Source organism: Dunckerocampus dactyliophorus, chromosome 14, assembly GCF_027744805.1.
Source record: "Dunckerocampus dactyliophorus isolate RoL2022-P2 chromosome 14, RoL_Ddac_1.1, whole genome shotgun sequence".
In the NCBI taxonomy this organism is placed as follows: Eukaryota; Metazoa; Chordata; class Actinopteri; order Syngnathiformes; family Syngnathidae; genus Dunckerocampus; species Dunckerocampus dactyliophorus.
This window is the reverse complement of record NC_072832.1, coordinates 27,681,908-27,753,996: the sequence shown is the minus strand read 5'-3', so window position 1 is coordinate 27,753,996 and position 72,089 is coordinate 27,681,908. Positions and strand designations below refer to the sequence as shown.

The following is a 72,089-nucleotide window of genomic DNA, read 5'->3' as shown; positions in this document are numbered from 1 at the left end:
TAACTATGACAGTAGTCATTTATAAATAAGAAATCCTACTTCATGTATCACGGTCGGGTCTGGAACCAATTAATTGCGATAAACGAGGGATCAAGGAAGACGCCTGACCCCCCACTCACATAAACAGAGCTTTAAAGTCCTTACAAATTTGGGAAACTTAGAAAATGATTCCAGACCGCGAATGTACTGAGCTGTTCATGCCCACTTTTCATGCCCGTATCGGCTGATACTTTGGATGGATGGATGGATGGCAAACAGAACACATCAAAGAGCAGACAGGGAAAATCATGTTTCTTTTGAGTCTGGCCCTCATACATCTTTCTACAATGGAAGTTCTCGATCTACGTAACCTTCATTTAAGACTCGAGATTGGAGCTTTTCGTTCAAGTATTTTGCAGGCGACATCATCTGTTCCAGGAATCAACTGCTGCAACGCCCTCTGTGTTGGATTAATTCAATCCCTTCTCCACAGACTTCAACTGATACAAAATGCTGCTGCTCACCTGCTCTCCAAGGCATCCAAATCCATGTCACCACCGTTCTCTTCTCTCTACACTGGCTGCCAGTTCCATTCAGGGTGGATTTTAAGGTGTTTCTGTTTGCTTTCAAGGCCATCAATGGTCTTGCCCGATCCTACCTGTCTGACCTGCTGACTGTTTACCAGCCAGTCAGGGATATAAGAAATGGGGAGATTGCTCATTTGCCGTGTCTGCTCCTCAGATCTGGAACTCTCTTCCACCTGGTCTACGCTCTATAGCTGAACTATCACTTTTTAAATCACAGCATTGTGTAAAGCGCTTTGTAAACTGTTTGTTGGCAAGGCGCTATACAAATAAATATTGATGGATTGATTGCTGGACATAGGTCTGCGAGTTTTGTTGTTTACTGCCATTCAACTGTTGGCTGTTTCATGGCATCAACCATTACCTCCACAAGGAGGTTATGTTTTTGCCAGCGTTTATTTGTTTGTTTGTTTGTGTTCAAAATAATTTGAAAAGTTATTTTCAGGAATTGTCGGAAATGGGATATGGAAGAACTGATTACATTTTGGGGGTGATCCGGATCACCATCTCGATCAAATAATTTTTTAAGGAATCTTTAAAATTGCGAGATAGCATTTTCGCCATTGGTGCATATAACTCCACAAAAAAATGGTCAGAGCACTTGGAAAAAAAAATACAGGACAAGTTTCCAACAGACTGATCGAGATAATGGAATAATTTCTTTGATACTATGATCCAGAATATGATAAAATAGGGGACCTTTGGAATTTCCACCACAGGAAGACAACAAATGAAGCTATAAACACCATTACATATAGCCAAGACACTGTGGAATCTGGATCTGTTGTATCGTCAAAAGCTATGGAGATACTGTAGATCCAGAAGAAAACCACCATTATGGAAAATGTTTGTGAATAACTCTAGAACTGATATTGATATCATGGTATCATTTGCTTATGGTATGTTTTCACAGTCAAGGAATCTGAATACAGTATGTAGATCAAATAAATGTAGAACTAATATTTATGCTGTAAATGACAATATCGAGGGAACTATGGCGCTTAAAAGTGGAAGCTTCTGAAGGGATTCAATGTCATTCTGTTCTTTCTAACAAAAAATAAGTTGTTACTATCAGAGCTAAGTTAGCATGATGTTTTTATCAGCTCACGTTTCTGGGTCTTTACCCTGCGTCGATCCACAAACATGCAGGAAAAATTCCCTGACGGTCTAAACCTGCCTCATCACCCATGGATCTAGAAAGCAGCTGACTGGGAAGCACAATCATTGTGCGTGTCCGCCCAGTGCTTTCGCGCGGAGGCCAACTGTTGTGTTTTTTAGTGGTTGTGCTTTGTCATCACCAGCATGGCTTTTCTAATCTGTGCAACAAAAGACAACAATCGACTCTGGAAGGTCCCAGGCTCACAACAGGTTGCGAGCACAGCCTAGGGGGGAGCTTTTGGGAGCTATTTCGCCGCCGAGCAGCGCTGAGCGACGTTTAGTCTAGCATGAGACAGCCCAGGGTGAGCACCCGAGTTTTCACACAATAAAGGAGCTGAAGGCCGCCAACCAAGCGATACCACCAACGCTTAGCAGCATGTTCAAGACCAGCTACCTGCGCAAGGAGGTGCGCAAGGAAAAGTATGAGCGCTCCGATGTCTTCCACGAGGAACCCGAGGAGGACTCGGCGGGCATCTCCGCCATCCAAGGCTGGGAGAACCTCCAGGAGCTCAACAGCCGCTTCGCCCGCTACATCAACCGCGCTCGAGTGCTGGAACAGCGCAACGCCGTGTTCCGCAAGCAGCTGGAGACGCTGCAGAGAATGGAGGAGGCCAGCGGCCTGGAGGAGACCTTCAGGGAGCAGATTGAAGTCAACAGGCAACGCATCCGAGAGCTGACCTCCGACCACGGCAAGCTGGAAAGGGAGCTGAGGGACGCCTGCCGGATGATGGATGAGTTCACCAGCAAGTAAGCCAACCACCGGTCCTAATGTACCCTTTCACAATAAAGTGAGGTGAAATGTGCTTAGAATTGAGAGGAGGCGATAAAAGACTTGCAGCCGTGAGGGGAAGATGTTTGTTCCTAATTATCTAACAGCAGGCTATTCAGTTTCCATTTCTACAGGCGACAAAATTCCTAAATAACGAGAATGGCAACCATTATTTACATGACCACCATTTTCTTCAAGGACACCTACTTCCTTCTGCATATAGGCGTGTGAAAACAATGCACCATATTGTTATTAAACCACCACAACATTTCACCCCATAAGTCAGATTGACTTTAAATTTCTCACACCAGCTCAAATGCGCTCTACAAAACAAACCCTGTAACTTTAGGGTGTTGACCCGAATCGCCACAAAATTTTGGTACGCATCGCTAAGGGACTGACAAGCACATGTGTGTCATATTTGAGCAAGATTGGTTGAAAAACATGGCCGCCATCAGGCAAAATGATTTGCAGGGGCACAGGTTGGACTGAGAAACTAAATGTCTGTGAGTCATTGGCCACTTCCCTAATGCTTATAAAACTCTGAGGATATCTGTGTTACGTGTATGCTCGCATATCTTCCAAAGCTTTTTGAGCACAGCCCACAGGTGGTGCCACGAATGTCACGTCTAAATTGTGTCATTAAATGAGAAATTACAGAAAATGCCAAAAAGCGGCATGTTTACTGGGCAAGAAGGCATATTTGCTAACATGAGACGCTGCATGCTCACTAAAATGCCTTAGAGCAAGGCAGTCAGAGAAGAAAGGTTTGATTATTATACAGTTGTACCACGGTTTTCAGCATTCATTTGTTCCAAAAGGTCAGACGAAAACCCAAATGTACAAAAATCAGAGCAATTTTTCCATAGGATGCAAATCCAATTAATCCATTCTACACATCCAGAAATATTAACCAAAACATTTTATTGAGAATAATTATTAGTTTTACATGCAGAAAACAATGCCCAATAATTATAAATGAAGAATGGATGGAATTTCTTGTTGATGTGGACTTCCCGTACACCCTAATGACATCACATTCATGTACGAGAACCAAGACAGTGTATGAAAACCCAGGCAAAATTTTGGTGTAACTTTTTGACCAAAGCTGAAGCACCCAAAAACTACTGACCTCTCACGATGATGCAACATGATTATTGTTTAAAATGTGTTTGCCAGTAAAAAACTAAGTATTTGGATAGCAACCGTGAATTTTGACTATTTTTTCTTTCGATACCAAAGACGTATTTGTAAGTTTTTTAAACCCGAACGCTCGCTCCCATAGATGTATTTATAGAAGCAAAAAGGGGTGATGACCAACTCCACACCAATAGACGTCACTGTGACGACAGTTTACAACCATAAAAACAGCCACAACGTGGCAGGGGTGCATTTGATAAGAGCTCAGCATGGAACTTTTACATGTACTTACGCACTCAACGGCAAGGAGGACGCGGAAGAGCGTGGAGGAGTGTAGCGTGCACAAGGTTACGCAGGTTAGGGACACTTAAACGCACGCACACAGTTCAGGTCCAAATGTGAAAATTGTAAATTGTTCATGGTCTTATATTTGCAAATAAATTGTTATTTTTGATGTATTGTTTATGTTGTGTTGCAGTTGTTCACGTGTTTAAGATAAGATAAGATATGCCTTGATTAGACCCACAGGTTCAAGATAAGAGATGTCACAAAAGCAAAACATTTGTGTCAAGTGAAAGTTATGCTTGAAATGTATCTTTTCACAAAAAGCTGTTTTTCTCCTTGTTTTAGTTGGGAGCTGATATTTTCCTTAAAGGTACCTATGTTCTACTGCTGATTACTAAAGAACGCAAAAAGGTAGAAACAAGCATTTTTTTCAGATTTTTTCTTTTGGTAGGGTCCATGTTTATATAAACCTACACCACAATATTGTAGGTGCCTTGGAAAATCAGTCAAAATCATCAAAAATGGCCGATACTGAAGGGGTTGAATTTTGAAAAAGGGCTGGGATTGAAAGAGTTAATAAGACAATCACTGGGTGTAGTACAGATTTTGGGAAAAATATGGCACTTATAATTTAAGAATTACAACCAGACAAATCTACGGTCTCGCCCGTGCCCTTGCAAAGACGTTCTGCTTGATGGCGGCCATGTTTCGCAACCAATGTTGCTCAAATTTTGCACACCCATGCTTGTCAGTCCCCTGAAGGTGTTTGCCAAATGTCGTGGGGCTTTGACAAAACGCCATCAATTCACAGTATTGTTTTTTTTTTCGAGCGCATTGAGCGAGTCGATCATACTTATGGGGTTTAATAACAGCGCCACCATGTTGTGTATTTGTTAGAAAAATAATAGCACGAGCAGCACAGTAGGGGTGTGTTTTGTCATATTTTCACCCTTTTGTGCGCAGCAGTTTAGGAGTAGAATGGTTAGCTTACACAGACGAATAACCTAACAAACATCCACAGCAACTTTGACGCAGGGCTTTCTGAGCACAGCAAAGTGTTGTTGCTGCCATCTTTCATTGTCCATACCTCCACAATGAAAGGTTCCATTTCCTTCCACGAGACAAACGGCGGCATGAGAGCCGCGTACAATACCAGGCGAGTCGAGAAGAATACCAAGCGAATACCGAGTGCTTTAAAGGCTTCATCAAGTTTACTCTTTACCACGTCGCACCATGCTGTGTCCTAAGACACGCGGGTGTGAGAGAAAAGCGTTTCCTGTTTTGCTCCGAGCCACCCGTGCACAATTAGCGTGCTCAAGTTCCACCTGTCCGACCCAACGGTTGTTGTCAGTCGTCGGGAATTCATTTTCTATTACATTCTATTACACGAGGCAATTTGCAGCACAACTGTGCGGCTGGACTGAGTCTGGAAGAGACACTTCATGATTGGAAGATGTCACTTGCCAGGTGTGTGGACATGGACATGACGTACTGTCTGTGCAAGACACTTCCTGACAAATTCAAACCTTTTTTCCTCAATTTAAACGGCGTTGAATAAGTTTCTTTTTCATGTGTGATTAAATCTCATCTTTGTTTTCTAGATACAGAAATGAATGTGATTATCAGGAGCAGCTACGGAGCACGCTAGAACAACTAAACAAGGTAGTGTACTAACGTAAGGGTAAGGAGGTATTTGCAGCATTCATTGGACAAAATACACATCAACACTTAAAATAATTCTTTGAAGGATTTCAAAGAAAAGTGCACTTTTTTTTTATTTAGCCCATCACCCACCATCCTTATGTGAGACATGAACACACGTGTGTCTTTTTTCTGTGTGTTCTAAATATGTAAAAGCGGGCAGGTAATTCATGAGCAGAATGGGACACACATATTCCGCCTATGAAAACACCTCCAAAAACCTGCAACAAGTTTTCCTGGTGTTCTATCCATGCTGTGAGCATGTACTAACAGGTATATTCATGATAACATGGAATACTTAGAGTATTTTGCTCATTTTAAGCATTTGCCGAGAAGTGAAAGTTATGCTTAAAATGTATCTTTTCACAAAAAGCTGGTTTTCACCCTGTTTTAGTTGGGAACTGATATTTTCCTGAAACTTACCTATGTTCTACTGCTGATTATTAAAGAACGCAAAAAGGTAGAAACTAACTTTTTTCTCTGATGAAAGACGAGTGTCTAATGTTTCTTTTGGTAGGTTCCATGTTTATATAACCATACAACACAATATTCTGTGTGCCTTGAAAGATCAGTCAAAATGGTCTAAAATGGCCGCTACCGAAGGGGTTGTCTTTTGCAAAATGGCTGCGATTGAATCAATGAGTTAATAATCACTGTAGCTTGGTTCATATGCAGCTCACATTAGGAGGTTTTGGAGGTTTTTCATAACGCTTTATAGGCGGAATAGGGGCGTCCCATTACTTGCATTCTTAGCTGCCTCTTTTTACCTGTTTTTATATCTTAGGAAGGCACAGAAAAGAGAAAGACGTGTGTTCATGTCTCACATAAGGATTGTGGATGATAGGCAAAATAAACATGAAGTCTATGTAAAAGATGCATACCATTTGCATGGATCGCTTCAACAACTGCAAGCTTTTATTTTCTTTGGGCGTGGATAATGTGTACCAATATTGATACCGAGCGAAGCAGTGACATTTATGTTGAAGAAATATCCTGATGACAAGGTGGGGGGAAGAGAAAATTATTGGGAATAAATTTGTGACCTTTGGCCTTGGGCAAAGGTAATCTTACGACTTTTTTTCTCGTAAATGTACGCCGTTATTCTCGAAATCTCGAAAATTTTCATGGTGGCCCGAAGACTCCATCGTAAAGACGTGCCCTATTCAGCCTTTGAATTACCGGAGATACTTGGATGCTCTTCGGAGGTTTTGGACAGGCACTAAAGATCATTTTTTCACATTCATAGAAATATTGAATGATCCTTCTGGTAAATTGAAATATGAATACATTGACACATCTATCGACTTTCTGGATACGACAGTATTCAAGGGTCCACTGTTTGATGGCAAGTTGGACATAAAAGTGTACTTTAAAAGCAGAGCTACAAACGCATTATTACATAAAAGAAGCCATCCCAAACTTACATTTCCAGGAATAGTTACATCGCGTTTGATTAGATTTTACAGAATCTGTAGAGCAGAAGACTTTTTACGAGCCACAAAGATTTAGTTGACGACACCAAGGCAACGTGGGTACACCAGATCTTTTTTGAAAACTAAACTAAACGAGGCGGAGAACATCCTACCAATTACTACTGATTTTTCATCAACAAATCTCAAGTTCAATGGCAACTGAAAGCTAATCATGGAAGTATGTTGGGTGACACAGGCACGTGGAAAAGACATCATCCTATCGCAGCTTTTCGTAGACCAAGCATTTGAAAGACCTACAGCATTTGTGAAGGCTAGACTGAAGGCCAAGGATGAACAAACAACAACTGTGATTCCATAATATTTTGTTGTTCCCTTATTCATGAGGGGCAGGGCATGAATATGTCATCCTAATAGTGTGAAATGTGTATTTTTTATGTACTGCTGACGACGTGGCTTTCAGTGTGTAGGAGAAACAGAAGGTTCCATGTGGCGCATGTCCAAGTATATTCAATTAGACACAGGTGAGACAACAGGTGATTCTTGTAAGCTGATGAAGCATTCTAGAGAACATGGTGTAGACTCGTTGAGGGTGACACCTTCACAAAATAATAACTTGTGGTTGCATTTAGAAAGAAGGCAGATGAAGTAGATTTGGAGACTGGAGAACCAGGTGGCTTGAATTAGGGTGCAAGGCTTTCCCTGACCTTTTCCTACCTGTTAACCGTGGTGGAGCTGGAAAGACTGCTTGTTGGTTTGGGTTCTGAGATGTTTCTAAAAGGAAATGTGCAACTGACCTCATGGATCGATCAAAGTATGTTTCAGAATTAAGGCAAATCTGGGTGTGTTCAGCCTACTAACGGACTCTCCCATAAAACAAGATGGTCTTCGTTGGGCGTGGAGCGAAGACCAATTTGCAGTTCAGTTTCCTTGGGTCGTGTTAGTTCTTCCAGTTGAACGTCTGGAAAGAACTTTTTTAGTTCTTCAGGTTCAATGGTATCATGAACTTTGGCAATCACTTCAAGACCGCAGAACATAAGTGTGCATGTTTTTGTTCCTTTAGGAGCTCGAGGGTATATTTCTTTGTCTCTACTTGTGTGGTGATGTCCCCCACCCCATGCATGGCTATTCTGCACAACCACCTAGCATCATATAATCATAATGCATGTCATAGGTACTGTACTGGATGTGTATGTCACATAAGTACCAAGCAAGTCAAGTTAGCATCACATTGGTATCGGAGATTTGAAAAACGTGCATTCTTGGCCTCATAATCAGCATACCGATTGTCAGACTCTTTGATGATAACAAGTACAGACAAGCCATACTTATTTTTAACAAATCACAGTATGATTATAATTACGTATATTCTCAAAATAAAAAAAAACGTGTAGTTAAATTATATGTTCAAAAAAATCCAAATATCATTAGAAATAATTATCCAAAATAAAAATCATGTTTCTTTAAAAATCAGATTAAATGATACTTCTCAGGGCACTGAATCAATCACAACTGGACTGTTCAGGTTGTAGATCGTCCTACCTAGTCCTTGAGCATGAACTGAGCTCGAATGGGAGGCGAGATGTCTTCTAAGACAACCTCAACAGTCCAGCTGCAAATGGATTCAATGCACTGAGAATGATCACCTGGTTGAATGACGATCCAGTTATACCTTTTAAATTCAAATCTTTTCACCTTTTGCATTTGTTTTTTACTTTTGAAGTTGATGATTCAACTTGGAATAAATAATGGGAGTCGTTTGGCCGCGTGAATCTGGTTCTGGTGATGCAAGTTTACACTTTTCTTCCCTGACCTCCCCCACAGGAGGCTGACAGCGCCCTTCTGAAAAATTTGGAGTTTCAGATCCAGTCACAGTTCCTGCAGGATGACATCACCTCCACCAGAGATCGACACAAGAAGGTTGGTGGCTCTTATTGCAGTTGAAGAAATTGGAGACTGGCATGCATTGACAGGAGTCATCTCGTGTTGACGTCAAAAGCATATTTATTGCCACTTTACAACCTTCTCCTTGTGTCATTAACTCATTCAATCCCAATTCAACCCCTTTGGTACTGGCGACGATTTTCAAGGCACACAGAATTTTGTGTTCTATGGTTATGTAAGCATGGAACCTGCCAAAAGAAACATGAGATTATCACCCTTCATCAGAAAAAAAAGTTAGTTTCTACATTTTTGCGTTCTGTACTAATCAGCAGTAGAACATAGGTAAGTTTCAGGAAAATATCAGTTCCCGACTAGAAAAGTGAGAAACCCAGCTTTTTGTGAAAAGGTACATTCCAAGCATAACTTTCACTTTGACACCAATATTTTTTACCTTTGTGACAGCTCAGATATCTAAACAACTACACCAACATAAACAACACAAAAAAGGGTTGTTTTACATCAAAATAACTATTTATTTACACTATGAACTAGTTACATTTTTCACTTTCACTTTTTGCAGCTGTTGACCTCAAAACGGTGTGTGCATGCGTTAAAGCTTCCCCAAAATGCGGAACCTTCGGCACACGACACTCCTCCACGCTCTCATACATCCTAATTGCGGTCGAGTGTGCAAACACCTGCTTGAAAAGTCACTTCTTTTAGTCTGCAGTTGCGTCACCACCTCTTTTTGCCCCTCGCACAAAGAAAACGTGAAAGACATATACTGTAAATACATCTTTGGGATTGAATGGGTTAAATAACTAATAAAAAGTAAAAAAAATCTGTATGTAATTTTTTCAATGTAAAATGTAATAAATTGAAATATAATTAATAAATAAAATCATTCTCACATGACGCATGAAAACCAACTCTGCGTCCTCCTGCAGCAGCTGGATTAAGAAGGCCTAACTGGCAAGCTGCCACACTCAGCACTCAGGTTGCATTGGCATGCAGAAACAGCAGCAGTCACAACACAAAACCCGCGGCATAGCACCTTCTTCAGTGTTCTTCATATTAGAGCTGCGGTTTTTCACCTCATTCAACTGCCTTTGTGACACAGTGTGTGTTTAAAGTAGCTGCTGCAATCAATGCATCAGAACATTCAACCGTGAGAAACCAAGCACGGCACCGTGTGAGGAATGCCGTGAGCCACTTCCATCTGTCAGGGCCGCTTGGAGTGTTGATGTCATGCAGCTCACATTTGTTCACAGCGTTTTTCGTGCTCTCTGGCTTGGCCGGGTGGTGCTTTTGAAGGCAGCGGTGGTAATCTTGTGCGCTTTGGAGGCAGCAAATAAAGCACATTGTGTGGGAAGAGAATGGAAGGGCGTCATAAATGAATGTTATTGGCCTCGTGAAACATATACGCTCCTTTATTGCAGTACTCCCTCGCCTCTTTCAGCTTCCAATTTCACGGCTTTTATAGATATATTCATGAATAAATCATGCTGTTTTGTGGGTGAATACAGCCTATCATCAGTCAAACAATGTGCATATTTAAGCTATTTTTACTTGATCTACTTAATAAAGTCACCTCTGAACACCAGAACATATTTACAGCAAAACACAGTCTTATTTTCACTTATTATGTCTACTATCTTGGGTAATAGGGGTGTAAAGATAACTATAGGGGTGTTATTTCATGTGTAGAGGGCTCTAATAATGTTAAAAAGGTTATTTAGAAGGTTGTAAACAGGTTTTTTTATGCTCCAACTACCAAAATATTCCATTTATAAATAAGGAGCCCTACTACACAGTCGGGCGTGAAACCAATTAACTGGCATAAAGAAGCTTATATTAATAACTAGAACTATAACCTCATCAAAAAAACAACATGAATGTTTGCAAAAATGCAGTTGTTTTATCTTAAAGGGCATTTTCTTTGGTGTTCTCTTGAACAGAACCTTGCAGAGATCCAGACCTACGTCAACATTTTGCAGCAAATCAACCAAACGCTTCCGCTTGTTCCCACCGTGTCAGTGGGCATCTCTGAGGTGAGGTGGCTAACAAAATAGCAGTGTGTGTGTGTGTGTGTGTGTGTGTGTGTGTGTGTGTGTGCGCGCCCTCAGGGACTCCATGTCAAGCGTTGATGAGGTTACCGGCCTCTCAGTTGCTGCCGAGTGCATTAATACAGATTGTCTAAATTAAATGTGTGCACTAAACCCTGATCTTTGCCTTGTCAGGACACATTATCATGATGGTTTGTGGGTGTGTTATTTTCCACGTTAATGCTGCTGTGTTGTGTCCCTGTCAAGGAGCAAGAGAAGCTGCTGGCCCAGAGCAGGCTGCCGGGCCTGTTGAGTCAGCTGGAGGAGTACAAGAGCGCCCTCTGTCAGCTGCAGGCGCAAAAACAACGTCTGCAGGCCGAGGTGGGCGTGTCACCATAGCAACCGCTGCTTTTGCCTCTATTACTTGCCTACTAAATTCAAGTCCATTCATTTTAGATGTAAAGTACATTAGTTCCTTCTGTCTGGATGATGGGGAAAGAACGAGGCAGCCATTTATCAGTTTAATTGTCATTCCTATTTATTTTGTCTCATAATAATAATAATAATAATACTAGCATTGTACTTATTTCGCCCATAATAATGATTTTTTGAAGGGTTTTTTTTGTACATAAGACTCGTTTCTAAGGTCTTTTACTGTGTGGATGCACCCCTGTCGTATTTCCCTGTTCTTTATCTGCTTTGTGGCACAGCAAAGCCCTCTGGGTAAGCCCTCCGCCCAGTTGCCAAGGAAGCTGCCGGATCTTACAAAGAATGATAAATTCATTGCACAGCAAATTAACACTCAAATAATAAATAATGATAACAATAATAATATAATAATAATAATAATATAGCTTACAAGATAAGTACCAAATACGAGTTTAAAATAACCAACAACAACTATTTGAACTTTTACCTACAATGCATGACAGGTCATTGGCCAACGGCAGCCATGCCTGGCGGGCCACCAGGCATTTGACTTGGTATTCTCAAAATGTGATCTGCTGATCCTACTCAAGTAAACGTTACTAAAGTATAATTATTCAAATGTGCATAACAATAACAATATGCAACATTTACTACCTAATGCTAAGTGAACACATTAATATTACAAAGATTTTTTTTTAATAAATACATTAGCGACGGTTTTCTCGCATGGTTTACATGTATGACTAAAGTAACATTTACTGTGACAAAAAAATCATTTTTTCCTGTGTATTATTATTATTATTATTATTATTATTATTATTATTATTATTATTCATGACATAACAATCATTAATTATTATTTAATAAAAAATAGAATATTAATTGTGAAAAATGTAATAGTTAAATGTGTTTATTTTCTTGGATTATAAAAAGAAAATATTTATTGGATTTTTGTATACATACATTTTGAAAAACAATGAAAATTACATACTGTATGCTGTGTAATGTATCTAAGTGTGTCTAATGTGGCAAAGGCACAGAAATACCACTAGATGTCCCCAAAAGCCAAAAGATCATAGGTATGCTTTTTCTAAAAATGTATATACATATACTGTATATATATATATATAAATGAAATCATATTGCATAACTTGGATAACGTTTAATATAACAAATATTTTAAACAAGACCAGCTACTAAATTAAATGGATGCTATTGTTAAACGTTTTTTATTATTAAATATTTTCTATTTTATAAATGAATATTATATTTAGTACTTTTTAAAAATTCTTTTTTCTGGATTAAATGATGCGAAATACTAGCTATGAAATGTTCTCCACCCTGCAGCATCTATAATGTGCCAATGACACACATTCACCCCTAGATGTCAGGCAAAGCCCAATTTGTTGTGTGGTAGGAGTCCCACATACAGTATGACGTAACCACATTGTACATTGCACATAGTTGACACCCTAACCAGCTAATACCTTGACAATAATCCTGCCAAATCACTTTTATAAGATCTTCCCAAGTCATGCTGAAATATCCAACCCCACCCAACCCCACAATGAATGACAAACACAATGCTAATGTGCTGTCTTGATGACCCTGTTAAATATCCTCACGGGCATTTTTAACACTTGCGAATAATTCAATCAGAGCGTCTTGATTAAAAAGGCGCCTGTGTCTCTCTCAGGCTGCGATGTTGGAGCAAGCCATCAGGAGCACCCAGGAGAGTTTTGACGACGAGATCCAGCTGTACAACGAGCAAATCGAATCTCTGCGCAAGGAGATCGAGGAAGCCGAGAGGTCGCTGGAGAGGTTCACCAGCGAGTGTCGCCACTTGGCCATGTATCAGACGTCCCTGGAGAACGAGCTGGAGAGGTACAAGAGGATCATCGAGAACGAGGACAACAGGTAGACGCAAACCCGACCGAGGGTCATCACGTCATTACGAAGAAAAGTCCACTTGAATGTCGAGGAAGCCCCTCACACCTGGACGTGGATCACAATCTGTAGCCTTTTTTCATACCACCCTTGAGTATTATTGTGAGGTATTCGCAATCCTGGGACTGGGGTGTGACGTTAAACACGCACTTGAGTGTTGAAAGCAATTGTTGCCAGCTGGTGTGGCTATGCAATGACGCATTGGTAGACCTCACTCCCTGACACCTTAAGAGCTGCACTGGACGATGTTCAGACCGGTCCATTTGCAGGGAGAAAGTCCACCCAGGTTCTTTTGATTCTAACAGCTGTGAAATGAGTGTAAGAGTCTCCAGGCCAGTTTACAATTGAATTCAAACAGGGGTAGATCCCATCTCACAAAATTACTGCTGATCCAGCATTTTTTCACCTGTGTCTTTCATACAGAATTAAGCGAGGCAGGAAATTGCCGGTCTGGCATTACGCATAAAATACTTGTCAGACATTGACACATGATTTCAACACAACAGGGTGAAGTGAGGAGTGAGTCTGGGATGTTAAACTTGTGGATTACCCTTACTCACAGACCACGTCCCACCTCTGTTATAGCTTAGGTCAGCGGTGTCAAACTCGTGCCATGGAGGGCTGAGACACTGCAGATTTTCTCTTCAACCAGTTTCTCCAGCAGGTGATTTAATTGATGAGCTCCTTCCCTCAAATTGAAGGAGGTGTTGATCATTAAAATCACCTGTTTTAGTGACCGGCTGTAAAGAAAACCTGCTCTCCATGGCACGAGTTTGACACCCCTGGCTTAGGTAGTACCTCTGAAGGCGGAACATTTCCAGTGTAACTTTCCTGAACCAGGCTCTAACCATGGTCTGCAGAATGAGAGTTGAGAGTGCTAGCTATTGAGCTTACAACCCAGAGTGGTCAACTCGATGTCCAGAAGCAACTCTTAAGGTGTCAGGGAGTGAAGTTTACTAACGTACTCTTGCACAGTTGCACCAGCTGTTGGTGACATTCACACAGAACAGCATTGTGGAAAAAAGTCAGCTTTTATCAGCAAGATTAAAGTGTCTCAGCAGCAATGTTTGGTTGACGACTGCGACATAAATGTCGGTGTTTTCTTCATTCACAGGTTGAATTCAGCAATAATCGGCAGCCCCATCACCCTGTTTAGCACCAGTTACCATTACACTCACACCCCCTCTGCCTCTCGGGGAAGAGGTAAGTGCTGTATATCAGCAGCGACTGTGCATCTCTATTCCCAGATAACCACAAAGTCGCATTGTGTTCTTAGATATCACTCTTGCTATCCAAGACATCACTAACATCAAGCCTCGCCAGAAGATCATGGCCAAGAAAGTCCAGAAGAAGAAGGAACTAACCCCAAGGGATGTGATTGACAATGGTCAAGAGGATAGAGGAGCCGCTGGGGAGAATCCAGATGAAGACACAAAGGGGACGCCCTCGGTTGAAGGCCAGGAGGAGAGTGTGAGGAGGACCGAGGAGAGGTCTGTGTTCTCTGACCTGTCTCCACAGGACGTCCCGGATGGAGCACAGATCAGCAAGGCATTTGACACGCTGTGTAGCATCGTCAGAGATCGAATGAGGAAGTACAGGAAGCCTGAACCCATCGCGGACTTCTACACAAAGGGGCGATACGTCCTCGTGAGCGGCGAAGGAAGCTACCTGGACCCTTGCTTCTACACCTCCACGCCATCCGCCGGACACATCGTCGTCACTATCAAAGATCAACCTCTAGGACGGAGCGCACTGTCTCCTCAACCTCCTCAGCCCAAACCTCTTAGTCCAACTCTTCCTTTTAATGCTGGGGGTCATAAGGAGGACAACAAGGGAGGAAAAGGGAAGGACAATGGCGGCAAAGGCAAGCTTAAGAAGAATGAAGAGCCTGAACCTCAACCTAAATATCCCGGCCCTGTCCAGCCATCTCCTGGCCCCAAAGATCCAGCCGTAGAGCCAGCTCCTGCTGATCCAAAGAAGAGCAAGGATGACGATGGACCGAGCGGGACCACTCCGAAATCAACACCCCGGGCCCCGAGCACCAGCTCCAGCTCAAGCACCAGCACAAGTTCCAGTAGCTTCACCCCGGATGCAATGAGCTACGAGAAGGTGGTGGTGGAGTCTGTGGAGAAGTTCTCCAATGGCCGCAAGCTTAAAGGTTATGAGGAGACTTCCATGGTGGTGGAAACCACCATTGAGAAATCCAGCAAGAAGAAACATTAGATTCACCATCGAAACCAAACCTCAAGAATTAATCACACATTCCTGGCTTGGCTTCTGCGTCCATGATACCACCGTTCTCCCTGACAGCCACGCTCATGCTTTAGTCCTTTACTGTCTGAAAACTTGGGACACATGATAAAAACCCCCAAAATCCTCTGTGCCATGAGAAAACATGAGAAATGAGAAGACAACTCAAAATTTGTGCCACCCTTGTGTCTTCCAACTTTACAATTTTTTTCACCCCCTTGAGCTCATTTGTTCAATTGGATGGCAATGCCTGCCCCCAGCACCATCTTGCTGTGTATTCATTTGCTTTGATATCTTCAATAAAGACCACTCAAACATAAACGATACCTTGTTGTCTTCGACCCGTTTGGTACTGTTTGGTGTGACCCTTTTACCAGGGCTGGAACCACTCTTTAATTCTTTCAACTGTGAAATATCTGAGCCAAAAAGTAAGTTTAACAATTTATTCTATTTGGAGTGAATACAAGCAATTGCAATGCCAGTGCTGAAGAGAACGGTCAGCCACCCAGCCAGGAGTCTAGTGAGGTCCAAGCGGTCTCTAAAGTGAAACTGGGTTCCTCTTTCTCATAAGCCCTCTGTGGAGGTGGTCCCAATGGTCAGGAAACTTCCTGTTAACTGTTTGCTGGTGTATTGGTCTTTTCTGGTTTCAACCAGTCTAGGCTAGGTGGCTGGGCTTCTCAGCCAGGACACAGGAAGGTGACTCATAATGAAACTGTGTGTGTGTGTGTGTGTTTGTTGCAAGTGTGTGATAATTTTCTGTTATGAACAGGAGCAAATATGTTGCAGTACAAAGTGGAAAATATTCCATTCCTAACAGTATGTAGTTTGGACGTTCCGCATTTTATTGTGTTTATTTGTTAATTTCTTGCCTCCGTCACCAAAGCGCTTGCTTATGTGTGGTTCAGTAGGTTTTATTTTATTTATGGGGAGCATGCTTGTAGAACTTCTCCATTGTTTACAATGTCTTGAGATAACGTCTGTCGTGAAAGAAAACCAATGGAAGCCGACATGAGCCAGCACTTTGGCGTTGGAGGCAGGGAAAAACTTCTGCCGCTTGGTAGAAATGTTAGGGGTATTGGTTTGTCGGGTGACATTTCGGGATGAACTTAAAATGTGCTACAGTAATACCCCGCCACTTTGCGCTTCAAATTTTGCTGCTTCACTCCATCATGGTTTTTCAAAAATGTATAAAAAAATAAACCATGCTGTTTTGTGGTTGAAAACAGCTAATAGCCACAACATAGAGGTACGAAAACCAGAAGTAACAACAAGGACTCTCCCAATGCTAACGAGTGAGTCTATATTATGTCTTAGTTTCTCTTATTATGTCTCCTACACTCCTGATCAAAATCTTAAGACAAGTTGAAAAATTGCTAGAATGATCATTTTGCACATTTGGATCTTAATGAGGTTTTAAGTAAGCTACAATATGCAAAAACAAGAAGGGGGAGTGAGACAAAAAGCATTTTGAAAAAGTCATTTATTGAAAACAACAATTAAACTCAAATAGGCTGTTTATCAGATGATCAAAAGTTTAAGACCACAGGCTATAAAAGTCAAAATCTGCTCCAAATGTTGATGTGGTGTCATCATTCCCACTGTCATGCCCTCCTGATGGTAAAGCTAAGAAGCTTTCTCTTTTTCAACGTGGTGGGATTGTGGAGCTGCAAAAGCAAGGCCTCTCGCAGCGTGCCATGGCTGCTGAGGTTGGGAGCAGGAAATCAGTCATTCTACATTTTTTGAAAGATCCTGAACATTATGGAACAAAAAAGTCAAGTGGTAGACCCAAAAAAAATCACACCTGCGCTGAGCCGAAGGATCCGATTGGCTGTCCATCAAGACACAGGGCGGTCTTCCACCCACATGAAGGCCCTTACTGGTGCCAACTGCAGCGCAATTCCCATCAGACTCCATCTGTGGGAAAAGGCTTTCAAAAAAAAAAAACTAATTCAAAGACCTCGTCTCCTTCAACGCCACAAAAGTGCCCGTTTAGACTTTGGGTGGAAAGGTGGAAAAAAGTTGTATTCTCTGATGAGAAAAAATGTAACCTTGACGGTCCAGATGGCTTCCAACTTTACTGGCATGACAAGGAGATCCCACCTGAGATGTTTTCTACCCGGCACAGTGGAGGGGGGTCCTTCATGATGGCATGCTTTTTCCTTCAATGGAACACTGGGGCTTCAGGTGGTGCAGGGTCGTCAAACGGTGACTGCTTACGTGCAGATGTTGCAGCGGGCATCCCTCATGACCGAGGGCCCTCGTCTGTGTGGTAACAGCTGGGTTCTTCAACAGGACAACGCTGAAGTTCACAATGCTGGCTTGACCAAGGACTTCTTCAGGGAGAATAACATCACTCTTTTGGACCATCCTGCATGTTTCCCTCATTTCAATCCCATAGAGAACATTTGGGGATGGATGGCAAGGGAAGTTTCTAAAAATGGCCATCAGTTCCAGACAGTTGATGCCCTTGGTGAAGCCATCTTCACCACTTGGAGCAATGTTCCCACTCGCCTCCTGGAAACACTCACATCAAGCATGCCCAAAGCCATTTTTGAAGTGATGAACAATGATGAACTATTTCAGTTTAATTGTTGTTTTCAATAAATGACTTTTTCGAAGTGTTTTTTGTCTCACTCCCCCTTCTTGCTTTTGCATATTGTAGCTCTACTGAAAACCTCATTAAGATCCAAATGTGCAAAATGTTAATTCTAGCAATTTTTCAACTGGTCTAAAAATTTTGATCTGGAGTGTATATTGGGTAATAGGGGTGTAAAGGTGGGTGTAAAGGGTTATTTCATGTCTAGAGGGCTCTAATCATGTTAAAACCCGTATTTAGAAGGTTGTAAACAGGTTTTCTATGCTCTAACAACCAAAATATTCCATTTATAAATCCTACTTTGTGGAAACTCTCATCAGGGTCGGATCTGGAACCAATTAACCGCCATCAACAAGGGATTACTGTATTAAAGATGCCTTACTCCCCAGTCCCCCAAATTTAGTCGGCGATAATGCAAAAAGCTAAACAACATTCAGTTTTTCAACCGCCAGATTATGTCAATTTGTGTCCATGTTGCATGAATTAAATTGCATTATAGATCTACAATGACATGGAGCAACTGAATGAGATTTTTCAGAGCGCTCGTGATACCACTCTAAAAATAAACTGCTAATGCAATGACTGTAATGGCTCCTCGCTCTGCTTGTTCTCGCTGAGGGGCAATGTTTGTGTCCACTTATGTGCTTTTGAGAGTCAACAAAAGCCGCAATAGCAGCAGACGCGAAGCAACAAGGACCTCTGTTTTTTTTTTGTTAAATAGCTGAAATAGCTGAGGAACCTCATGGCAGTGAAGTGCAGTCAGGGGAGACATGCAGAGCTTTTCATTGAGAAGAATAGGGTACATGTACTTCATATACTGTATATATAAAAGGCAAGACCACAAAAGTTTTCAGGGAATAAAAAAATAAATATAAATTGGACAAAAAAAAAGTATTTCACAATAAATGTGAATGACTCCTGTTGGGAATGGAATATTTTCCACTCTGTTTTGGGTAGTGATGTGCGGATCGATACTGAAATATTTATGTATTCATGCTCTGAAATCAATTCTCAAATCAAATTATGGACCTTACTTCGGTCATTTGGGGTAATCTTTGTCTGAAACGTTTGTCTGTTGAAACAATGGCCAATCGTAAATGGAGCCAAGTGTGATTGTGAATCTATCAAATTATTAATCATTTATTTTCATGGTTTTATTATTTTGCTTATTTTCTTTTTGTATTGTCTAAAATCATCATCATTTTCACATATTTTATATGATTTTTGTCCTCTGTTTTTCTCCTGTTGTATATCAGCTTGGCTATTTTGTTAACCGCCCCGCTACCTCAATATACTTCAAGGTTTACAATAAATACATAAATTACTTACATTAATTAGGAAATTATGAATGTATTTGAATTAATAATTGATTTTGTTAATACAATAATGAAATGTCTTGTATTCTTTTTGCTATGATATGAAATACACTACTTTTTAAAACTGACCCGACACATTAAGTAATGCAACATATTTGCGCTTGTTTATCACACAGAGATAACACACAAAAAAGCACCCTGCTCTCACACACACACACACACACACACACACACACATACATACCCACACACACAGCGTTTCATTATGAGTCATCTTCCTGTCTTCTGGCTGAGCCCCCTCGCCAAGGATTGGTTGAAACCAGATTAGACCAATTCACCAACAAACCGTTAATGGGAAGTTTCCTGTTCCTTGGAAGAGGAGCTCAGCTTCCTTTTAGAGATGGCTTGGACCTCACTAGACCTTGGCTGGTGGGCTGATCGTTCTCTCTAGCACTGGCATTGCAATTGCTTGTATCTACGTCTTTTCATATTAAATTGTAAACCTTACTTGAGACCCTATCAGAGCTTGCAGAACAACAGAATGTGGGTGTCTTGTTATTCTCTTAATGAGCAACCAGTGTTACCATTAAACTGAACTGGTCGCCAGCAAATGCTCTAGCTTTGAAAATATTCCATTTATTAACATTGAATCGCGGCAATTCATTCATCGCGGTCGGGTCTGGAAGCAGTTAACTGCTATAAACGAGGGACTGCAGTTGTTACTCCATGACGTCCAATGGTCTCCTGCCACCTGGTTTTGCAGTGTTGATGTTGGAAGTTTGGAGTGTCTGTGAATGCACCTCGCGACAGTGTGGCGGACAATGAGGAAGTGTTGTTCCGAGCATGACAGCTGACGTGTTTGCGAGTTGGGGATACATACTGTACAAGGTGTTGGAGCCCCGCTGCCGATGTGTTAAGGTGGGAATAAAGTTTAACGCTACACACAGTTATCTCCGTAACTGATGCAAACACGCCATGGCGGTAAAGACTTGAATGTAACTGATTAAATAAATGATTTACCAGCTTGAATGACAGCATTTGACAGCATTATTAAAAATGGCGTTGCATTGCATCCTGGCCCAACGCCCAACAAACTTGACTCACACCCACCCTGAGAAGAGATCAGTCTGACTCTCTTTTCTGTATTTTCACTCTTTAGTGAAGTAATTGTCTGGAAGATGTCACAAAGCTCAGCATTGGACTTCAGTCCATCCCATGGGAGAAGGAGGAAGCCTCAAACGAGGAAGTGCCTACTCTATTATGCTGTTCTCGGTTCCCACCCTCGCAGGGGTGGTACCGCTCCCCTATGTGGATCAGTGGTGTGGCTATGTGTCTGCATCTAACTGGTTCCAGCTCATGTCAGTCTGGGGTATGAGTGTGTGCCTTCCTTGTGTGCAAGCTGAGCATGCCGATAAGGTTGCAAAATTCAAGCAACAGTACTTCCATGTTTAATTCTAGCCATCTGTAACACGAGTAATGCTTCCAAATCACTCAAGTGCTTTAATAAACAGCTAAATAGATTTATTATGATAGTGTACATCAAAGGTGATGAAGCACAGGCTGTAAATGAATCACACATTCCTCTCCGTGTTTGTACAAACAGAGCATGTCACAAAAATATAAACAGAAATAAAAGTATCAGCGCTCCGTTTGCAGGACACAGAATCTTTTACAGTCACAAACTGTACAGCAGTCGGCAGAGAGAGAGAGAGAGATGGAGAGAGAGAGAGGTGTGCAGGGCGATCAAAGCGAGAGCGTTTATGTACAGTTCTGTTCAAGTGTAAAAATGATGATGTTTCTCTGTGTAGGTTACTGAAGGTTATACTGGAGATGTTAACATTGAACATTCATTGAAGGTCGAAACTGAAATGTAGAAAAAGCAGAGTTGGGTGGGAGCTAGAAGTCAGGGAGAAAGAAAGACGGGGATCAGGACAGGATGAGAGCAAGTTGTGGACATGCAGGCGGGGCTTCAGTTGTTTTTACTCAGCAAGCTCTTCAAGCTTCTCTCCACGGCCTCATCCAGCTCCTCCTCCAGCTCCTCCTTCTTGGACATGGCCAGCTTGGACTGGTAATCGCGCACTTTCTGCTCGATATAAGGCGCACTTTGTGTTCCGTGCAGCATGAGAGTCCACTCCTTGAGGACGCCTCGCTGGAGCTCCTCGCCGCGAAAGCCCACCTCCAGCACCCAGGTCCCACGCGGGTCCTCGCCCCAGGTGTGGGTGGTCATGAAGGGCCACTTGTCAAAGCCCACTTTGGAGTCGTTGTCGCGGGGCCGTCGGCTCAGAAGGATGGACTTGGTGCCCATGGGCGAGGTCATGTTGACGTTGAGGTCGCCGCGGCGGCTGGCATTGACGGTGATCACCGCCTGGACGTGCTCCAGGTAGCGGACAAAGTTGTCCTTGCCCTGGCAGGCTTCGGTGGTGATGGCCAGCACCAGCTTGTTGCCAGACTGGATTTTACTGGAGAAAGCAACAGAATTTGACACATCAACACCATGAGGCAAAGGCATGGAGACATGACATCTCGCGTGATTAAAACGTGCCAAGAGTTCTCGTTCAGAATAAAAGTCTCCATCCATTTTCTATGCCGCTTGTCCTTACTAGGGTTGCAGGTGTTGCTGGAGCCTATCCCAGCTGACTTTGGGCGAGAGGCCGGGTATACCATTCACACTCACACTCATACTTATGGACAATTTAGAGTCGCCAATGAAGCTAACATGCATGCTTTTGGAATGTGGGAGGAGTACCCGGAGAAAACCCACACACACACGGGGACAACAGGCAAACTCAACACAGAAATGCCCAAACAAAGATTTGAACCCAGGTCTTCCCGATCTCCTGACTGTGTGGCCAACATGATAACCACTAATAGTATTCATTAATCACAAAATAAATGAAAATGAACTGGATTTTTTTTGGGCTTCAATATATTAGCATGTGCATGCGTCTGTTTGTCTCTTGCCTCCAAACTGTCAGGAAGAGGGTTCACTCTGTACATACCTTTCAGCACCTTAGCGCATTTGTTCCATAGAACAATAGCATGAATGGAGTGAGCCCTTTCTTCAGTGGGTGTAGGCCTTCTCATTCTCGTAGACCTGATCTCATGTATCGTCTCATGAAGTGTGTCTTGTGACATCCCTACTACCAGGTACTAGAACGAGTACCTGGTATACTGGGGCATGCAGGCAGAACAAGCCGATTGACTGGTCAGTTCAGACCCCAATACCCCAACACAACAACACTTTTTCCCAGGAAAAAGTCTGAAAAAGGCAGGACTAGACAACTTCTTTCAAAGAGAGTGTGATACAGTGTTTTCTTCCTAACCCTAATCCTAATCCTAACCCTAACCCTAACCCACTCACACACACCAGTGACCAAACAAATGTCGAGGAGCTAAGAAGTACAGTATATCATAGTTTCATTTGGAGAGATTCTTACTTCACGGATATTGAAAACATGATTTTAAAAACAAATATTTACTTGGTCTTAAAAATGAGAAGGGGGTTGCCTAATAAAATAATACGTTTTTCTTTTTTGTAATTGTTGTCATGTTGTAAATGTTAAAGTAACATTTTTATTATTTTAAAAATACGCAAATTAAAAAATATACTGTATACGATACTTTAAAGACATATTTTTATTTATTTCTCTGGCCACTTGAGGGCAGCAGAAAACAACATTTATTATTATTATTATTATATTACCCTTTGTTTGTCAAGCATCGGCGCATGGGCCATTACCAGGATATAGATTATTTGGTAGCTGGCCACACAAAAAGAATAAACTGTTAATTTTCCGTTATTAGCAATATTCAAACACATGTAGATGTATAATAATTGGGGGTGTCACGACACACTCTTTTCATGAGACGAGGCAATGCCTGTCTGCCATGTCATTTCATTGCACACCTGGGCCTCATTACCATCTCCTCCTCATTAGCACGGCAGCGACAGCACACCGCTGTCAGATTGCGCCCTCATGCGCCACGTGCTCACCACTCTGCTTGCCCTCGTGTTGTTTGCTACCCTCTCCTCGCTTTCTGGCTTTTAGCTTTTGTACTATAGTTGTGAGCACCTGCCCGCCTTGTGTCAGCTGTGCTTTTTTGTTGTCCTTGCCCTGGCAGGCTTCAGTGGTGATGTCCAGCACCAGCACCAGTCACTGCTAAAGTGACCTTTTCCTGCTCTAGTTTTTGTAGCAGTGTGTTTTCGTTTCTGCCTTTTTCATTAGAGTTACTGTATCTGCCTACTAGTTTAGTAGTGAATTTTTGTTAGTACTTTTTGTTGTACTTTTTACATTGTGCATCTTTTACTCTGTAAGGATACATTTCGTTAATGAACATTTTGTTTTGTGGAAACGGATCTTATCTCTGCATCGTGGCTTCCAGAACCAACTCACGCCGTCTTGTGCCAACGATACATGAGAATGGGCCTACGAGAACGGGACAAGATGAGATTTTAACATTACTTTTAAGAAACGTACAATAAAAAAATATATTGCAATTTACTAATATAATTTCTACTACGTTACACTCTTCTGCACTCTGTGTGTATGCCAGCGGCCCCGCCTCCACCCAAAGACAGACAAAGACACTGTATGACTGACAAAAGGAATCACTTTGTTCATGCCGTTGTTCTGTGGAACAAAAGCGCCAAGGTGCTGAAAGCAATGCACAGAGTGAACTCTCTTCCTGCCTGTTTGGAGGAAAACAGACACGCATGCGCATGGAAATACTGTATATTGGTAATCCACTTTGTTTTCATTTATTGTGTCATTACTTAATAATAATAGTAATAATAGAGCATAAGAATAAAATAAAACATAACAATAAAGTACTTTCATGTTTTGATGGATTGATAAAGTATCTTATATTTTATGATTCCATGATAATGTAACCAAGTGCTTTGGCTGTACTATGTATTATGTATTATTGAACTATGTGTTCCTGCACATGCTAGGCAGCATGCTGGCTCCGTGGTGCACAAGGGGAAGCTTTTTCTCTGATAATATGTTTGCTGTGAAGAGAGAGGTTGGGCTTTGTGATTAGTTTTTTTTTTTTTTAAAGCTGCCAGTCTTTTTATCTCTCCAGGTGTCAGAACACAGCAGGATGGAGCTTGCAATGGAGGTCCACTTATTAACACAAGACAGGAGCTGCTGAAGCAAATTGCTCCAGGGACTCTTCATTAGGTACATCTGTACTGAATATTAATGTAAACAACACAATAGACAATTCCACAATAGTAAAGACAACCACGTCATCAACGTAGAAGCCTCTAAAGGAGAGTAAATCACCACAAGGTGACATGACGGGGGCCCAACACGCCCGCTCCTCTGACAATAAGAGCTCCTCCTCCAACATAGTAAGGCAGCCGGCAGCCGCTTACAGCTTTGGTGTGTATCGTGTTTACGGCGGCTGGGGTTTGTTGATGTTTATTGCTTTTCTCTGTGAAGACGCTATCATCAGAGGTGGCCTTGTTGTAATTATTTTTGCAGCACAATGGCAAGCAACAGAGGCCCCCGTGGCGCCGACGCCACTGCTGCTGCTGCTGTAGAGACGGTTGAAAAATGAAACATGTGATGTAGCCTACATTGCATGCTTTGTAATTAGCTTGTAAAAAGAAGACATTATCGTCAGTGTCTGTGCATCATCAGCAATTAATTTCACTTATTTTGTAAACATTCTCTAACGTGATCATTTAAAAATGTAGTTCATTGGCTTTTTTTCCTCATATTTAATATTTATTTTCTATTGAGTGTATTTAATTTTCTTTTTTTAAATTTTGTTAAAATTGTTAATAAGTACTTTATTTTTTTTTTTTTTTAGCCTGAAAATCAGACATAAATATTTTTTGGAATACCACAAATTATTGCGGACATTTTGAATTGGCCTATGGGGCAGTCAGCCTTGAGCCCTATGAAATCTGCCTAGCAACAAGTGGCTATAGGCATGCCAAGCTATTCTGTAGTGCTACATGTTATCCAAAAATTCAAATGCATTTGTACTTGTAATGTAATAATTCATGTTGTTTTTTGCAATGTATAAGTCACGTAAATGGCAACTTGAGATTTTTTTTTAAAAGTGCATCAGATAGTAAGTAGGAAGTATGCTGCCGGCTTAAGTGGGTAAAGCTCATGTCTTTAACAAAAGCTGCAAAAGGTCAAAACCTGAACTCAAATGTGGACTTAAAAACTTATAAAACAACAACAATGTTATTATCTCCCAGACATAATAATGAAGCAAATGAGAGACCACTCCCCAACACACAAGGGACAAGATTACCAGAATGTGATAAATGAGCAAAGAGACAGGAGCCCTCGAGCGGCGAGCGGAGACGGGGGGAGTAAAGGTTAACGCAAAATGGCCGGGAGGACAGAGGGGAGGCTGGCAGCGAACGAACGGATGAACTGGAGCAGAGAGATCATGCGATAAAACCACAGCTGCAGTGGCAAGAAGATAAGAGGGAAGGACCTTCTATCTCACTCTTTGCTGGTGAGATTCTCATCACAGCTACAAATTATCCACAGATGGTGGGTTTTTTTTTATTGATATTTTGTTTAAAATTATATATATTGTGATATTATCATCATCGCACAGCATCATCTCCCAACAGAAGAGCAGTTTCAGAGGCAGATTACTATCACTGTCCTGATCAACTGAAAGACTGAGCAGATCATTCCTCCCCCACGACATGCGACTTTTAAACTTTATGTAGTATGTATTATAATTATTACTTATCATTATGTATTCTTGCACTACAAATTGGAAGTGAACCGTATTTATTTATTTATTCTTATTCTATTTCTTATTTTTCTTTTCTTATCTCTACTGTCTTGCCTTGGTTGTTTTATTTTGTGATCAAGTTTGTATGACATTTATGGAGAGCTGCTCGAAACGTGAATTTCATTTGGAGATTAATAACATATCTATCTATATTGACTTTCAATTAAAAATGGACAAATAAGTAGCATAAGTGGGACGTTAGAATGTCGTCAGTCAGTTAAACAATATTATGTAATATGACATGTACAGGACAAATAATATGTTTCATAATAAAGTAATAATAATCAACTACTTGTGGTCACAAGAGAAATTTGGATTGTGGTTTTTATTAGATAATGACATCATAATATTTCTAATTATTAATAATAAACTCCGTTGCAGGATATGTTTAAAAATGGTCTATGGTGAATGTAATGGTGAATATAACTTTTGGAAGAAAAATCTCCAAATGTCAGTGTTATTCTATCAATATCAGGATGTTAATACATGTCATAAAAAATACATCTAAACACATGCAATAAAATAATATGATATAATGAATCATTCATAAATAGGATAATTCATACAACTCTAGGAGTTTTTTAAAGCTTACTTATGTATTGATTTTCAAAGAAAATACACAAACATGTCAGGATGTTCAAAACAATGACTTATGACGTGAGGACTCACATTGTAGGACAATGAATGTGTTTTTTCTGTAATTATATGAAAATGTCTCCTGTACTTCCAAATAAAATGTAATGTTAAATTTTAAAAAATGATTTCCTCCGCTCGAGGTCTTTACATGATGACAAACGGGACTCACTGGTTCTCCTGGATGGACCCGGCCACGCAGTGGAACCGCTCGGGCACCGTCTTCCACTCTTTGGCCATTTTCACCATGCCGCCCGCATCCAAAACGCCGTAGCCGAACAGGTGGTTGAATTCCAAGCCCACGCCGTTCCTCCTCCACTGGTGGACCTCGTCGTGGAGCTGGTTCCTCTTGGAGGTCAGCACAGAGAGGTGCTGCATGTCTCTCCACGTTAGGCCCGGGCTGAGGGACACCAAAGGGTATCAGTAGAAATGTGCGGTTCCGGACCACCATGATACCGTGATACCGTGATATCGGCACATCCACTTTTAAAGACTTTGCATCATCTTAGCCGTTTGTGGGCTTTCCTGCTATCACACGATTCAAGTGTTTGGGCGCTAAAAGCGTTGCTCCACGCGTTTGATTATTTGCCATCAGACGGGGCGAGCGAGCCTCCACTCACTCCCCCGCAGCAGCATCATCATCATGTGTGCAAAGCAAACACTGCTTGTTTGCACAGCTAAGCTAGCACGTGTCTCTTAATGGCGGCAGATTCTTGTCAGCACTTCGCGCCACAAATGAAACTTGGAGAGGAAAGACAAGCTGACAATAAAATCCAATGCTGGCGACGCAGTCACCAAATAACACCACAAACAGGATGAGAAGCTCATGCCGACCTCCACCTCAGGCACTCTCATTCGTGCATGTGAAACTGCCACATGAGGACTGTTGACTAGATGAGCGCATGAGCCTACATGAGGACAGCTGGCGAGTTGCAGACAGGCTACACGATGACAATTAGCTATATGAAGACATGAGACTACATGGGGGACATGAGACTACATGAGAATAGTCGACTAGATGAGCGCATGAGAATTCATGAGGAAAGTCGACTAGACTATGCTACATGAGGACTGTTGACTTGAAGACGGCGTGAGACTACATGAGGCCATTTAACTGAATGAGAACATGAGATTAAAGCTGCATGAGGACTGTTGACTAGATGAGTGCATGAGATTACATGAGGATACCTGACTAGTTGAGGACAGACTACATGACATCTGACGAGGTAAAGACATGATACTGCATGAGGACATGAGACTACATGACAAAAGTGGACTAAATGAGCACTTATGAATGAGTCCAGTAGGAAAGTCGACTAGATGAGTGCATGACACTACATGAGGTCGTTTAACTAAATGAGGACATGAGACTGCCTGAGTGCATGACACTACATGATGACAGTGAAGAGGACATGAGAGACAACATGAGGCCATTTAACAAAATGAGGACATGAGACTACATGAGGACAGTTGACCAGCTGAGAATGTGAGACAACATGATGAAAGTCATCTAGACGAGTGCATGAGAGACTACACAAGGACAGACTAGAGGACAATTGACTAGATGAGACAACGTGATGACATTTAACCAAGACATGTCACTGCATGAGGACATGGGATTACATGAAAAAGTTGACGGGATGAATGCATGAGACTTCATGAGGAAAGTCGACCATATGTGTGCATGCCACTACATGAGGAAAGCTGACGAGAAGAGGACATGAGACTACATGAGGCCATTGAACTCGATTTGGACATGAGGCTATGCAAGGATATCAGAACATCAAGGCAGTTTATAAATGAGGACATGAGCCTAAAGGACAGTTGACAAGACGAGGAGATGAGGACATGGGACGATTCAAGGACATCAGAACACGTGAAGACAGTAGATTCTACACGGGGAGAGTTTACACATGTGAAAGAAACCTGGTGGAAGAAGACTACAAGAGGACATGAGGACATCGGACAACAAGGAGGGAAAGGACTACATACTTCGCCTCGAGGGCCAGCGCGAAGACTCCAGCTGCCTCTGGAGCCGCTGCTGATGTTCCCGAGTGACGCAGTGTGCAGTTTCCATACAGGTCTGTTGTGGCCTAAATGAAGGTCAAAAACACCAGCATAATTTCTTACTTGCTAATATGGAAGACAGAAAGAAAATACTCATTTCCAGCTCCATTGATCATACAACAATCAACAATATGAGACCATAAAGACGTCAGTCAACAAGTTATGTTAATATTTATTGAGCAAACCTTTGTGGGGCATTGGCTGCTTAATTAGAAGCAATAACAGCCTGCCTGCAATTAGAGCAGAAACCCCGGGGAGCACCCTGACTCTGTCAACAGCCCGCGGCCATTTGCATAATCACAAAGACAAACAGGAAAAATAGCATTTCGCTCAATACGCCGTGCTGGACAAAACAGATGACAACACCAAGACAGTTGACCAGATTGTGCATGAGACTACATGAGGAACAATGACCAGATGAGCGCATGAGACTACATGAGGAAGGTTGACCACATGAGTGCATGAGACTACATGAGGAGAGTTGACCAGATGAGTGCATGAGACTACATGAGGAAAGTTGACCAGATGAGTGCATGAGAATACGTGAGGAAAGTTGACCAGATGAGTGCATGAGACTACATGAGGATAGTTGACCAAATGAGTGCGTGAGACTACATGAGGAGAGCTGACTAGACAGGAACATGAAACAACAAGAGGACAGTTGTCCAGATGAGTGCATGAGACTACATGAGGACAGTTGACCAGATGAGTGCATGAGACTACATGAGGATAGTTGACCAGATGAGTGCATGAGACTACGTGAGGAAAGTTGGCCAGATGAGTGCATGAGACTACATGAGGAAAGTTGACCAGATGAGTGCATGAGACTACATGACGACAGTTGACCAGATGAGTGCATGAGACTACATGAGGATAGTTGACCAGATGAGTGCATGAGACTACGTGAGGAAAGTTGGCCAGATGAGTGCATGAGACTACATGAGGAAAGTTGACCAGACGAGTGCATGAGGCTACATGAGGAAAGTTGACCAGATGAGTGCATGATACTACATGAGGAATGTTGACTAGACAGGAACATGAGACAGCAGTAGACTTCTTCAAAATACATAAAATTATTATATTTGTACCCCCTGCACGGTTTCCGATGCTATTTGGCATGAAAAAGCCGAAAATCATAACCATTTTGAGCTAAAATGTCAGGAACCTTTGCCTCATTGGACATAAATATAATAATTCTGCGATCGTAGAAAAACGCCAAATTTTGCCGTTTTTTTCACCCAAAACTTTTGATACAATAGGGATAGAACAACATAATGGGTATGAAATTGAATCATTTTTAATGTTCTATTTGCAGAAACAATTCAAGTATACATTTGAAAAAAAAAACAAAAAAACAGATCATGTCCACAAAATTATCCAAATTACAAAAATATTGTGGTCATGTCGCAATTAGACATCACAGTCACTTGTTCAGAGTTTGCTTCTTGAAGCTGTCAAATGGCTCACAGTTGTATTCCACAGCTTGAAGCAGGTACCCTCTCTGTTGACAATCTGTAGTCATGATGTTTGCAAAATCGCTCATCATCTTGACTCCCCGCTCAGCAATGTCATTCACTACTTTCACATTCCAGACATACTCCAGTGCCTTGTTGCAACCATCACTCCCTGACCATGTGGACACAGGTTGCAGGAGCCATTTGCACTCGATGCCGAGGGTGTCAAGCAGAAGATGACTCTCTGGGCCAATCAGATCCGGTAGAGTCGTCTTGGCTGTAACCTAAGGCAACACAGGTCTCCCTCTCCTGGAACTATCTGGCTTCTCAGTGGCGTGCAGCTTAGTGGCAACGTCCTGTTTATCACCATCACTGAGCCTGGTGCTGAGGAGAGCAAATGGCACAACCTCTTGTGTCAAGTACCACCTGTGGTTCTGAAGTTTCTGAAGCACTGCTTCTGCAATTTCTGGGTCGCTTCTCTTGAATTTGAGCATGTCCTTCCTGAATTGCAGATCATTCACGGGAGCATCAGCAGCAAACGTTGCAGTCATCCACATTGGCGTGTAGAACAGAGACAGAAAGACATTGAGGCGTTCCAGCTTTGCCACAGTGTCATCATCATAGTGCATCTGCTCTGCAAACATGTACATTTTCATAGAGTAGATATTCCTGGATGACTCCAGTGGATGCCACGAGGAGGGGTCCCACCAAGCAGTATGACTGTCAGCTCTGCCATCTCACGATAAATCTGCTCTTGGAGGCTTCTGAGAAGTCAGTATTCCCTGGAGCAGCTCCCCACACTCCGTCTTCTTCTCCTTCAGCCATCCTTGTCTGATGGACAGGTTCTTGGGGTTGTCTGTAGTAAGATCTATCCATGCATCCTTGAATGCTTTGAACCATGGATTGTCTGGACTCTTGACCTTTCCGAACAGCTTCTCCCAGGCAGCCCCAACCACAACCTCTAGGATGTGATGTCTACATGCTAAGTAGAAGACCTTTCTATCCAACTGTTGCTCCAGTAGGAAAAGGCTTCTTGAGATGTCATCTGTTCTTTTGGGTCTGCTTTTGGGTTTCTTTCCCTACTCTCTTCTTTTGACATTTGTTAAAAGCCCACCGTGGGTACCCACAGGTTGAGAGCGCTCTCTGGACATGTTGTGTCTCCTTTTTCTTTCCCTCAGCACTAGTTGGTATTTGTTCCGCTCTATGTTGGAGGGTCCTAATAACCCCTAGTTTATGTTGTAGTGGATGGTTTGATTCAAAAAGCAGGTATTGGTCAGTGTGTGTGGCCTTTCTAAAGACCTCTGGAAGTAGCTGTCCGTCCTTTCCTATAATTACCTTGCAGTCTAAGAAGGCTAGTTGGTTTTCTTTAGTGTCCTCGCGAGTAAATTTGATATTGGTGTCCACCGCATTGATGTGATCTGTGAAAGACTGAATTTCTTGTTTTTTGATTATGACAAAGGTGTCATCCACGTATCTAAACCAGTGCCTTGGTTTTTGTCCCTGAGAAGGATGTGAGAGCCTGTTTCTCCATCTCTTCCATGTACAGATTCGCCACTATGGGTGAGACTGGTGAGCCCATAGCACAACCATGAATTTGTCTGTAGAATTTCCCTCTAAACTGAAAATATGTGGTGTTAAGGCAAATTTCCAGTAATTGGCAGATGTGGTCAGCACTAAGTTTTGTTCTCCGATGCAGAGTTGAGTCCTCGAGCAGTCTCTTCCTCACCACCGAGACTGCTGCTGAGGTGGGGACAGATGTGAAAAGTGAAGTCACATCATAAGACACCAAAGTTTCCTCTGGCTCCAATCTGAGGTCTTTGATGCTCGCCACAAACCCTTTTGTGTTCTCTATATGATGATCAGTGTTGCCTACCAATGGGGATAAGACTGTTTTTACATATTTCGCTACATTGTACGTGGTAGAGTCAATGCTACAGACAATGGGTCTGAGGGGAAACCCTTCCTTGTGGATTTTTGGAAGGCCATAGATACATGGTGTAGCCTCCCCAGGGTATAACCTATGATACATCTGTCTGTCAATTAGTTCTTCCTTCTCTAACTTTTGGAGACAGTGTATGATTTCTTTCTTATACCTACTGGATGGGTCCCTTTTAAGTTGCTCATATGTGTTGGCATCACTAATTAGACTTGTTATTTTTTCTTCATAGTCCAATGAAGTCTTTTTGAATCAAACCATCCACTACAACATAAACTAGGGGTTATTAGGACCCTCCAACATAGAGCGGAACAAATACCAACTAGTGCTGAGGGAAAGAAAAAGGAGACACAACATGTCCAGAGAGCGCTCTCAACCTGTGGGTACCCACGGTGGGCTTTTAACAAATGTCAAAAGAAGAGAGTAGGGAAAGAAACCCAAAAGCCCACAGAAGCAAAAAGGAGAGGAGTGGTAGTCCCTTATGTAGCGGGGGTCTCCGAAAAACTCCAGAGGATCTTATGGCAACACAAAATTCCTACCTATTTCAAACCAGTAAATACCCTGAGACAAAAATTAGTGCATCCTAAAGACAAGGCTCCAAACCAGAAACAAAGCAATGTGGTCTATTCCATCCACTGTAAAGATGAGGAATGCAAAGAGCACTACATTGGGGAAACTAAGCAAATGCTCCAAAAAAGGCTTTATCAACATCGCAGGGACAATTCTAGTGGTCCTCAATCAGCAGTACATCTACACCTGAAAGCTACCAATCACTCTTTTCAGGACAGCGAGGTGAAGATTTTGGCCAAAGAAAACAGATGGTTTGAAAGAGGAGTAAAGGAAGCTATTTTTGTCAAACAACAGAACCCATCATTGAATCGGAATGGTGGTTTGAGGTTTAATTTGGACCCTGTGTTCAGCAGGTTACTGAGACCAAAACCCACAGCTCTTAGTCTTGCAAATGAGGTGAAGCCAGGGCCGAGCCACAACAATAGATGCTAACAAGCCAGTATCAGAGTCGTTCATACCCAATTCAGGGAGCGACACTTCCCCTTTTATCGGAGGTGTTAATAACAGGATAGGATTATACCACTACTCCGCCCAGGCTTAGTGTAACGAACCAATAGGAGGAGGGTGTTGGCACACCAATTCCGCCCACTCTTACTGTATTTAAGGCCTAAGCTACCAGCACTTATTAGTTCGCTGACGAAGCTCTTCGGATGAGGAGCGAAACGTCCGACACCTTCTTCACAGAAGTACAGATGACGTCTCAAGAAGCCTTTTCCTCGATGGACAACTCCTGTACGACTGAGAGCCTACACAGACGTGTTGCTCCAGTAGTTTAGCAGCTCCCTTGTGTACACCACTGTTGCTAGACGTTGTATCAAACACAAGGGCAGTCACCACACCTGCAAGCCCCCATGCCTCCAGTAAATCCATGGAGGCTTCTGCCTGAGCCATTCCTGTTGAGCTGTCTATCACCGGTACTCCCAGAAGCTTGCCTTCAGGATACGTAGCTGGACCTGAGACAAGCACAGCCAAAGTATCTGACATGGTGCCAGGGTCACTTCCCACGATATCTTTCAACATCTTGCCATCCCAGTGGAGAGCAGTGTAGTGGGGAGGGTCCCCACTGAAGGCTGTCATGTATTCTTCACTAATGTGGTACCTCGTCAGGATCCCGTTCCTTCTTGTTGTTGAGGCTGAGATTGGGTTTTGAGAAATAACTGTGCAGTGGTTATATGCAGTGGTTATATGCTACAAACACAACAGATCGTAACATGTCATGCAAAAACCGTCCTATATTTGTAACTATAATTAAGAAAATTACTTAAGACTGACAGTGCAGCATGTTTCATTTTGTACTCTGTCAACACCCCAAAATGCTTATTTTTTCAGTTTTTTTCACTAAATATCATAAGAAGTACTTCTGTAAATGTTTCTATGCATTCCATTGTATCAGTCAGAGTGTAATTACTTTCTATAACCTGCTTGTGCAAATTTATTGTTGAAAACAGGTGGAAATAAGCCTCCGAATGCTGTGAAACCAGCACTTCGGAAAATGTGTATACATGAGAGCTTCTTGCTTCATAAGGCAAAGGTTCCCAATGTTTTAGAAAATAATGGTTGTGATATTCGGCTTTTTCATGCCAAATAGCACCAGAAACCGTGCAGGGGGGGTATAAATATAGAAATTTTATGTATTTTGAAGAAGTCTAGACAGCACGTAGACAATTCCCTAGATGAGTGCATGAGACTAAATGAGGAAAACAGACTACAAAGAAACATGAGACTACATGAGGACAGTTGACTGGATGCCTGCATGAGACTACATGAGGAAAGTTTAACTGATAAGTGTGTGAGACTAAATGAAGAAAATCGACTAGAAGAAAACATGAGACTACGTAAGGACAGCTGATGAGATGAGCGCATGAGACAACATGAGGTAAATTGACTTGAGTGCATATGTTTAGATAAGATCATGGGACTACATGAGAATAGTTGACTAGATCAGTGGTCCCCAGCCTTTTTGGACCCACTGACGCATATTTCCAAAAATTATTATCCATCTACCGGTACATAAAATTTGATGCAGTTATTGACAAATTTATTTTAAAAAAATGCGGCGTGTTTATTATCATTCCCGCTTCGGCCCCGGCCACAGGCATGCACGGCCCGGTGGTTGGGGACCCCTGGACTAGATGACTGCATGAGACTACATGAGGAAAGTGGAGTTTGAGTGCATGTCATCTCGAGGGATTTCTATTGTAAAATAATTGGGTTGGTTTGGGCGCTATACATACATTTCAAAGTAAGGACACTCACCACGCCAGCTTCTGGGTTCCTCTTGCGTCCGTTGCTGAAGGTGGACGCCAGCGTGGAGGAGCAGCTCTCATCGTACAGCGCCGTGCGTCCATCGTTGATGGCCGAGTTGATGGAAATTGTCCACATACTGGAGGCGTAACCGTCGCAATTGCAGTCATCATAGCTGCCACCGTCTCCTGATGCCCACACGTAGATGCTGCCTTTCCCTCCTCGGCCCTTGAAGGACACGTGCAGGATGAATTTGTTTGAAAAACATATGTCTTTTAATGAAAGGCACATGACGGGTGAAATGGGAAATAGGAATTAGGGGTTTTGTCTCTATGAAGTGATGTAAGTCCAATTCATTAATTACAGTATGCAAGAAGACCCTCATGTGGATTTGATGCCATGATAAAAATCTGTGAGACAACGCGCTTCATGGGGGACATCTGTTGAAATATTCTATCAGGCATATCATTCATTCCTGAAATGTCTTACATAAATAATCTTAACATTGATCCTACAAGTTGAAACAACTAATCAACAATTCTTTCCAGCGTGAAATAAACAGAGCAGCAACAAAAAGAAATTGGACAACATGAGGACAGTTACGAAATGAGGAAATGAGCGTGCATGTGGCATTAGGGTACATGAGGGCAGTTGACTAGATGAGAAGACATGAGAAGACATGAGAAGAGTTCACTCAATGAGGATTTGAGAATACGTGAGGACTGTTGACCTGAGGACACGAGACTAAATGTTGGCTGACTAGCAGAGGAAACGACTATCAGAGGAAAGTTGACTATGTGGGGACATGAGACTGCATGTTGACGACAAGCAGATGAGGAAGTACACAAGGGCAGGTGACTAGATGGGTAGATGGGACAAAATAAAGAAATGTGACCAGATGAGGACATCACGATTCATGAAGATAATTGACTGGATGAGGACATGAGAACACATCCTGTTTCCATGGGTCTTCATTACACTGATGTGACCTTTGTGGTGTTTGCTCTAACGATGAAGGCCATTTTAGCAAGGACGGCATTTTCCATAAGTGGGAGGCAAATGTGATCAGTGTAACCAAGCAAAGACCCACGTCCACCACAGAAGACCTGATTCACACGGTCTGTTACCATGCTAACAGCGCCACTGCCTATCACTAGCCTGATTAATCATCCTGACCACGCAGGCAGGCGCAGGTCGCTCTAAAGTCAGCCTGTATCTCTCTCACATCATGAAAAAGGCAAAGAATCATTGCTGTCCTCGAGTGATGACGCTATGTGAGCTGACAAGATCGGGACATGAGACAGGACAACTGACTACATGAGGGCATGAGACACCATGAGGACAATTGACTATCTGAAGAAATGAGACTACCTGAGAACACTTGACAAAAGCATGACATTTGACTACATGAGAACAACTGAGTAGATGAGGTCATGAGACTCCGTTAGGACAACTGACTAGATGAGGACAGGAGACCATGTGAGGGTGGTTAACTTGAAGCAGACATAGGAATATATGAGAACAGTTGATTATATGAGGGCATGAGAGTCCATGCGGACAATTGACTAGATGACAAAAATGAGACTACATTAAAACTGTTGGCGAAAACAGGACATGAGACGACATGAGGACAACTGAGTAGATGAGGATATGAAACTCCAGGATGATAACTGAATCGATGAGGGCATGAGACTTCATGAGCACAACTAAGTAGGTGAGGGCATGAGACTACATGAGGTCAATTTAGTAGACGAGGGCATGAGACTCCATATCAACAACTGAGTAGATGAGGGCATGAGACTCCATAAGCACAAGTGAGTAGATGAGGGCATGAGTCTCCATGGGGACAATTGAGTAGACGAGGGCATGAGAACATACAACGGTTACAAGGATAGAGTCTTTTTTTCAAAGAAAAAAAGTCCATAACATGAAAAAAAATGTAAATGTGAAAATTCCTACAGCAAAAGGATTCTTGTCAAATTAGGATAAGCAATATGAACGCAGAGTAAAGCTGAATGTGTCTTTGTGGACACTCCCATGGAAATACAGTATAAACAGTACATTACGGTACTGACCTTGTTGACGCCATCAGCCATAGCCTGAAGGGTTAACTCTCGGGGCCCGTCCACGGTCTTGCCGTCGTCGGTGGGCCCCCAGCTGGCACTGTAGATGTCAATGACTTGAGGCATGTGGCTGATGGATGACGCCTCAATGATGTCCGTCATAAATGGCTGGTCCAACATCCGAATACCTACAGCGTATAAGGAAAGCTTGTATATTTGAGGAACAATACCGGACAATGATAGAAGCGTGCATGAAAGCTATAATGCTCATATTCTCATCACATTATACATGATATTACATTTCCTGCGCCTCTTCATGCCTCCCGTCATACCATTATCACAATTGCTAATTACTAGCATGGCCACCTGCTCGCTGTCATTCCTCTCCCCGTCCAATATGACACATACCTGCCACTTTGGACTTGTAGGCGACTCCCACACCGCAAATGTTGTTGTTGGCCGCCGCCGACACCTCCCCGGCACATCTTGTTCCGTGACTGGTGACATGGAAGGAGCACAATGTGCACTCAGAGACTGCAGGATGAAGTTGAAGATAAGTCGCTAGATGGGGTCTCGGGCTGGATGTGTATTTTCTTGATTGAGCTCATGTTGTTATGCGTTAGGTTTACCACGCCGTTTGTGAGGGGAGTGGAACCCTGTACATCAGGAGGTTGTCTACAGCCACAGCTCTTAATGCCATGTTTTTTTAGGCTAATTAGGGGTCCCGTTACAGTTTTGATGTGTAACTGATCAGTGGGTGGTTAGAACACCTGGCTCACATCAAAATCTGCCCGGAGGGAGATATGTGATTCCTATTGCATTTTTATCGGAATTGTGTCACATAGTGCAAATTCCGCCTTTTTGGTAGGAATGGGGATTTAAAAGGTGGAGCCATGAATCACTGAAAAATGAGCACTGGTAATTGTATTACGTGAAGGCCATTGCAGATGTGCAATTAAATATTTATAGAGGAGAAAATGCAAATGTTTGCATCAGTTATTCTTGTCGTGGCCCAAATGGCTCCGCCGCTCCGCCTCTGACTCTCAGCTTCCCACAGGGACCTTGCAGAGAGTCAACCCCGCTTCCCCCAGCGTGCTCTGCCGCTGACAGGAAGCTATTTATAACCACCGCCTGATGAGCCGGCGAGTCAGTCAGTCTCACAGCGCGGCACCGACACACCCGGTAATCTCAGGCGCACACATTTATAAACATTCATAAACACCTCCAACGTGTTTCTCTTTCTCCCTGCTGCTGCGGTCGTCACGTGTCGCTGGCAGGCACACAAAGCACAATCAGTAACAAGGTCGGCTGCGTGAGCACTGCCACCTCCTCCTTTATCAGCCGTACCTCATCACTGACGAGTAAAACACAAAACAGGTACAACAGACAATAGCTGTGTTTTTACTGCGCCATTATGCCCTAATAGAAGGGAGTGGAGGTGGAGAGAAAATCAATAGGAGATCTGCCATTCTATAAGGAAAGCACACAAAAACACAGCGTGTGTGCAAAGAGAGGGCGGTGGAGTGAGCTACCTGTTGAACCAGTCGTCTGTGTAGCGTGGAAACGGGTACGGGTCGTTGCTGCTGAAGTCGTAACTGGCGTCTGCATTCTGAAAGCACAACATGGACGCGTTTACACGCAGGACAACGTGGAGACATTACACTGTAACGCATAGAAATTCACTTGAACCAAAAACATGGATAACTAGAAAAGCACCCGGACAGCGCAGACCTCCGGGTGCTATCTTAGGGGAGTTTCAGGGTTTTATGAGCTATGGTCTTAAACTTTTGATCAGCAGCCTATTTCACTTTAATGCTTCTTTGCAATAAATTGCGTTTTTGTTTCACCTCCATTTCTTCTTTTTGCATTTTGAAGCTCTACTTAGAACCTCCTTGAGATCCAACATTTGGATTATATGATGATGACAACATTTCATTTTGTTTTTTTTATCTGCTCTTTGAAGGGTTCAACTGCTGAAAGCGAAAAAGACCTGCTTCGATTCAAAATACTCCTGCTTTGTCATCTTGGAACGTCTCCTGCTATCGTCCAGGCCAGCGCTGCCTGCTGTGAACCCTCGTTTCAGTCCAAATAACACCAACGTCACGTGTTCGCCGGTACTGAGAAGCGTCCATCAAGCCCACAGAACCGAGCACATCAGCTCAATTAGCGGCCATGTTGGCTGCTTCATTCCTCTGTCATTATCTTAGTGCAGGCTGCTATTATCGCTGCTCAGGCAACATTTACTTTCTCGTGCTTTTGGCTTTGTTTTCTCTCCATGAGCTATGATGTGCGGTGGGTGTCGGAGCTACGCTGATTTACAACACACCTGTTTAATGGAAAAACAGGAAATGTTTTTTTCTAGTTTGTGGCGGCTCGAACACAAAGCTCTCCAAACACATTTTGTGCTCGTGTCATTTCTTGTCTGCTTCATTAAATGTGAAATTGCTGCATCCTGGTGATAAGTGTCACGGGAGCACGTCCGTGACTCATTTAGTGTGCTTTTAAACTCACACGCCTGCCTGTCACTCACGTTCTGGCTCTGTTTCTGCTGGGTAACCAGGGTAAGACACAGATTTTAAAAAGTCAAGGGCAAATAACATAAAAGTATTCCTGAAGGTCTTCAAGCTACCAGATCAAAGTTATATATAGGGGTTATACTGTATATAAGTTATATATACAGTAATATTGCAATAAAACGTCACATTGCTACAAGAATTACAACATTTTAGACACATAAAGTTGTAACATTACAATCATTGAAAGTATTAATTCCAAAAAGTGAATATCTAAATTCTAGGGTTGTGAACGATGAACTGATGCTGTCCGGTCTGACGAGTTGCATGGGTTGCATTCTCCTGGATGGATAACAATCAGCCATAAAGGCTTCGATGAATTGTAGAGACATGCACCTGGTATTATTGTGGTGTGCCTTTAAGAGACAGTCTGTCTCTTAAAGGCACACGTGTCAAACTGGTGCCCTGGAGGGCCGAGACGCTGCAGGTTTTCTCTCCAACCAGTTTCTTCAGCAGGTGATTTAATTGATGAGCTCCTTCCCTCAAACTGAAGGTGCTGATCATTAAAATCACCTGCTTTAGTGACTGGCTGGAAAGAAAACCTGCAGTGTCTCGGCCCTCCATGGCACCAGTTTGACACCCCTGCTTAAAGGGATAGTTTGGATTTTTTGACATGAAGTGGCATGACATCCCCATCAGCAGTGTAGTGACTTACCCCTCCACTTGGTCCCGTTAGTCCAGTTCTGGTGGGATTTCCGCAAAACAAGATGCGTCCAAAAGAGTAATAATACATTCTGAAAATGCTTCCTCGAAAATAATCAGACCTCACAAATCGGTCTGCGTTACAGTATCGCCTCTACATTCTTGTGTATGTGATGAAGATGCTCGCATCTTCGCTGGACTCGCGGGACCAAGTGGGGGGGGTGTAAGTCACTGCTGATGGACTACACTGCTGATGGGGATGTCATACAACATCATGTCAAAAAATCCAAACTATTCCTTTAAACAACGCGACCGCCTGTGCCACGCATGCTAGCTAGTCACCGTCACTTGAAAATGTTCTCAAATTGTGAAGTCACGAAAAAAACAATTCTTCCAAAAAACATAAACTTGTAAGGAAAAAAGTTGTAATCTTGAAAGAAAATGCTAAAATTCCCCTAAAAACGTTGAAAGCGTTCTCGTAAGTCATCATGTCAGCGTTACGTCCCGTAGAGGGTGTGGCTGCTTACTGTATATGTGTCTGTTTTCTCCCCTCCCCTTTGCAGAGTGGTAACGCCTGGAAAGTGCATCCCAGGTGGAGGTGATTAGCAGTCAGGTGTGTCCGGCATAAAGGAGGCAGACAGCAAGCCGTTTCCTCGCTTCCCTTTCACCGCCCTCTCAATCAATCACCGCCGTGTGCGTGACCAAGCCACAAGTGTGGGGCGTTACATCTGTGCCGTTTGCTGTGGGCTAAGCCGTTTTGTTTATAATTGCAGCAATTTAGTTTGTAAGTGTGCCGTGTTTAGTGAGCATAGAGAGCTGTACTCCCCCTGACTGTTTTCTGGTGAGTCTTTGTTTCTATTTATGGATTTTTGTGCATTTTGCTTCACGAGTTGTTTTACGTCCTGGTTTTGATTCCGTCTCCAGGTTTGTGGGGAATGTTTGTTAGCCCTGGAATTAAATACTTAATTTTAATTGACCTGTTACTTTCCTCTGCCTGGTATTTTTAGTTCCTCCACTTTAACAGTCAGAATGAAGGTTTATAATTCTGAGAAAGTCCGAATATTGCAACTGGACTTTTTATGCCAAAATTCCCAAATGAACATGAATATATTGTCATGTTAGAATATGACTTTAATCTCATGCTCTCATTGTTTTGCTTTCATCTTCCTTGTTCGCCTTTGTCGATGTAGACCAGGGTGTCCAAAATGTGGCCCAGGACCATTTACAGCCACCTTTTTTTAAATTAGTTTAATTTGTTGTTATTATTGCCTTCAACATGTTATAAAAATATGATTAAACAAAAAAAAATGTAAACAGAAAAAAAGAGTCGTAATTTTACAGGAATAACGACAAAATAAGACAGTCAATTCATCCATCCATTGCCTATGCCGCTTCTCCTCACTAGGGTCGGTAGGCATGCTGGAGCCTATCCCAGCTGACTTCGGGCGACAGGCGGGGTACACCCTGGACTGGTGTCCAGCCAATGGCAGGGCACATGTAGACAAACACTCACATTCATACCTATGGACTATTTAGAGTCGCCAATTAACCTAACATGGAAACCGGAGTACCCGGAGAAAACCCGGTGAAAACTGAACGGAGATTCAAACCCAGGTCTTCCCGATCTCCTGACTGTGACTGTGTGGCCAACATGCTAACCACTCGACCACCGTGCAGCCGAGTAAATTCATTATCAGAGAAAACATTGCATAAAGTAATCAAGGAAAAGAAGTCGCCATATGAGAAAAGTCATACAGTACTAGTACTAGTACTAGTATGAGGAAAAAAATGTACAAGAACAGAGTTTAAAATATTTGTAAAAATAAAAAGAGAGAAAAAAAGAACTGTCATGTAAGGAGAAACAGTTCATAACATGCTTTGTCACTGTTAAAATGAATATATTTTTTATATTAAGTATTTTTTACATATAAAAACCATCTCTGCATACCTACGTATGTTGGTTTAAAAAAAAAAAAAAAGGTAAGCGTGGCCCCCAGCACCCTTTGATGGTGTGTAAAAAGCCTGGACGGCCCTGATGGAGACCAAACATGCTCGTAGCGTTTCGGTGTCCTGTTCAGTGGCTTTAGCGCTCGTTAGCTCACGCGCCATCAAAACTTAGTTGTAATTCACCCTAGTAAATGTTTATCTTATGAAAGGATTGTTTTCTTAATGGATCCAATGAGCGGTGGTGAAGCGAAGGATAAGCATCTAGGATGTTACCTGGAGGTTAGTTTCATGCCGCTGATAAGACGCTGGCTGATTACAGCGTGTGCATAAAAGCCAGACGCCGTTAAAGATTACTTCCACTTCGCACAGTCTCTCTCGTCTACGCACCGTGTCTCCCACAAACACGGATCACGGCGTCGCGTAAAAAGCATCAATGCAGCGGAGCGTGCTGCCTGCGTCACCCCCGCCAAGACTCGGCCTTATTTCTGGCTGACTTCCTTGGTGGAAAAGGGACTTGTTATTTGGCTTTTATTGCTGAGAGCAGGTTTAGAGATTCCAGACAGCAGGCGGTACTGATTGCTGCCGGGGGGAATGTCCAATGTACTCTTTCTGTACAAACTGGTGAGGAGGCTCCATCATCGGCACTGAGCTGGACAGCCTGACATCTGTGGCAGAGCAAAGCACACCGAGGAGGCTCCTTTCCATCATGGACAACCAGCATCATCTCCCCACAGAAGAACAGTTTCAGTGGCAGATTACTATCACTCTCCTGCTCCACTGAAAGACCGAGCAGATCATTCCTCCCCCTATTTATTATCTTTTCTTCTTTTTCACATCTCTCCTGTCTTGCCTTGGTTGTTTTTATTTTGTGATTAAGTTCATTTTGATACTTTGCAGAGCTAAAGGTGAATTACTCTTGCAGATTAATAAAGTATCTATCTTTCCTGCACGCTTTTCATTCCCCATCCTCCTCAGATGTAGTTACGCATAGGCCTCCCTTGGCACATGTTAGATCAGGGATGGGCAAACGTTTTGGCTCGTGGGCCACTCTGTTTTAAAAACTTGGGCCGAGGGGCCGTCTCTATATGGCTGGTCATCAAGCAGAGAGACGTTCTTACTCACGGTGCAACGAAATAGCACAACACATCCACAGCAAGTTAACGTATCTCATAAACCGACTCCTGCTACTGCGTGGGTGATAAACAACAACTAAGCGCTGAACATAACTTGTAACTTAAACTGGTATTTACAAGTGCCCGCAGGGCATGCTGGGTAGTCCTGTGGCGAATGATAAAACGTCGGACGTCACTCCTTGTTTACTTCCCTGCCGACCTCCTCAACGAGCAAAAATGCGACAAACACGGCCACATGTCGAGAGAGAGAGTGCCACAAGCTGCCCAGCATGCCTTGCGGTATGGGTGTTGTGCATAGACGTTTATTGGGGAAGTAGGTAGGTTACATTGTGTGTTGACGTGTTGTGTTGTTTGGACCGCTTTTTTTTTGGACACGCTACAGATTGCATCTGACTGTTTCCTGTGCGATTCGAGCGTGCCACAGTAGCACTGCAAGTCATGTTGCCCCGCCTGTGCGGGGACATGTGACCTGAAGTGCCTCGGACTTGCTCCGGCACCCGTGTGGAAGACGACTCCCCACAGCTGTGTATCTTCCTGCTACATTAAACTGTCAAAATTTGAGCTTTCATTTCTGAGACTTATTTGGAAGCAATAAAGATAATGAACCAAAAAGAGACAGATTCTAACATCCTCCAACAGCAACAAATACTCGACAGGAGTATGAGTTTCATACTTCGGCTCGCTAGCAGGATGAGACTGGACTAGAACGTACGAATAACAAACGTCTGTCAGAGCGCTACGTCGGACCACGCGGCAGAGAAAGGACAGGGAGAGTCGACAGGGACACAGCTACACAGAAAATAAATACACAAATAAGTCATTATTACAATAAGTAGTAAAGTTTGGACACCCTGGTCTACATCGACAAAGGCGAACAAGGAAGATGAAAGCAAAACAATAGATATATTTTTTCAGACCGATACCTCTTTGCTTCTCAAGACAGGACGTTAACGTCACAGGCAGGAGGAAAAGGGAGCACTTGGTTTGCTCACCTGCATAGTACGGGTAATCTCACCTCATTGGAGCATTTTTTTTAAATGATGCGCTATTTTTAATGTTATCGGTATGATGTTATAAGAAAAGGTAGATTTTTTTTGCTGGTCACTACATTATAACATTTTTCTTCATAACGTGACAACTTCATTTTCATAACTTTACCACTTTATTCTCATAACGTTACATAGCGTTTTCCTCGTAACAGTACACATTTTTCCCAGAACACTAAAGCTTTTTCTCACCACTTTCTGACTTTTTCTTATAACTTTGGAAGTTTCTCGCAAGATTAGGACTTTAACTTTACAAAGTATTTTTCATGGATTTTTTTTTGTAACATCACAACTTAGCGCACGTTACTTTACAGCTTTTCATGTAACTTTATAACGCTATTCTCGTAACGTAATAACAGTAACACTTCTGTCACGTAAGAAGCCCGTTTCCACCACTGAAAGACAAAAAAGTATCCCAATGAGAAATCATAATTATGAGATAAAAAGTCCAAATTAGAGGATAAAGATAATTATAATTATGAATTATAATTGTCAATGTTATAATTATAATTATGATAGTTATAATTATGAAATAAAATGTTGAAATTATGAAATAAAAATGAAAAATTATGAAAAAAAAGTTGAGATTGTGAGATGAAAACTCAAAATTATGAAAAAAATTTAGATTAGGAGATAAAAACGCATATTTATAAGATAGAAATATACGAAATTATGGGATAAAAAATCAAAATTACGGGCTAAAAATGTATGAAATAAAAATGTGAAATTATGAGATAAAAACGGAAAAAAAATAAATTCCGAGATCAAAAGTAATTATTATAAGATAAAAAGTCATAATTATGAGATGAGAACGTCATAAGTAGGATAAGTGGAATAGAAGGTGGATGGAAGTCGTTAATAATTATGAGGTAGGAAAGTCATAATTATGAGCTAAAAAGTTGTGAGATAAAAACTGTGCCCCTTCACTCACACTTTGCATCTCATAATTCTGACTTTCTATCTCGTACTTTTAAGTTTCGGTGGCTGAACGGGACTCCCATTTCAATCGCTACTAGAATGAGTAAAAAGCTCTTTTTCACCACAGCGCCATCTGTTGGCTCTTGTGAGGTACTTGACATACACCGTTTAAGCTTTCATCAGTATGCTGGAGGTGGAGCCGCAACGACGCTGGCATTGTCTGCGCTCGGTGACGGATCAGCCTGCCACGGCGCCACCTTAACGTTAAACAGCCCGGTGGCGACAACAGTGGCGGCGCCCGGGAAAGCACGTGTGAGTGAGCGTGGGCGATGTTTACAAAGGTACTCACGTAATTTGATGCCAGGTCGGGGTGCAGATAGTCGATGCCTGAAATGCAATTTGGACATGAATATTAGGTACAATGAATCATGTGGCGTGAGGCTTTAATGCAATAACGTGGCGCTTGTCAAACATGAATTCTATTTGTTAATATGCTAACAAGACTTTGACAAGCTAATGAGGTCCAATGCAAACAGAAAAAAAGATAAAGATGTCACAGATGTATTCCTTGAACAAGATGCCTTCCCTTAATAAAGCTTTCCAAATACTTTACTCATTGCTTTGTTTGCACAGGGCTTATGTAGGTCAGCAGATAGCAACATGACCGGCTGCTGGACAAATAGTGTGCCCCTATTTAGCTGTGCTACTTTGGTGGAAGCGCCAAATAGTGAGCCAACGCTGACAAGCAAGCCAACTGATGAATCCATCATTTCCAAAGAGCTGATTGATCACTTTTATCAGTTCTTCACCCACTTTGGTGCCACGGCTCTACGGCGCATTTCAGAGCTTTCTAATATCTCGCTTTCCGTATTTGCTCCGTAAAGGCAGACTTCTATGTATGGCAGGGGTGTCCCGAGTGCAGCATGGGGGTCATTTGTGGCCTTTTCATTGACCTGCGATAAATTCTAAAAATAGAATTTGACAAGAACAAACAAACAAAAAACCCTGCAAAACTAGACAAATCTGCAGCAATTTTACAAAAACAAAGTCCAAATATTAAGAAATAAAAGCTGTAGTCGAACAAGAAAAAGTCTTAATTTTACGAGAATAATGCAACGTTATGAGGAAAAATAGAAAAATAAATGAAATAATAAAGAAAAAGACTGTCCTATTATGAAAAAAGAAACCAAACAAAATAAAGTTGTAATTTTTGGAAAAATAGTTCTGGGAAAAAGTTTGACTGTTCAGGGAATCCAGTCGTCCCTCGTTTATAGCGCTAATTGTTCCACACCTGACCGCATTACGTGAATTTCTGCAGGAGGATTTGATATTAAACTGAACATTTCGGTAGTTAGCGCAGAGAAAACCTGTTAAAGATTTTCTACATACGGTTTTAACATTCTTAAAGCCCTCCAGTACATGAAATAACACCCCTATAGTCACCTTGACACTCACTCTTTGTTTACATCACATTGCGCAGGCTACGGGATCACTGCAGGGACATAAAGATTTACCACTTCTTGGTACTATTTAAGAAGAAAGGTGAAATATTAGGGAAAACAATAAAAAATGCAAAAATGGGGAAAAAAAGAGAAAGGAGTGAAGGTGATATTAATAATATTCTTTTTCACTTGTATGACAAAGCTGAGATATAACTTCTTAGCATATCTACAAAAAACCTTTGGACACCCCTGGTGCATGGGATGGCCTCAGCAGGTGTACCTAATCAAATTCAACTAAGATCAGCTGATTAATAGAGTATTCTTGTCTTGACTTGCATTTAATTCTGATTTATTCCATATTATTTTATTATATATTATCTATGTTAACTTTGTGTTTCTGTTGGAGCAGGGGTGTCAAAAGTGCGCCCCGGTGGCCATCTGTGGCCTGCGGCACAATGTTGAAATAAAATTACATGAAAAATTGGAAAATTAGAGCAAAAAGGCAGAATGTGAAGACAAAACACTGGAATGTTGATGCTGCTCATAATAATAATAATGCAAACTTTAGACTTTGTAGCCCCGTGTGCGTGCAGCAGTGCGTCTGATCACCATAAAAGTCCAGCACACGCACGCACACGCACTTGAGCCGATGCTTTGCGGGGTGGCAGGACGTGATGGGTCGTCAAAACACCGTTTATGGTGAAGGGGATGGCGGAAATGTAAAAAAAAAACGCAGAAATAGCGGCAGGCAGGGGTGGCACGAGACTCCTCGGCAATGGAAAAGTGAGATTTGGACGATATTGGCATATCGGTTAGCGGCAAAAAAGCCAATATCGGACATCTCTAACAAATATATATATCGGTGGAAAAAGTTTGGACACCCTTGTGTTAGGGGAAATGTGTCGCCCAATTAATATGTTGACATTTTTGTGATTTGTGAATTTTCTTTGCTCTTTGAATGCACCAACACACATTCTGTACCAGTCAAAGGTTTTGAGACACCGGCTCATTCACGAGCACGACAAAGTGCATCTAAACTTTCGACTGCAACTATGCCAGGTGAACCACTCGTCTATTTGTGTTTTTAACCAAACAGGTGCCGAAAGATAACAAAAAACCCAACACTGACCGTCATCCATGATGGCAATGGTGACTCCTCGCCCCGTGTAGCCCAGCTGCCAAGCCTCAGCCACGTTAAGGTCCAGGCCGGGCGTGCCGTCTGCTTGGCCCGTGTTGATCTAATAACACAAAACATGCATGAGCATCCTTGACTCACAGCAGCACAGGTGCAAAAACAACATGGAGGATGTGTGTGTGTGTGTTTGGTGAGGTTCTTGTTAGTGATAAGTGTGCAAAGCTGGACTTGTCTTCCACGGAGGCGTGAGGGTGCATAAATGTCACGCCTGCCAGTCAGGCTTAAACGAGGGGGGCGCGGCGAAGGCTGCCTGCAGACGGCGTATCGGCAAAGCTAATTCAAGTGTGACTAACAACGCTGATTGTGGAAGTACGCGGAAATATGTCTCCTGATGATGATGATGACGGAACGCTGCAAAAAAGGTCAGCCGGTGACTCACCAGGTACCACTGCTTGGTGAACAGCGGGTCGCTCATGTTGGCTTCCAAGTCGTTTAAATTTCGGTAGCCTCGCTTCTGGCGGCTGAAGCCGTCTTGTTCCACAATGTTCTTCACCTGTGGGACATTTTGGGGTAAAAGTGTGAAAATATGATTCGAAAGTGGCACAAAACTCACTCAAGATGGCAACAAACCATAGCAAGCATCAAAGGAGTCACTCGGAAGGGTTTTTCTTTTGATTTTTCTTTGGCTTTTCGCCAAAAAAGAGCTGTGACAACTGTACATATTGTCCCTTTTTTTTCCCCCAAAGTTAACATCAGCTGTCTTATTAAGAATCAGTCGTTAACTTCTTTTTACACTTGCAAGAGCATTAAGAATGTTTAAAAAATGTGATGCGTGAGGCGCATCTTGCTCCTCTTACACCCGTATGACAGATTTATATACCATTAAATGCAATTTTACATGAAAAAATACATATAAAATAATTAAAAAATGCAAATAATAAATAAATAAAAAATAAATAATATCGCAATTTTTATATAAAAGTAGGAAAATGTATGCAATTTTTTTAAATGGGCCTGCCTGTTAAAAAAAATATTTTCCCATCTATTCATTCTTCTCGTTACGTCAGGTTAAGTCTTAATATTAACTTTATTTTTCACAATTTTACATGAAAAAACCCCAAGAAGTTAAATTACATTTTTTACAATAAAACCAGGAATATTTCCACAAATGTTTTTCATGGGGCTGCCTGTTAAAAAGATGTGACGTATGAGGCCCATCTATTCTATCAAGTGACCAAAATATCAAATTAATGCATCGACATCATCATCATATGTAAGGGTGATTGCAGGAGGAGAGGAATAATAATAATGGTAAGAATAATATTTAACTACTTCGCACAACCGATGGGTCTTAGTGCTCGGGCCCCAATAATAATAATAATTATAATAATAATTATAATAATAATAATGGGTCTTTGTGCTGGGACCCTAAAAACACAATGGATACAATAGGGCCTAAATATCATAGTAAATATCATATAGTATTTCATAGTATAAGCAATGGCAGTCCAATATAAACAATCCACCTGCATTTCAGCCAAGTATCCCCAAACCTAGGGGTGTCCAAAGTGTGGCGCAGGGGCCATTTCAGACCTGCGGGCTCGTTTTTATTGCACCCTGGACCACTATTCAAATTTGAGCTGAATGTCCTGACGGTAGAGCGTCAGTGACACACCCTGTAAATACAAACCAACTCAACACAATACATCATTTTCAAGACATTCAGCCGCTCATCTTCAGACCCTCGTCAGCTCTGTCCGCAACACTGCAAGACAAGATTCCCTCCCGCACACGCACACGACTGACAAAGTCCCTCCCCCCATTGTTGGCGTGTTTACTGTTGTTGACAGATAAGACGGCATGGAGCAGCACTCTTTTTAAAACGTCCCAAAGCTATTCATCTTGTTACGGCGTACTCTGAGCAATCAGGAAGTGCACGGCGCTGGGCGGTCAATCAATGCAATCAGCAGAACCCTGCAAATGACAGTCCTCCAGCACACAATAACACAGACAATCTGTAATATTTACACACCACTAAGTCAACGCTCAGCCATTCCCACATCCAAATGTGGATTGGAAGGTCATCATTTTACTGTACGATAACCTCTGACGGATGCTGTAACAGTTCCAAGGCATAAGAAGTGTGTGTGTATATAAATATAAATAAAAGGAGATGAAGGAAAGAAGTGGGTCATTGTGCTCCACTAATAGATTCCTACAAAGACTGCAAGGAAAATCAATCTCTCCAAGCCTCTCCTGCCAATGCTTTGGTTTTCTTGCTGGCTTCTGTTGCAAAGAATCTTTGGTAAAACAGGAGAGCCCATCAATGCGTTTTCTTTTCTCCTTTGAACAGATGATGCACTTTCTTCATCTATTCAAGAGTGTGATGTGGTTTTGTGATGTAAAAAAAAAAAGCTAACTAAAATAAAAAAATTAAAAAATGGTGGGAATTATAACCTACTGTACACAAAGCAAATCTAATACATATATTCAATATATTAATACATACATTAAAATATATTCATTCTTATATCACGCCATCTCATTGTTGAATGCAACCTATTATTAGTCAAAAATATTCAACTCATATTAAAATCTTTATATTTAAGTCAATGTTACATATTCTGGGCCTTAATGAAGCATTTTCAAGCATAAAAATGTCTAAATGAAGTAAAATAATATTTTAAAAAATAAAGCCTTTAGAAGACGCATTCAAAGACGTTGTTGATGATGGTATGTAGTATTCTACACTGGTCACTAGGTGTCAGTGATGTTACATTGATGAGACAGGAAGTACTGTACAGAACAGAAAGTCAAAAAAGCACAATAAAGAACTCTCCCAATGCTAACATGTGTGAGTGTATATTATATCTTTTATGTCTTATTTATGTCTTATTTCCTATTATGCCCACTATATTGGGTAATAGGAGTGTAAACGCGGCTATAGGGGAGTTATTTCATGTTTACAAGGCTCTAATAATGTTCAACAGCATATTTAGACGGCGGCGAACAGGTTTTCTATGCTCTAATTATGAAAATATTCCATTTAAATGGTGGAAATTTGCTTATCACAGTCGGGTCTGGAACCAATTAGCTGTCATGAACGAGTTATTACTCAACCTCCAAAAACAAAACATTGCCCTATTAATATTACTGCAAATAATAACACCAAGCGTGTCTTCTTTGTTCATAGTTTGGCATGTATGTAGTTGTATATGGCTATTTTAGATTGTTATTTTCTTTCATTTTTGTGTATACAGTAGTTATTGCATTGTGCTTACGTATTTGAGTTATTGTGTGCAAATTGTGTGTTAATTTCAAATGTTTGATGTTGATTGCTGTATTTGTAAGAACTACTGACTTATTTGCAGGGTTTTTATTTTGAGCTATGTGTACATACAGTACATAGTGCGGGTGTCACAAGATCTTGCGAGATTAAAACGTGGCAGGATTCAGAAAAACGCTGTCTGGTAGGCACGAGGCCTGGGATGATAATAAATAAATTGATTAATAAACACGCAATGAATGAAAATGAATTTGATCATTTTGTCCACCTCAATATATCGGCATGTGCATGCGTGTCTGTTTTCCTCGTCTCTCGGGTTCATTGCTGTCAGCACCTTCCATAGAACAATGGCATAAACGGAATGAGCCCTTATGTCAGTCATACAGTCTCTGCTAATTTAATTTGTAGGTTGCAGTATATTTCTAATATTTGATCATTGTACTTTTCTAAAAAGCAATGTTAAAATCTCATGTAGTGTATCGTCCTTAAGACTTATTCTCTTCTGAGGTCAGCTGTACTTTGTGTTTATGTGAAGAGACTCACCTCCCAGGCACACAAAAATAATGCTGTGTCTACACTCCAGTGGTGTGAGATGATTGTGTGTGCAATCGGCCTCCACTTTAACTCTCACAAAGCTCAGCATGCAGCCAGGCAGTCTTATTTAAATGGCAGCCTACGTATCAGGAACAGAAAAGCATGCAATTACGCACTCTGCAGCGCGTACGGCCCACGAGATCCCACTTTTTCCTAAATAATGTTGTGTTTTTCCAAAAGCAAATCAGATGATTGTCATTTATGAAGCCAACACAGCATCGCTTCTGCACCCACTGTTTGCTAACTACCACTTATCTCCTCATAAGGCTCCACGGGAACAGCTAGACATTGATGGCGAGGAAAAAAAATAACAGCAAAATAAAACATTTCCACAAGTCGTCTTTAAAAGGCATCTCTTAAACGCCAGCGGATGATTCAGAGTAGACGAGCTGGATAGCATCTAAAGCGGCGCTCAGCAGCCAAAACAGTTAGCATGAGTCACAGCGCACATCGTCTATCAACAAATAGTCATATTTACAAATATGTCCGCAAAGGCACGATATCTTCTTTTTTTAACCAATACGGATAACGTTTTTATATCTACTTATTAAATTCAGACGGAAGTGTAGTTTGTGCACACCTGGAGGTAAGAAGGACCGGAACAAAGGAACCACCTGCTGTGACCCAACAAGGTGTACTGTATTCGGACACACGCTCAGAGCAGCCGGTGTGACGCCACAAACCTTTTGAACTTTTCAAATGTTTTTAAACGCAGGTGGCTCATTCAGGTGGCTGATGAGGTTTTTTTATGATGTGCTTGTTGGGGGTTTTTTTACACAGTGCGCTTGCACACCTCATCAGCACAGGGTGCACATGTGGATTGGGAGGAAGAACGGAGACAGAAACTGAGTTGTTCATCGTTCTGTGCTCGTTTTCACACGTAATAAAGGATTCCCTGACGGGAATCTGTCTATAGTGGGGGTGTCACGAGACACTCACTTCACGAGGCGAGACGATACATGATAGCGCGGGGTCACAAAGCTGTTTAAATCAAATTGAATCTGATAGAAACCAAATCTTGTTTTGACTTTTATATCTCTGCATAGCTTCATCTGATTTCATTCAGGACTATACCTGATTTCATTCAGGACTATACCTGATTTCAACAAGATTTGCTGTCCTACAGGTTGGATCAACAGCTGTCATTTTGCATCAAGGTTAATCTGGATATGATCCAGATTTCAAATTAGGGAGCAATTTAACATGGACAATCTGCTTCAGACATCTATATCTCTTTATATCTCTCTGTTGTGCTATCCAGAATTACAGACGAGCAATTCCCATTAAATTTAATCTGGATCTGATCCAAATGTCACATTAGGGAGCAATCTAACATGGACAATCTGGATCAAACACAGAACGATACCTGATTTCCACAAGATTTACTGTCCTATATGAAGGATTAGCAGCTGTCATTTTGCATCAAGTTTAATCTGGATCTGATCCAGATTTCACATTCGGGAGCAATCTAAAATGGACAATTTTGTTCAGGCAGGCCTAGTGCCCACAAGACAGTGTGACACCCGTAGCCTCTAGTGTCCCACCTCTAACAGAACCACCATCCATTCTTCAGAGTCTGAGCCACCGACGCATGGCTGCTTTGTTTGGCCGTATGATAACCGAGACATGTTATTGCCGAAAACCAAATCCTACGAAAACGGGGCGTACAAGAACCAAGCAAGGTTCGACGGTAGTCCTTTAAAAACAGCCTTTTCTGTGTTAGTAAAAAGCTGTCATGTGTATAAAACCTTGCTGAAGTGTGTTTTTAAAGCACGCCAGCCATGTTGTGTCAAATCAAGTTGTGGGTCTCTGTGTGACTTGTGCCTTTTCCTTACCCTGCTGTCTTCTTGGAGCCGCTGTCTGCTGCCAGCACCGCGTTTGCTCCGCCTCTTGGAAGTGTCCTGGGGGTAGAAGTGATAGAGCCCCTTTCCGAAGGCAACCTGGGTGTCCAGAAGAGGAAGGTGCACAAAGGAGTGAGACAAGAATGGGTTGAACACGTGCACCAATCAGCGTGTCTTTGTCACGCTACAAAAGATGGAGGAAGGTTGCAACAAGGGCACTGATTTCCAGGCTTTCATAAAAAAAAAAAAAAAAAAAACTGGTGGGGAGGGGGGCTATTTTTATATGTGAGGGCAGCGTGCTGGAGTCAAGCCTCGTACATCAGGAGAGCAGGGAAATGAGATGCATCGTCTTTTTTCCCCCTGGGGCGCCGTGCTCGGATTAAACACCCCCTTACGCTTGACAACAGCCTGGGTTGCGGGTCAAGACTCACTTTCATACTGCTGTTGTTTGTCAACAACAACAACAAGGAATGGGAACAGAACGTGCGCACATCCGTGCGCGTTTATGTCCACTTCCTGCGCCCTCGTCTTGTTAATTAAGCAACAATGGCGAGTTCAAACAACGCCGCCGTTGTTTAATGGTGCATATCCCATCAGGACAAATATAGCCGCCCGTTACATAACCCGTGAGGGAAGGGAGGGGTGGAGGAAAGGGGGTGTTCTACTGTAAGAAAATGAACTAGCTATGAGACAAACGCTGCATCAGAATAATTACAATCATGATGTACAGATTGACACATTCTTTTGCACTGATGGAGGGGGGGGGAGGATCCGGCATTCAGAGTCGGAACAGGCTGGCGTCTTACACGCCCCACTGCCTACACACCCTCCCCCAACCCACCCCCACACCAACAATCTATTTTGACAGGCCCTCACACTGCCAAAGAAGGGTAATCATCATTTTACACTCTTCTGCCATAAACGCCTTGTTAGTATTTTATACATTATACATGACATATTTCATGCCATGTTGCCCTGGGTGGGGAGGCGGGGGGGTTGTAACATGCCATGCAGGGATGGATGAGTATGTGGTGTGTGTGTGTGTGTGTGTGTGTGTGTCACGACTCTTAACGTGAGGGAGAAGAAGACTGTGCTTGTTTGAACAGAGAAAATAAAGTATTTTTTCAATTCATTCATGTTATTATTATTTTATGTTATTGCAGTTTTTTTCTAAATATACAAAATTATATTTAAACATGGAAAAATATAAATAAAAACATATTGAATTATTTACTGTGAAGAAAAATGGAAGATAACTTTTCTGTAATAAAACCTCTACTTTTGGCTCTTTTTTAATTTACTATACAAAATTAAATAGAAATAGATAGAGTAATACTAATAAAAACAAATCTAAGTTGTATTTATTGTCAAGAAAAATGTACGATTAATTCACTGTGATAAAACCTATGAAGTGAACCATTTCGTATGATTTATTTCTGTATTTATTCTTATTTTATGTTCTTATTTGTCTTTTTATCTTGTCTGTCTTGCCTTGACTGTTTATTATGATTTTTGGAGAGCTGCTCGAAATGTGCATTTCTCCTGGAGATGAATGAAGTATCTACCTATCTAGCTGTCTAGATCAAATGTGGCTCAATACATTGTTATACATTTGATTTTTTTATGCGAAATGAAATTAAAATATAGAAAAATACTATTAAAAATGCATCAAATTTGTATTTATTGTCATGAATAAATTTTCTGTGTAAAAACCTATGCTCTGTTCATGGCTCCTTCTTTTTAATGTGGCTTGATTCCGCATAATGCCTTTTATTTCTTATACAAACTTAAATAAAATATAGAAAAAAATACTCGTATAAATGCATTAAAAAAATTTTATCAAGAAAAAATTTATTAAAAATATATGTAATCAAAAAAACTCGAAAAATACGAATACACAATGTACATCATGTGAATTGTCAAGAAAAATAAAGATACATTTTCAGTGGATAAAGATAGGTGGATAGAAATGTATTATGTATTTGAGTTCAAATGTATTGAACGTTGATTCGATATTGTAGTAATTTTTCCGTAGAGTAAAAAATACAAAAGGATGTTTTGTGGCGTCCTGCTCCAAGCCAGTCTGCCTTGTAGTGGCTGTGACGTCACCACATTAAGCAGAAGTGCGATGCAATGAAAAGAAAAAGCTGAAGAGCCCTCGTGTTGCCGCTATAAATGTTGCTATGTTTGTACATAGACATGGTTTAGTAGAGTTCTACCTTGCGTGCACTCTGGTACCCGTGTTGTGCTGCAAGTTGGTGCGCCTCCTCCTCCGGTGCCTCCTCATGCAACTGAACCACAACATGCCCCGTGGACTCATGTCTCTCTGCAGCCCGCGACGCCAGCATCAGCAGCAGCGCGTTGAGCAGCACCATAAATCCCACGCGGGTCCCATGGCGGGGAGATCCGCGCATCGTGACCGGCTTGTGGCAATCCTCTGTGTTCCTTCCTTCCGTCCTTCTTTCCTTGCTTCCTGCCCGTCGTAGGCTCCTATTTGGATGTTGCCGGTGAGAGATGATGGGGGTGGGGGGCGGGGGGAGGAGGAGGAGGTGGAATCAGAGGTTTTGCGCGCGCATCTCCTGGATGAGATCCCGTCAAGTTGGTAGTTTCCTCTCCTGCTGCGGGTCGAGTGTGGGGGTGTCGTTGTGTGTGTTGCGTTTAGGGGCAACCGTGCATCCTCAGCTCTGTGTATCCACTCCTCCTCCTCCTCCTCGTGCTCCTCCTCCTCCTCCTCCACGTCTGTAATTCATTTTGCTGGGATGTGCGTGACGTGCTGTGGTCCAATGGGCTCAGGCGGGTGTGTCCTGTTGGGTCCTCTTCACTTTTCAGCACCTTGGAGAGATACTGTAACCTTCACATCAAAACGAACAGGATTTCGTCTACCTATTTCATCTACCTACCTACCTACCTACCTACGTGTCTGTCTGTCTATAGTATCAATCCAAATATCAGTGTTGGTAGGGTAGTATTGGTATCTACTAGCGTGATGGAATTGATATTTTTTTTAGCTCTCACCTGTGCTTATTTTCACAAATATCTGCATTTTTTGTGTGTTGTTTGAATATATTGTATGACACAAGTTTAATTTGGATCTGATTCACATTACTCATTCGGCAGCAATTTAAATGAATCATGAATGATTTGGGTAAATATTTTGAACAGTTAAATGTCTCTGTGTGTCACTTTCAAATCCAATTGAATCTGATTCTGATCCAGCTTTCACATTAGGGAGCAATCTAACATGGACAATCTTGATCAAACACAAAATTATACCTGATTTCAACAAGATTTGCTGTCCTATATGTAGGATCAGCTGCTGTCATTTTGCATCAATTTTAATCTGGTTCTGATCCAGATTTCACATTAGGGAGCAATCTAATGTGGACATTTCTATCTCTGCATAGCTTCATCTGATTTGAACAAGATGTGCTGTGCTATCCAGGATGAGAGACTGGCATTTCCCATCAGGTTTAATCTGGATCTGATCCAGATTTCACATTAGGGAGCAATCTAACATGGACAACCTTGACCAAATACAGGAATATACCTTCAACATTTCAACAAGATTTGCTGTCCTATATGTAGGATCAGAAGCCATCATTTTGCATCAAGTTTAATCTGGATCTGATCCAGAATTCACATTAGGAAGCAATCTAATGCAAACAATCGGCTTCAGACATCTATATCTCTACAGAGCTTCATCTGATTTCAGTAACATTGTACCCCGCCTGTCGCCCAAAGTCAGCTGGGATAGGCTCCAGCATGCCCCCACAACCCTAAAGAGGAGAAGCGGTATAAAAAATGGATGGATTGCTGTGCTATCCAGAATCAGAGACTAGCACTTCCCATGAATTTAATCTGGATCTGGTCCAAATTTCACATGACAATTTTCACATAACATGGACAATCTTGATCAAACACAAAATTATACCTGATTTCAATAAGATTTGCTGTCCTGTATGTAGGATCAGCAGCTGTCATTTTGCATCAAGTTTAATCTGGTTCTGATCCAGATTTTGCATCAAGTTTAATCATTAGGGAGCAATCTAACATGGACATTTCTATCTCTGCATAGTTTCATCTCATTTGAACAAGATGTGCTGTGCTATCCAGGATCAGAGACTGGCATTTCCCATCAGGTTTAATCTGGATCTGATCCAGATTTCATATTAGGGAGCAATCTAAAGTGGACAACCTGCTTCAGACATTTATATCTCTACAGAGATTCACCTGGTTTAAATAAGATTCTTCTTCTTTCTGTGCTATCCAGGATCAGAGACTTGCATTTTCCATCAAATTTAATCTGGATCTACATTTTTTATGAGTACGCAATCTAACGTGGACAATCTTGTTCAGACACAGAACTACAAGTGATTTCAACAAGATTTGCTGTCCTTGGATCAGAAGCTGTCATTTTGCATCAAGTTTAATTTGGATCAGATCCAGATTTCATAATAGGGAGCAATCTAATGTGGACATTCATACAGTATCTCTGCTTAGCTTCATCTGATTTCAACAAGATTTGCTGTGCTATCCAGAATCAGAGACTGGTATTTCCTATCAAGTTTAATCTGGATCTGATCCAGATATCACATTAGGGAGCAATCTAACATGAGCAATGCTCAGCAGAGTTTAATCTAATCTGATTTGCTGTCCTTTACACAGGATCAGCAGCTGTCATTCTGCATCAAATTTAATCTGATCCAGATTACTAAAACAGGAGCAGTGTAAACGTAACATTGACAATCTAATCTTATTTGAAGACTATTTGCTTTGTGTGTGTGTGTGAGGTAAAAAAAAACCCAACAACAACAACAACAACAACCTACAGTATCATTTGGAATGTTTTTTAATCCAGATCTGATCCAGATTAATTTGGTAGTAATGAAATTTTCACATGGGGAAAAAAGGAGCAATGTTTATAGAGTATTTCTCTTTAATCTCATTCAATTGGAAATAAATGTGTGCAAGGTTAGAAGCTATCATTCAAATCTAGTTTAATCTGGATTTGGCTCTAATTGTGTATTTTTGCGTTTGAAGTTCAACATGTAAAATCCTACCAAGTGTTTCTTCAGTGGCAGCAGTCTATTATAACGCCACAGTTGACTTTGGAAGTACATAAATGAAATATAACAAGTACGATGTCAACGGTTGAATGCGTTTTTGTATTCAACATGCAGAAGACAGGAGGATTAAGTAACAAAGACTCTAGAGCCAGCTTCCCCAGTAATGTTGCAATATCCGGTCATTAAAAGCAGCATGATGAGAAATGATGACTTTAACATCCTGTGGTTAAATGCTTATGTCTCAGATTGGGTATAATGGGACTTGGTGTTGCATAGTGGAGTACTACTGCTTGTGCTCGCTTTTCTATGGAATTCCTCAATGCAGCGAAGCCTCAGCTCTCCTTTTGAGGTCTGACGTCGTCAACTTCTAGTCACAGCAGTGTGACCTTCTGTGCGGAATGTAAGACGAGCCCTAATGGCGTGTAATTGCTCATTTGGATGCAAGCAGCAGACTTTCTCATTAAAACACTCCTCCCGCCTTCTTTGTGACAAATCAGTGCATTGAAGTGAAGAAAATGTCCTGTATTTACATACGTGCACGTGCACGTGGAGTTGAACAACGCTGTAATGAGTGCTTACATAATATTCCAAAATGCGCATGAATCAGCCGAATGGAAGAAGACAGTGTTGTCTATAAGTGGATGCGGATGTTTACTAATCACCGTTTGCCGCCCCTCTCCCCCCTGCCGGAGGTTTCCCACACACACACGACCGCCACTCTGCAGTCAAAGATGATTTCTTTCGCTCGGACAAACCAGCAACTCCATGATGCTGGGAAAAGTGGAAAAGAAGCTTCCAAATCATGCATCCGCATAAGGGAAGACAGGATGAATTAGGAATCATTGATGTTGGAGCGCCGCTGCCTGCTGTGGGAGGACAGTATGACATGCTGGAGAAGAAGAAGAATTGTCATTTATCAAGAAAAAGAACGTTGAAGTGGAGACTTCAACCCCAACTTGGAAAATGAAGAGTTTTAAAAAGATTACTTTTGAATTGCATTGCAGCAATATTCATTATAATGCAGTTATATGTAGATCAGTTTCACAGATATTTTGTTGAATCTCATTGAATTTGACTTAAATGATAGTTTTCAAATAAACCTAATACTATTACTGTATGGAACTACAAAAAACAGTACATTCTACTGAACATAACATCCATTCATCCAATTTCAGGTATGCTGGAGCCTATCCCAGCTGCCTTCAGCAAGATGCGGTGTACACCCTGGACTGGTCGCCAGCCAATCGCAGTGAACATAACATATTTATAGTTTTACTGTACTTTTTATTTACTTATTTGTAGTTTGTGGTGGTGGTCGGACCCTCATGCTGAGACGACAAAAAGCAAGTAGAGAAAAAGTTTAATACAAAAGGCGCACTCCAACAGAGTAGGAAAAAAAATGCAACACAAAAAAAAGTACAAATGTGAAGCCACACAAAAAGGGAAACAAAAAGCTCTGCTGGAAAAAGCCAAGCATGCGGGATATACAGTACTAGTAACAAAAAGCGCTGCTGGAATAAAGGAGGTAACGCTACTAGTACATAAGTAAGAAGAGGTGCTGCTGGAAAAGCTACACAGAAACAAGTACTTACAAGAATGCCAGGAGAGCAAGCGACCAGAAAGAAGCTACACACGAGAATGCACAACGCCAGGTAATGGTTGAGCGAGGAGAGAGTGAAGTCCATGAAACAATCTAGCAATGAGTGAGTCTTCCAGCATGGCTTAAGAAGGTCTGATGAAGATTGCTTCTAGGTGTGTGCAGGTGACTCCGCCCTAGCAGGACCAATAGTGCACTGCAAGAGAAAGCAGACAGGCGGCAGCAGAGCAGTTCCAGCAGAGCATGACATTTTTAAACATTAATATTATTATATCAAATACAAGTTAGGGTTTAATCATTTTACTCATTGATCATTTTGTTCATTCATTCATCCATTTTCTATGCCACTTAATCTTCATAAGGGCCACAGGGGTATGCTGGAGCCTATCCCAGCTTACTTTAGGCGAGAGGCCTAGACTGGTGGCCAGCCAATGGCAGAGGACGGGTATACCATTCACACTCACATTCATACCTATGGACCATTTAGAGTCTCCAATGAAGCTAACATGCATGTTTTTGGGATGTGGGAGGAAACCGGAGTACCCAGAAAACCCACACACACACGGGGAGAACATGCAAACTCCACACAGAAATGCCCAACGGAGATTCCAACCGAGGTCTTCCCCATCTCCTGACTGGGTGGCCAACATGCTAACCACTATCACCTTATAATTTTGTTGTAAATGTTATGTATAATTATAATACTTTTAATATATTTATTTTTTTATTTGTAAATTGTTATTATTATTATTATTATTATTATTATTATTATTATTATTATTATTATTATTATTATTATTTTGTCTAACATAAGTTAAGGTTATAATTGCATTTAGAATTATATTATACTTTTAATTTATTTATTTTTACACTATTACTATATTTTTTATATCTGACATGGGTTATGGCTAGGGTTATAATCTTATTATAATTATACTTTTTATTCATTTCTTTTTACATTATTATTATTTTTTATTATTATTATTGTTGTTACATCGAACACTGTTTGGGGTTTCGTTTATGATTTTAGTTATACAGTAATTACAGTATATAATATGTTTAATTTTTTTATTTTAATTTTAATTTTAATTTAACATGGGTTATGGTTAGGGATATAATTTTATTTATAATTATGGTATAATTTAAATGTATCTATTTGTACATTACGATTATTATTATTAGTATTATTATATAATTATTATTATAATAATAATAATAATAATAATTATTATTATTATTATTATTATTATTATTATTATTATTATTATTATTATTATTATTATTCCCCTCCATGAATCACCACCTTACCGTGGTGGAGGGTTTGTGTGCCCGAGTGATCCTAGGAGCTATGTTGTCTGGGGCTATATGCCCCTGGTAGGGTCTCCCAAGGCAAACAGGCCCTGGGTGACGGGCCAGACCAAGAGTGATTCAGAAGACCTTTATGAGCAAACCCACGAGGAGAGACAGCACCTCGCCCACCCTTGAGCCAGGCCTGGGGGAGGGGCTTGCAGGCGAGCACCTGGTGGTCGGGCTCTCACCCGTGGGGCCCAGCCGGGCTCAGCCGGAACAAGCCACACGGGATCTCCCCCCCATAGACCCACCACCTGCGGGGGCAAGCATAAGTGGCCGGTGCTTTGTGCTTTGGGTGGCGGTCGAGGGCGGGCGCTTAGGCGACCTGGTCTTCTCTGGCGGGGAAGGAGCCCGAACTTGTGACATTCCGACTAGATGTAGTTGGATTCACCTTGACCCACAGTTTGGGTTCAGGATCCAAACTCCTCGAGAGGGGCTGGACCTTGTTGTACTCTGGAGTTGCTGCAGGGGAGAGGCGGTGAGCTGGTGTGGGCTTATTAATAGCCCCCCGGCTCGGTGCCTCTATGTTGGAGTCATCCACGGTTAACGGGAGGAACATTTCCCTACGCCAGGGGTAGGGAACCTATGGCTCGGGAGCCAGATGTGGCTCTTTTGATGACTGCATCTGGCTCTCAGACATTTCTTAACACCATAAAATGTGTTTATTTTAATTTGTTTTCCTGACATTTTAAAGTAAAACATTACAGAAACAGAAACATTACAAAATTCAAAATATGCATTCTAATGCATTTTAACCCATCCATTTTTTTTTCTAGCGCAATGCCAGCTGTCCTTCCCATGTTTTCCGTGTCAGACACCAAAACTTGATTATTATTGGGGTTGTCCCTCCTTTAATCAAACCTTCTTTAATCAAATAGTCAGCTAGCTAATTGTGCAGAGACAACCCTTTTGATGAAAAAGGAAAAGAAAGAAAGATACGGAGTAGGGCACAAAACCATGCAGCACCAGAAGTTGCATTAATGGTAAAAAGTTATTTATTATTGGTTAGCTTCAATATAACAACATTATTACAAAGAATACATTCAGAGACTGATATTCTAAAATTGCTAGTATTCCTTAAATACTGTATACACACATTTGGTTGTATTCGGTGTTAAAAAATATGATATGGCTCTCACGGAAATACATTTTAAAATATGTGGCTTTCATGGCTCTCTTAGCCAAAAAGGTTCCCGACCCCTGCCCTACGCCATTGGGTTGGTTAAAGGGTCCTGACTGTCTTTTGTGCGTATGCGCCAAACGGCAGTTCAGAGTACCCATCCTTCTTGGACTCCATCAGAGGGGTGACTCTGATGAACCCCAACTGGTGACTCTGTCGTTTTGCTGGGAGACTTCAAGGCCCATGTGGGCAGTGGCAGTGTGACGTGGAGGGGCGTGATTGGGAGGAACGGCCTCCCCGATCTGAACCCGTGGGAACAATTGGCAGAGTCTCCTGTTCGTCGAGTCTTCAGCTCTCACCTCTGGCAGAGCTTCGCCTGCATCCCGGGAGAGGACGAGGACATTGAATCCGAATGGGCTCTATTCCGTGACTCCATTGCTGAGGCAGCCGATCGGAGCTGCGGCCGCAAGATGGTTGGTGCCAGTCGTGGCGGCAAGCCCCGAACCCGATGGTGGACACCAGAGGTCAGGGCTGCCGTCAAGCTGAAGAAGGAGTCCTATCGAGCGTGGATGGCTTGTGGGACTCCTGAAGCAGCTGATAGGTACCGGCAGGCCAAGCGGCACACGGCTTCTGCAGTGGTCGAGGCAAAAACCTGGGTGTGGGAGGAGTTCAGTGAGGCCACGGAACATGACTTTTGGTTGGTTGGTGAAGAGGTTCTGGCAAACCGTCCGGCGCCTCCGAAAGGGGAAGCAGTGCCCGGTCCACACTGTTTACAGTGGGGATGGGGGCCTGCTGACCTCGACTGAGGATATAGTCGGGCGGTGGAAGGAATACTTCGAGGCCCTTCTAAATCCAACTGACATACCTTCCATAGAGGAAGCAGAGGCTGAGGACACGAACGCGGACAGTTCCATCACCGTGGCTGAGGTATCTGGGGTAGTCAAAACGCTCCCCAGAGGCTAAGCTCTGGGGGTGGACGAGTTTCGCCCTGAATTCCTCAAGGCTCTGGATGTTGAGGGACTGTCTTGGCTGGCACATCTCTTCCACATTGCGTGGAAGTCGGGATCAGTACCTCTGGATTGGCAGACTGGGGTGGTGGTCCCCCTTTTCAAGAAGGGTGACCTGAGGGTGTTTTCCAACTATAGGGGATCACACTCAGCCTCCCTGGGAAAGTCTATTCCAGGGTGCTGGAGGGAAGGGTATGACCGTTAATCGAACCTCGGCTACAGGAGGTGCAATGTGGTTTTCGTCCTGGTCGCGGACCACTGGACCAGCTCTACACGCTCACAAAGGTACTGGAGGGTACTTGGGAGTTTGCCCAACCGGTCTAGATGTGCTTTTTTGGACTTGGAAAAGACATTCGACCGTGTCCTTCGTGGTGTCCTGTGGGGGTTGCTCCGGGAGTATGGGATTGTTGGTGCGCTGCTACGTGCCATTCAGTCCTTGTACAACCGGAGCAGGAGCCTGGTTTGCATTGCCAGCAGTAAGTCAAGCCTGTTTCCGGTGAACGTTGGCCCCCGCCAAGGTCCTTTGTCACCAATTCTGTTCATAATTTTCATGGACAGAATTTCAGTTCAGTGGTCTTAGGATCTCGTCTCTGCTATTTGCAGACGATGTGGTCCTGCTAGCCTCATCGGGCTGTGACCTGCAGCGTTTACTGGGACGGTTTGCATCTGAGTGTGAAGCTTCTGGGATGAGACTCAGCACCTCCAAATCTGAGGCCATAGTTCTCAGTCGGAAAAGGGTGGATTGCTTCCTCCGGGTTGGGAATGAGGTCCTGCCCCAGGTGGAGGAGTTCAAGTATCTCGGGGTCTTGTTCACGAGTGAGGGAAGGTTGGAGCGTGAGGTCGATAGGCGGATCGGCGCAGCGTCTGCAGTAATGCGGTCGCAATGCGCTCTGTATGCAAGTTCAGAAAGTTTACATTCTATCTGGATCTGATCCAGATTGTAGATTGCTTGGAAACGTGGAAATTGAAAATTCAATTTCCTGTTTGAACACATTCATGTTAAATATAATTAACTTTAGAGAAAATGTGGTATGTGTGCAGAGGGTTAGAGGTAGAACCTCATTCAAATTCTGCTGAATTTGTATCTGATCCAGATTGAAAGTCAGGCAGCAATTTACATTTAATACAAAAACATCTCAGAACCCATCTGATTTGGAGAGGATGCGCTCTGAGGAGAAGAGGCAGACATGTTCGTGACAATTTAAATTAGGTTTAATCTGGATTTGATCTGGATTACTCACCTGAGAATAATTCTAATTAAACGTACAGTCAAACTTGTCTATAGCGGCCACTAGAGGGAGTCTGCAAAAGTGGCCGCTATAGACAGGTGGCCTCTATAGATAGGTTGGCGGCCATTTTGAATGTTGACCAGTAGAGGGCACTGTGGGACTGCGGATAAAAGTTGTAAAGACCTACTAGGCTTGTTATTCTCCACCACCCACAGAACAAAGCTGTGTAGTACTGTCTTTTGTTATGTTTGTTTTTAATATATTGTTTTTGAATATGGATTTGGTTGGCTGATCTTAAACTTTTTTGAAGAAAATTTTAGTTTTAACAAAAAAAAGTTTTAATATAATCTTTACATTTAAAACATTATTACAGTACATGTTTCTTGTTTCAAATGTGTTTATTATTATTTTTGAACAAATTTCAATTGCAAACTACTATACACGTTTGTGTGTATGTAACAGGTTTACTTGTGATTCCACTTGTTCTAACAGTGGATGGAATAATGGCTCAATAGCGCCCTCTCTCACTCGGGGGCTATATATACCTATACGGCAGAGTGGCATTACAGCTTTAGTTCATCAGGAAGTGACGGGAAGTGACGGTGGGCGTCACGAGCAGGAGAGCTAGGCTGAGTGCTAACTGTGAGTGTCGAGAGAGTTGGGAAGTGTGTGGATGTAAAGTCCTGCAGTGTTCTCCGCGGTTAATAAAGCCATTAAAGTGCATCGGCGACGTGAGTCTCTCCTTCCCCACAACAAGCGGCATTACAGTATTGACCAGTGCACATTGTCTCACACCAGGAAATAAACGGTGTCACTGTAGTAGCAAGCTCCAAAGAAGACGGCTTTTTTTGTGTCGAATACAGAAGATGAGGACTTTGATGGATTTGTGGATGAGGATTGATCAAAAATAATGTGAGTACATTCTAAAATACTTCAATTAAATACAAATGAACTCAGTTTTGCTCCCGCTGACTTTTTAAAAACACACGATAGCATGCATGCTAGCGTGTTTAGTGTGCATGCAGTATTGTATTGTAGCGTCGCTGGGAGCACGTCCTGTTCCCAGCCTACTTTGCGGTAATGTTTTGGTGCAAATGCTCTTAAAGTTACATGTTTGACCAGGAAATAGCAAGCTCAAAAGAAGATGGCTTTTTTATGTGGAACAACTGACAGTTTGTGCGGATCTTGTGAATGATTGTGACTGAGCTAGGACTCAGTAATTAAAGTCTACACACGACGGCTTCATTGATTGAAAAACGAAACTTTTTCATGCATGAAGCTTCTACTTGAGTCGGTAATTTGGCTGCTATATGCGGTCAGATATTGACCAAGGCAGACAAAATAGGTGGCCGCTGGCCGCGTTGGACAGGTGACTGCTATACACAGGGTCTATAACATGTACATTTGCTGGGGGTATTTTTCTTTTGCTGTTATAGGCAGGTGGCCGCTAAGACAGGTTTGACTGTATTTTAATATGTTTGGACATTTGGAGCTCAATCTAAATAATGCAGTTTGAAGAAAATGTGAAGCAACTGTAATGAAGGTCTATCTGGATCTGATCCAGATTGTTTATTTAAATTCAGTATGGATTCACTTTCAATATACTGTATGAGCTCATGTTTGGACACTTACATCTGTGGAATTTCACCTGATTTGACAGAAGGATCTGTTGGTGATAAAAGCAAAGCCAGATCTGATCCAGATTAGTCACTTGGTGGCAATGTAAATGCAACATGGAATGCTCCATTGAACAGGTTCAGTGGTTCAGGGTTTGTCTTGCTGATGGGACCGCCTGTAGAAGCGTGCAGCTGCCAAGCGCGTATATTTAGAAGAACATGACAGCTTTGACAGAAATATGATTAGTATCCGTGTGGCTAATATCCTCCCCTTATGATTTTTATGTTCAAAGGTGTAAAAAGGAGGCCACCAAAGCGGTGCAACTGTCACATATTTCACCTGCCGAGGTGGCTCGTGACAGCGGGCGGCCCCCACCTGCTTTGTCATTCATGGCATGGCGCGCGTGTAAATGGGAATTAATTGGTAGAGACAAACAGCGGCGCACGACTCAGATGATGCATAATCAGTATGATGAATTCCCTGCGTGCATGACTTATTTCAAGGTGAGCCGCCTAATGAATGCGCCACGCGGGGGGGAATTAAAAGGCGTGCAAATCAGCGGCGGTGACTGGCATCCGCTGAGAGAGAGACGTGCACGGTATAAATGTATCAACACAAACATGTCAACTTGAAATGTGATTGTTGTTACGGTATCAGAGCTTCATTGTAAGGTGGGAACCAATCCCAGCAGCCAGTTTGAGTCATGTGATGGGCTGCTTTGCCAGAAGAGGAATCACACTTAGCGGCAAAAGGTATTCTTTCAGTGCACCGGAAAGGACACTCATGGCAAGAGCTCTGCTGTCACGACGAAAGTTTTCAACTATTTTGGCACTTTGCTGACCACACGTTGGGATGACAAGATCAGAACAGCTTGCTGACACCCTTGACCTGAACTAGGACCGCTGAGAGGTACGGATTCCTTGGAATAAACAAGCTACAAGTGCAGGGAGGCGCTAGCAAGTCAAGCTAACTGGCTAAGTGCTAAAGTTAAAGCAGTTACCTAGCAACAATGCCCATCAAAAAGCTAAATGTTACAAGCCCTGGTAATCCACAATGAAAAAGCAGGCCAGATATGAAAGAAAAGCCCTTTATGCTCATTAAGAAGACGATTTAAAAGAAGAATGGAAGGATGAGCAACTCCTGAGTCATTTACATTTACCATGCTGTGTTTCGAAGGCGACCAATCTTCATCTCCATGTCTTGCGGCTTAAGTCCACGTTCCGCAAGTTCTCTATTTCATCTGCAAATCTTTCTTCATCTTCGAAAACTATTGACACATCGCTCAAAATCTTCACTATGATGATTGTAAACATCCTCGGTCTCGCACACCGCCATGTTTGTTTACCTGAGCGACATAACCCCGATGATGCCACTTCCGGAAATGAGGCAGAGCTGCGAGCAAGTTCATCAAGGCCGGTGCCATGAACTAAAAATGCCATGTTTTGCAAATTTACCGTTTGCTTTCAAAAATGAGACAATGTGGAACATAAAACATATTGAAGCAAAGTTGATGAATCATTTCAGTCTCCTGTAACACATTGTTTCACATCCTGATCAGTTGCTTCAGATTTGCTAATAGTTTATGTTGAATACAGGAAGTGAACAAATGTATTAGCAATTGATGTGAAAAGGAAGGGGATAGGATTAAAAAAGCTCTGCTTCTTCCTAGTCCTTTTCAAACATGTGAAATTGTGAACTGAAACATGAAGTCTGCCAATGTAACCGGTATGCGTGTTCCAGATAAATTCAACCAAACCAAAAATGGCACTGAGCAGAAGAAATGGATTCCATTTGTGTTCATAAAGTCATTATTTTGCTACGTCAACTGCCTCCACGTTATCAGGCCCTTCCCGCCGGGGTCTGTCGCCAGCCTGACATTTGACGCACGACGGGAAGTCGTCACGGTGAAAATGGGCTCTGTGTCACAAGAGAAAGGAGACCTTGATGGGGATGAGGAAGAAGAGCAAAAGAGCCTCGCTGCGGCGTGTCCTCTCGTGTTTTTTCCATTAGGGCATTAGCGCTAATGGTAACGCTAGCTCAGACGTTTGCAAGCCTCCCCAGCCCCGTGTGCTGCCCCTTCACGCCAACAACACAGTCCATTAAGGAAGCAAACAAAGAGCATTTTTCATCGCTCACGCTTAGCGACATAGTGACATGCTGTCCCAAAACATTGCATGGAAGAAGATATTTCAATGTTATCCTACGAACTCTTCATCTAAATATGACTTCATTCTTGTAACATCAAGATTTGGGCTAGGATTGACACCCCCCCATTCTTTCCCATTATTCCTAAAAGATTAAAAGGGGTAACATTCCTACATTGCTTTTCTTTGATGCCTCATTTTATGCCTCATTTTATGCTAACTCTGGTAAACTTATGAGATTTTTCTCATAAATATCACGGTTTTTTTGCAAATGTATTTGTTTTGTGTTATCGTCTAAGCGTGACTTTAATCTGGTGTTACAAGTTGGGTTTTTTTGCTCATGAAAATAAGATGTTATTCTCATAATATTGCAATTCTGTTACCTGTAAACAGTTTATTTTTATTCTCGTATAAATATGATATTATTCGTGGCAAATTATACGTTTATTCTTGGAAAATTACACTTTTTTTCTTCAAAAAACTTCATTCATAAAAGTTAGCAATTTTATACTGTTAGTGGTTTCTGTCCTATAAATAGTAGTTGATTCTTGTAATATTATGAGTGTTTTCTTGTAATATATTGGCTTTATTTGTGTGAGATTACACTTTTTTCCGTAAAAATGATTAAAGTGCTAATATTATTGTGACTTTTTCATAATATTGTTTTTCTTGTATCTGAATTTATTTTTGTAATATTAAGTTTATTCTATTTTTTTAATTAATAACTTAAATAATTGTATTCTCTTGATTCTTTTTTTATTATTGCGTTGTATCGTGTTCCCATGAATGCTTGACAACAGCAGATACAAATGATGTGCTTCCACGGGTGTCTTAGCACAAATGTGAGAACTCACGTTACCTGATCCAGTCTGGGGGGTTGGAGGGGATTATGGGATGGCCAGCGTGTGTGTAAAGGCTACAGTACACTTAGTAGAAAGCAGCTGAGCGATAAGCCTGACATTCAATCCAAGCCAGCGCAACTAATTAGCACTTCCTCCTAGCAGCCTGATTTCATTATCTGATGTCCCAACGTATGACAGTAAAGTGCACATTGCTGCATTATAAGGTGTTGTCCAAGCATCAATAGTCTGCATGCACGCCAGCATTAGCCAGCAATCACTCCACAGTAAAAAAAACAATAAAAAAACAGGCTGTGGGCAAAGTGTGTAAATAAACCCTGCACGGGTTATTCCAGGAGGGTCAATAAAAGGAGCTGAAATGCATTTAGAGCTCCTCATTGAGGATCTCATTGCTCATTCGACCCGAGCGGTTGGCGAGGATATCCCCAGACAATCAATACAAGGACCATTAAGCTTAACAAAGCTTCTTTGTCTTTAAACTGCACATGGACTTTGCAAAGCAACACTCAACCCAGGCGGCTATACTGTACGGGCTGCTCATCCATGTCAGCAACTGTAGTAGTCAAACATTACATATACTGTACACTCAAATACTCAAATGATTGAAAAAAATGTAATCAAATTAATCACACTTTTCAAATTAATTCAACACGATTAATCACCATTTGCTGTATTTTATGAACAGAAAGATAAATGACAGGACGGGGGTTTTATAGAAACAGTCATGGAAAAAATGACCGTGTTTCTTCAGTTTCTCGTTTATTTGAATGCCTGATACAACCAAAGCTACCTTTGTTTGGACAAATATAACAATGACAGCAAAAACAGCTCACAAGAGTGAAATGTGTTGGCAGTACAATGCTTTAGCTAGTCATGTGATTTTGGTTATCATCAAGAAAAGCATGGAAGTTGCTGCAGTAGATGTCAGCTCTTCAATTCAACTCTTATGAGCTATATTTGCTATCATTATACTGTATTTGTCCAAGCAAACGTACCTTTAGTTGTACCAAGCCTTACAATGGATCAATCAACCCAAGAAGCAAGGGTGCTCTCATCATTCTTTCCATGACTGTAAACATGGAACCTACCAACACAAAGATTAGACTCCAGTCTTTCATCAAGAAAAAAAAAAAGTTTTTTTCTACCTTTTTGCATTCTTTAGTAATCTGCAACAGAGCACAGTTTCAGGTAAGTTTCAGGAAAATGTCAGTTCCTGACAAGAAAAGGGAGAAAAGCAGCTGTGAAAAGATACATTTCATATTTTTGCATTTGTGTCCATGCGTTAAAATTTCCCTGCAATGAGTAACCTTCTGCACGCTACACTTCCTCCCTGCTGTCGAGTGTGTTTTTACATACATTATATATTACCTTGTGGGCGTTTTTTTATGGCTTAAAATTGCTCTAAAAGTGACATCTTTTTTTTTTGCGATTGCATCATCACCTCTTTTTGCCTCTTGCACAAAAAAATGCAAAAGATATATAAATACTATACTATACTGATAAAAACTTATAAATACTGTACGTCTTTGGTCTTGAATGAGTTAATAACACGCCGTATTGTATGCTAACTGGAAAATGTACGTAAACCGAGGCAAAATTTTGACGTACATTTTTGACATTAACGGAAAAACACGCTAACCAAGGCGGACGCTAACTGAGGTTTCACTATAGGAAATGGTTTCCATGAAATGTTAGAAATTGGACATTTTCACTCATTTTCATTCAAAATTTGTGTTAAAAAAACAAGGCGGTTAGAATGAAAACACCCTAAAAGACACAAATATGCATTTTATTTTGAAATGTCACAAGAGCAAATGAATATGAAACGTGTCAAACATACAGGAAGCTAGGCCTTTTGTGGATCAAAGCCCTTTCAGTCAGAAACAACAGAAGACAGGAAGCACTGGAGGTTAAAATGCTGCTGCTCGAGTGACGAAGCGATAACAGTTTTTTCAAATGTGATTTATTTTGTGATGATGTGAGCATGCACTTTCCTTTCAGGTGGATGAATTACAGGTTGGAAGAAAGGCTGCACTGTTTTCTAGTAAGAACGCTATTGTCTTTTCTCCCTCATCTTGCCCTACGATGCCAGAACAAGACACTTATTGATTTTGAACAATAACAGACACAAGATGGGTGAGGTAGTTGAGGTCAAAGGTCAAACTAAGATCTTGGAATGTCCAGCAAGTGTTCCTGACTGGTCTTGTTCTGCTATGTGAAAGCAGGAATACTATTGATTTTGAAGCCAAGATGTGGTGAGTGATTGATTTGTCAGTCTTGTATCA

The 72,089-nt window shown here is 41.9% G+C and overlaps 2 protein-coding genes across 2 annotated transcripts; one reads left to right on the top strand and one right to left on the bottom strand.

Moving 5' to 3' along the window:
* The first annotated feature begins 1,952 nt into the window (after nt 1-1,952).
* Nucleotides 1,953-15,927, top strand: LOC129194440 (filensin). Its single transcript, XM_054799708.1, has 8 exons — nt 1,953-2,468; nt 5,517-5,577; nt 8,871-8,966; nt 10,889-10,981; nt 11,243-11,356; nt 13,101-13,321; nt 14,466-14,554; nt 14,628-15,927. The coding sequence occupies exons 1-8, from the start codon at nt 2,098-2,100 to the stop codon at nt 15,572-15,574; spliced, it is 1,992 nt and encodes a 663-aa protein (XP_054655683.1). The 5' UTR covers nt 1,953-2,097; the 3' UTR covers nt 15,575-15,927.
* Nucleotides 15,928-20,993: 5,066 nt separating this feature from the next.
* On the bottom strand, nt 20,994-56,533 carry pcsk2 (proprotein convertase subtilisin/kexin type 2). The gene is made up of 12 exons (XM_054799173.1): nt 56,034-56,533; nt 53,809-53,913; nt 48,533-48,646; nt 48,088-48,196; nt 45,866-45,903; nt 38,790-38,866; nt 37,666-37,754; nt 37,270-37,445; nt 35,207-35,422; nt 28,916-29,016; nt 27,096-27,323; nt 20,994-21,972 (listed from the first exon to the last, which is right to left on the bottom strand). The coding sequence occupies exons 1-12, from the start codon at nt 56,226-56,228 to the stop codon at nt 21,483-21,485; spliced, it is 1,938 nt and encodes a 645-aa protein (XP_054655148.1). The 5' UTR covers nt 56,229-56,533; the 3' UTR covers nt 20,994-21,482.
* Between the last annotated feature and the right edge of the window lie 15,556 nt (nt 56,534-72,089).

Excerpts from the sequence above, each read along its gene's own strand:
- pcsk2 (XM_054799173.1), bottom strand. The coding sequence starts at position 56,228 with ATGCGCGGATCTCCCCGCCATGGGACCCGCGTGGGATTTATGGTGCTG. Across the intron at positions 38,867-45,865 it reads CCGACCTGGCATCAAATTAC|AATGCAGACGCCAGTTACGA; the intron begins GTGAGTACCTTT and ends TTGTGCTTTCAG. Across the intron at positions 29,017-35,206 it reads GGAACCCAGAAGCTGGCGTG|GCCACAACAGACCTGTATGG; the intron begins GTGAGTGTCCTT and ends ACCTTCATTTAG.
- LOC129194440 (XM_054799708.1), top strand. The coding sequence starts at position 2,098 with ATGTTCAAGACCAGCTACCTGCGCAAGGAGGTGCGCAAGGAAAAGTAT. Across the intron at positions 2,469-5,516 it reads ATGGATGAGTTCACCAGCAA|ATACAGAAATGAATGTGATT; the intron begins GTAAGCCAACCA and ends TTTGTTTTCTAG. Across the intron at positions 10,982-11,242 it reads TGTCAGTGGGCATCTCTGAG|GAGCAAGAGAAGCTGCTGGC; the intron begins GTGAGGTGGCTA and ends GTCCCTGTCAAG.